Genomic DNA, 72,089 nt, shown 5'->3' on the forward strand with positions numbered 1-72,089 from the left:
AAATATCCAAGTCTTATCCAATAGTTTTTGAACCAAATTTAAATTTGCCATGTTTTTCTTCGGGAGGTACTTATATTTAGGGGTGGGGGGTTTATAGCGCTAGGGCATTCCTAGGCAAGGAAAACTTCTCCATTTGAGATGTATGTTACAATAACAAATCCTTTTACGAACTTTCATTTTTCTTGTTTTGACATGGAGGGTTTGAGAGGAAAGGGGAGATGGGAGGCAAAAGAGGATTTGTGTGGCCTTTTTAGGTTTAATGTGGAAAACAACGCTAGGAACATGTTCAGAAGAAGAGTAGCGTTCAAATGTTGTGCTGTTTGATAAGCTTTGACAAAAAACCTCATTTGGTCTACCTCAAGACTACCTCCATAACGATAAAAAATAAAATATAATTGAATATAGTCATGCGACACCTCATTTGAAAGCTCCTGACATAAAGATTTTAAATATATATGTCTTATGCAATAGTTTTTGAACCAAATTTGAATTTGCCATGTTTTTCTTCGGGAGGTACTTATATTTAGGGGTGGAGGGTTTATGGAGCTAGGACATTCCTAGGCAAGGAAATCTTCTCCATTTACGATGTATGTTACTAAAACAAATCCTTTTACGAACTTTCATTTTTCTTGTTTTGGCATGGAGGGTTTGAGAGGAAAGGGGAGATGGGAGGCAAAAGAGGATTTGTGTGGCCCTTTTAGATTTAATGTAGAAAACAACGCTAGAAACATGTTCAGAAGAAAGATAGCTTTCAAATGATGTGCTGTTTCATAAGCTTTGACAAAAAATGAGAGACCTCATTTGGCCTACCTCTAGACTACCTCTGTAACAGTAAAGATAAAATATAATTGAAGATAGTCATGCGACACCTCATTTGAAAGCTCCTGATATAAAGATTTTAAATATCCAAGTATTATCAAATAGTTTTTGAACCAAATTTAAATTTGCCATGTTTTTCTTTGGGAGGTACTTATTTTTAGGGGTGGGGGGTTTACGGAGCTAGGGCATTCCTGGGCAATGAAAACTTCTCTATTTAAGATATATTTTACTATAACGAGTCTCTTTACGAATTTTCATTTTTCTTGTTTTGTTATGGAGGGTTTGAGAGGAAAGGGGAGATGGGAGGCAAAAGAGGATTTGTATGGCCCTTTTAGGTTTGTTTCAGAAAACAACACTAGAAACATGTTCAGAAGAAGAGTAGCGTTCAAATGTTGTGCTGTTTGATAAGCTTTGACAAAAAGCAAAAAACCTGATTTGGTTTACCTCTAGACTACCTCCATAACGATAAAAAATAAAATATAATTTAATATAGTCATGCGACACCTCATTTGAAAGCTCCTGACATAAATATTTTAAATGTCTATGTCTTATGCAATAGTTTTTGAACCAAATTTGAATTTGCCATGTTTTTCTTTGGGAGGTACTTATATTCAGGGGTAGGATGGTTTATGGAGCTAGGACATTCCTAGGCAAGGAAAACTTCTCCATTTAAGATGTATGTTACAATAACAAATCCTTTTACGAACTTTAATTTTTCTTGTTTTGACATGGAGGGTTTGAGAGGGAAGGGGAGATGGGAGGCAAAAGAGTATTTGTGTGGCCCTTTTAGGTTTAATGTAGGTTTAATGTAAAAAACAACGCTAGGAACATGTTCAGAAGAAGGATAGCTTTCAAATGATGTGCTGTTTGATAAGCTTTGACAAAAAATGAAAGACCTCATTTGTCCTACCTCTAGACTACCTCTGTAACAGTGAAGATAAAATATAATTGAATATAGTCATGCGACACCTCATTTGAAAGCTCCTGATATAAAGATTTTAAATATCCAAGTCTTATCCAATAGTTTTTGATCCAAATTTAAATTTGCCATGTTTTTCTTTGGGAGGTACTTATATTTAGGGGTGGGGTGTTTACAGAGCTAGGACATTCCTGGGCAATGAAAACTTCTCTATTTAAGAGATATCTTAATATAAAGAATCTCTTTACGAATTTTCATTTTTCTTGTTTTGACATGGAGGGTTTGAGAGGAAAGGGGAGATGGGAGGCAAAAGAGGATTTGTGTGGCCCTTTTAGATTTGTTTCAGAAAAAAACACTAGAAACATGTTCAGAAGAAAGGTAGCGTTCAAATGTTGTGCTGTTTGATAAGCTTTGACAAAAAACCAAAAACCCTCATTTGGTCTACCTCTAGACTACCTCCATAACGACAAAAAATAAAATATAATTGAACATATAGGGGTGTAACAGTAACTACTTTACTACCTCTGTAACAGTAAAGATAAAATATAATTGAATATAGTCATGGGACACCTCATTTGAAAGCTCCTGATATAAACATTTTAAATATCCAAGTCTTATCCAATAGTTTTTGAACCAAATTTAAATTTGCCATGTTTTTCTTTGGGAGGTACTTATATTTAGGAGTGGGGGGCTTATGGAGCTAGGGCAATCCTGGGCAATGACAACTTCTCTATTTAAGATATATCTTACTATAACGAATCTCTTTACGAATTTTCATTTTTCTTGTTTTGACATGGAGTGTTTGAGAGGAAAGGGGAGATGGGAGGCACAAGAGGATTTGTGTGGCCCTTTTAGGTTTAATGTACAAAACAACGCTAGGAACATGTTCCTAGCGTTAAACCAAATTTAAATTTGCCATGTTTTTCTTCGGGAGGTACTTATATTCAGGGGTGGGGGGTTTATGGAGCTAGGTCATTCCTAGGCAAGGAAAACTTCTCCATTTGAGATGTATGTTACTATAACAAATCCTTTTACAAACTTTCATTTTTCTTGTTTTGACATGGAGGGTTTGAAAGGAAAGGGGAGATGGGAGGTAAAAGAGGATTTGTGGGACCCTTTTAGGTTTAATGTAGAAAACAACGTTAGTAACATGTTCAGAAGAAGGGTAGCTTTCAAATGATGTGCTGTTAGATAAGCTTTGACAAAAAAAGTAAGACCGCATTTGGTCTACCTCTAGACTACCTCTGTAACAGTAGAGATTAAATATAATTGAATATAGTAATGTGACACCTCATTTTAAAACCCCTGATATAAAGATTATAAATATAAAAGTTTATCCAATAGTTTTTTAACAAAATTTAAATATGCCAAGTTTATCTTTGGGAGGTACTTATATTTAGGGGTGGGGGGCTTATGGAACTAGGGCATTCCTGGGTAATGACAACTTCTCTATTTAAGATATATCTTACTATAACGAATCTCTTTACGAATTTTCATTTTTAGTTTTTTGACATGGAGGGTTTGAGAGGAATGGGGAGATGGGAGGAAAAAAAGGATTTGTGCGGCCCTTTTAGATTTTTTTCATAAAACGACACTAGAAAAATGTTCAGAAGAAGGGTAGCTTTCAAATGATATGCTCTTTGATAAGCTTTTACAAAAAGCAAAAAACCTCATTTGGTCTACCTCTAGACTACCTCCATAACGATAAAAAATAAAATTTAATTGAATATAGTCATGCAACATCTCATTTGCAAGCTCCTGACATAAAGATTTTAAATATCTATGTATTATGCAATAGTTTTTGAACCAAATTTGAATTTGCCATGTTTTTCTTTGGGTGGTACTTATATTCAGGGGTAGGATGGTTTATGGAGCTAGGACATTCCTAGGCAAGATGTATGTTACTACAACAAATCTTTTTACGAACTTTCAGTTTTCTTGTTTTGACATGGAGGGTTTGAGAGGAAAGGGGAGATGGGAGGCAAAAGAGGATTTGTGTGGCCCTTTTAGGTTTAATGTAGAAAACAACGCTAGAAACATGTTCAGAAGAAGGATAGCCTTCAAATGATGTGCTGTTTGATAAGTTTTGACGAACAATGAAAGACCTCATTTGGCCTACCTCTAGACTACCTCTGTAATAGTAAAGATAAAATATAATTGAATATAGTCATGCGACACCTCATTTGAAAGCTCCTGATATAAAGATTTTAAATATCCAAGTATTATACAATAGTTTTTGAACCAAATTTAAATGTGCCATGTTTTTCTGTGGGAGGTACTTATATTTTGGGGTGGGGGGTTTACGGAGCTAGGGCAGTCCTGGGCAATGAAAACTTCTCAATTTAAGATATATCTTACTATAACGAATCTCTTTACGAATTTTCATTTTTCTTGTTTTGACATGGAGGGTTTGAGAGGAAAGGGGAGATGGGATGCAAAAGAGGATTTGTGCGGCCCTTTTAGATTTGTTTCAGAAAACAAAACTAGAAACATGTTCAGAAAAAGGGTAGCTTTCAAATGATGTGCTGTTTGATAAGCTTTGACAAAAAGCAAAAACCCTCATTGGGTCTACCTCTAAACTACCTCCATAACAATAAAAAATAAAATATAATTGAATATAGTCATGCGACACCTAATTTGAAAGCTCCTGACATAAAGATTTTAAATATCTATGTCTTATGCAACAGTTTTTGAACCAAAATTGAATTTGCCATGTTTTTTTTTGGGAGGTACTGATATTCAGGGGTAGGATGGTTTATGGAGCTAGGACATTCCTAGGCAAGGAAAACTTCTCCATTTAAGATGGATGTTACTATAACAAATCCTTTTACGAACTTTCATTTTTCTTGTTTTGACATGGAGGGTTTGAGAGGAAAGGGGAGATGGGAGGCAAAAGAGGATTTGTGTGGCCCTTTTTGGTTTAAGGTAGAAAACAAAGCTAGGAACATGTTCAGAAGAAGGATAGCTTTCAAATGATGTGCTGTTTCATAAGCTTTGACAAAAAATGAATGACCTCATTTGGCCTACCTCTGTAATAGTAAAGGTAAAATATAATTGAAAATAGTCATGCGACACCTCATTTGAAAGCTCCTGATATAAAGGTTTTAAATATCCAAGTCTTATCCAATAGTTTTTGATCCAAATTTAAATTTGCCATGTTTTTCTTTGGGAGGTACTTATATTTAGGGGTAGGATGGTTTATGGAGCTAGGACATTCCTAGGCAAGGAAAACTTCTCCATTTAAGATGGAAGTTACTATAAAAAATTTTTTTACAAACTTTCATTTTTCTTGTTTTGACATGGAGGGTTTGAGAGGAAAGGGGAGATGGGAGGCAAAAGAGGATTTGTGTGGCCCTTTTAGGTTTAATGTAGAAAACAACACTAGGAAAATGTTCAGAAGAAGAGTAGCTTTCAAATGATGTGCTGTTTCATAAGCTTTGACAAAAAATGAAAGACCTCATTTGGCCTACCTCTAGACTACCTCTGTAATAGTAAAGGTAAAATATAATTGAATATAGTCATGCGACACCTCATTTGAAAACTCCTGATATAAAGATTTTAAATATCCAAGTCTTATGCAATAGTTTTTGAACCAAATTTGAATTTGCGATGTTTTTCCTTGGGAGGAACTTATATTCAGGGGTAGGGTGGTTTATGGAGCTAGGACATTCCTAGGCAAGGAAAAATTCTCCATTTAAGATATTTTTTACTACAACAAATCTTTTTACGAACTTTCAGTTTTCTTGTTTTGACATGGAGGGTTTGAGAGGAAAGGGGAGATGGGAGGCAAGAGGATATGTGTGGCCCTTTTAGGTTAAATGTAGAAAACTACGCTAGGAACATGTTCAGAAGAAGGATAGCTTTCAAATGATGTGCTGTTTCATAAGCTTTGACAAAAAATGAAAGACCTCATTTGACCTACCTCTAGATTACCTCTGTAACAGTAAAGATAAAATATAATTGAATAGAGTAATGCGACATATCATTTGACAGCTCCTGACATAAAGATTTAAAATAGCTATGTCTTGTGCAATAGTTTTTAGCCAAATTTAAATTTGTCATGTTTTTCTTTGGGAGGTACTGATATTCAGGGGTAGGGGGTTTATGGAGCTATGACATTCCTAGGCAATGAAAACTTCTCCATTTAAGATATATCTTACTATAACAAATCTTTTTGCGAACTTTCATTTTTCTTGTTTTGACAAGGAGGGTTTGAGAGGAAAGGGGAGATGGGAGGCAAAAGAGGATTTATGGGGCCGTTTTAGGCTTGATGTAGAAAACAACGCTAGAAGCATGTTTAGAAGGAAGATAGCTTTCAAATGATGTGCTGATTGATAGCATTTGAATAAAAAATGAAGCAACAAAATTTTTTTGTCTCCACCTCAATAGGCCTAACAGTTAAAATAATATTTTTTTTAATATAGCCATGTAACACCTCATTTGAAAGCTCCTAACAAAGGAATTCCTAATAACAATGAAAAATTCTGTCAAAAAAATATTTCAGTCATTAATTTTAAGTTCACGCTTATATTTGTACTTTTAAGTAAAATATCAAAAACAGCAAAAAAATTCAAAAATTTTGTATCAGTTGAGAGCTGTAAGTTTCAGCAGTTTTTTTCAAGGATAATTTTTATTTTCAGAGCTATAGGGTAAGCAATTTTAGGTCAGGGAGATAAACCCGGAGATGGGAGCCAGGAGATAACTTCATCCTGGTTGGGTCTACAGGCTGAAGTATGTCCTGGGAAGGTATTTTGAAGTACCTAACTCCACTCCTTCTCCCTCTGGAAGGTCCTGAAATTTGCCTACATGTCAGTTCTATACCTATTGAAATTTTGAAAAAACAACATTTTACCTTAATTTTCAGATAGGCCTAGGCTTTCAGTTTCTTTTTATTTGGCTGTAATTCTGAAAATGCAATTCAGTAAATATTTACCAAATAATATTATTGAGTAACAACTAAAGTGAAAATACAATTCAATGCCTTTTTTTATGTTGATTAAAAATATAATAATCATTTCTATCTGAAATGAGTTTTAGCCCCCCCCCCCCCTATATATGCCAATTCAGGGTATACATTTCTACATTAGGGGGGTGGGAGTAAAGTTTAAACTTACCTCCCATTTACATCAGAAATAAAATTTGCCCCCCCCCCTAATGTAGAAATATAGGTAAAGTTATATGAAATCATATTATTGAGTTAGGAAGAAAGTGAATACACCATTAGATGCCTTTTTTATGCTGATTACAAATATAATAATCATATCAATTGGAAATAAATTTCAGCCCCCCCCCCAATAGGGTAAGACACCCAGTAGTTGGCCACCTGCCTATTCTTGGACAGAATGTAACTAACAGGGAACCTACCTCTAGGCTAATGTGCTTAGAAAGTTTTTAGAAGGCAGGTGTCTAGTGTAATAGGCAGGTGTCTAGAGGTAGGTTCCCTGTTAGTTACATTCTGTCTGAGAATAGGCAGGTGACTGACTACTGGGTGTCTTACCCTATATATACCTAATCTAACCCTGAATTGGCATATATAGGATGTGGGGGGGGGGGGCTCAAATTCATTTCCAATAGAAATGATTATTATATTTGTAATCAGCATAAAAAAAGGCATCAAATGGTGTATTCACTTTTGTCCTAACTCAATAATATGATTTCATAGAACTTTACCAAAATATATACCCTAAATTGGCATATATAGGGGGGGTAAAAATTCAGTTCCAATAGAAATGATTATCATATTTGTAATCAGCATGAAAAAAGACATTGAATGGTATACTCACTTTAGTTGCTACTCAGAAATATGATTTGGTAAATATTTACCTTTAATTCTTTAGCCATATCAAATTTTTTTTCTTCAAAATTTAGGAAATGTATTTGCATATCTATAAAACCTTATAGCCTAAATTGAGATTGAGCAAAGTTGTGAAGCTGAAACAATTTTGTTGCACTTCATTTAAGCAGAAGATACACAGAATTTAAAGGTCATCAAAAGTCAAGACCCTCTAGCAGGAGAAGCAGTAGAGGTTGGTACTTTAAAATACTGGTAATTTTTTTTCCTTCATATTATTGACTTACAAATAGGCCTAAATTAAACATACCACTCAATGCCTTTTTTTCAGCTCTTTCCAAATATAATAAGCATTTTTGTTGGAAATAAATTTTACCCCCACCCTATATATACCAATTCAGGGTATATATTTGGGCATTCGGGGGGTGGGGGTAATTTTATGTCTGATGGAAATGCGCGGTAAGTTTAAACTCCCCCACCCCCTAATATGCAAATATATACCCTGAATTGGTATATATATATGGGTGGGGGCTAAAATTCATTTCTGACAAAAATGATTATTATATTTGGAAAGAGCATAAAAAAAGGCAATGAGTGGTATGCTTACTTTATTAGTAAGTCAATAATATGAATAACAAAAAATTTACCAAAATACCTTCCCAGGACACACTTTAGCCTGTATACCCATCCCTGACAGTTTCATTTTCCTACCTTACCCCTTTTCAAGGTAGCCAAAAGTAGCTAAGTAGAATTTTACCAAAATTATAAATTTTTCATCTATTCTTCCAATGTGTCTTTCTTTTTTCAACTTGTGTACCTGTAAATTGAAACAGCTAGGCTGAAACAGGAACCAGAAAAACAGGTGATGGATGGCAGAATACACTGGAAATATATAATTCAGGCCATATATTTGCATATTAGAAGGTTTTAGGTATAAATTATAGTGAGGCTGTATTCAAAATGTGTTAGCTACAATTATTCTGATGTTATCAAGTATGAATTGTTTTCTTTAACATGTGAATTGTTTTCTCTAAGCTTATACCAAATTCTAGATGAGGGGCTGTTTTACTTCTTCTTCTAATTCACAGCAGGCGGCTATTCAGTTGGTACTATTTAGCCCTCTTCTTTTTGCTTCACTCTGTGGGCTACAGAGCTACTGTCTTGGTTGCCTCTTATTTGTTAGATATCCTCAGATATCTTTCAGTAGATCTTTTGACTCAAGGAGTTCAAATATAAGATGATAGATATTGATTTCTGTGCTCTGTGTGCAGGTATAGTTGGATAGGCTCTTGGCTGGTAGTGAGATTTTGTGGTGTTTGAGGTATTTTAACAGTTTACAAAGCAAGGTATGTTGTGCAGATGTCAGCATATTACATTCAAATAGGCAATGGTCAATTGTTTCATTATTCATATTACAATGCCTGCAAAGAGGGCGACAGGGGAAATGAGCCACTTGAATTAAAAAAATTAAATGAGAATTCAAGGAAATTTAGTCCATTTTTTCCTGAACGACTTCTATGATAAATTTTAGAAATATACTTATTGGGAAAGGGTGAAAGGATAGAATTAGTCTTGTTACAATGAATATCTGATAGCCTCCATCGGTAAATATCTCATTCGGATTGGTCTCCCACTTGGCTGGTCAATATTTATAGCATTTTACTATCCTGAAAAGTAGTTGAGTCTTCTTCTTCTAATTCACAGCAGGCGGGTTATTCAGTTGGTACTATTTAGCCCTCTTCTTTTTGCTTCACTCTGTGGGCTACAGAGCTACTGTCTTGGTTGTCTCTGATTTATTAGATATTCTCAGATATCTTTCAGTAGATCTTTTGACTCAAGGAGTTCAAATATACGATGATAGATATCGATTTCTGTGCTCTGTGTGCAGGCATAGTTGGCTAGGCTCTTGGCTGATAGTGAGATTTTGTGGTGTTTGAAGTATTTTAACAGTTTACAAAGCAAGGTATGGTGTGCAGACATCAGCATATTACATTCAAATAGGCAATGGTCAATTGTTTCATTATTCATATTACAATGCCTGCAAAGAGGGGACAGGGGAATTGAACCACTTGAATTAGAAAGCTTATATGAGAATGCAAGGGAATTTAGTCCATTTGTTCCAGAACAAATTGTATGATAAATTTTAGAAAGATACTTATTGAGAAAGAAGGAAAGGATAGGATTAATCTTATTAAAATTAATATCTGATAGCGTCCATTGGTAAATATCTCTAATTGGTATTGGTCTCCCACTTGGCTGGTCAATATTTATAGCATTCTTTGCTATTTCATCAACCTGATGATTACCACTTATGCCAGAGTGGCTAGGAATGTACTGAAAATAAGTTTTTATGCCAGTTGAAGCAAGATTATCAATAATACTGAGACAATGATAAGTGTCAATGTCCAACTTATATTGAGGAGCTGAGGCCAGCAAATCAAGGCTTGATAAAGAGTTGGAATAGATGATATTATTATTCAAATTTGCAATCAAAGGTTGGTTTTGCTTAAGGTGTTCTAATGCCATGATTATGGCATTTAACTCAGCAGACATTATAGATAAATTATTAAATAATCTCTTGCCCATTGCAATTTTCAGGTGAGGAAGGAAAACACCACTTGCAACCTTCTCATTCATTTTTGACCAATCAACAAATATTTGGAAGTGATTTTTATAGGTAATTGTATTAAGTTCTGCAAATTTTTTCTGGACAAAAGCAATAGGGTTAAATCTTTATTCCATTTTGAAAATTCAGTATTTATTATGGGAAATGACCAATTCCATGGAGGGGATAGGGGGAAAGTAGGTGCAATAGACTTTGCTGGTACAGGGAATTTCTTTTGAATATTTGCATACTCATCTGCAATACCTCTATACATGGCTGGATTTCTTAACCAATTATGTAATGTGTGTGAGCTATTTGATTCAATTTTTGTAAGATGTTTTGTCAAGAGAAAGCTACGTCTTGTTCTTCTTCTTCTTCTTCTTCAATTATAGGCTTCGGATGAATCCATTTAACCTTTTTCGTATTGTATGATTATGTCAGGGGTGTCCTGGGAAATCAAATATAGAGATTAGACTATTATTATTCAATAATAGACTTTATACATCATTGATGAAACCACCTATATTTATGCAGTTAAAGACAGCTTTGAACAATTCAGCATCATCAGTTGAAGAGTGTCTCCTTTGTGTTAGTTGGTCAATATTAAGGGTTAGCTTGAGGCGCTTGAAAATAGAATATTAAGTGAACCATTCTTTTTCATGGTTGAGAGTTGCCACAGGGCAACAAAAAAGAACATGGTTGATGGTCTCATCACAGGTTTGACATATGAGGCAAAGAGGGCTAATTACTGTTGGACTGGTTATGGTTCGAGAGTGGGAAGTGTGGCTGTTAAGGCCAGTAGCATTTGGTCGTAGTCTGTTGTACATCTTTGAGTATGTCCGGGTTATAAATGGAGAACGGTTTGGTGGACATTGGTTTGCAAGATAAATTTGTCTGCACCAATAGTTTACATCTTTTACTGGGATAGGTCTTCCAGAAATTATTTCAAGCTGAAGGGCAGATTTAGCTATTTCATCTGCCTTGTGGTTCCCTTTTATACCCATGTGACTTGGGATGTACTGGAATTTTGTGGATATACCTTGTTTAAGTAGTTGGTTCAATAGTACAAGAGTGGTGGAGGTATCATTGTCTGGGTAGTCTGAATGTTCTGGTGATATTGAGGCAAGGGCTGATTTTGAGTCTGAATAAATTATAAGCGGGGTGTTTCTTGGGGGGTTTGGCATCTTTATAATGGTTTCCAATGCAATGTTGATGGCAGCTATTTCAGCTGTCATGATACTCACATCATTTTGGAGCCTTTCAGCAGCTGCTATACCTAAAGATGGGAAGTGAACTCCACAGGCAGTCCTGGAATCTGTTTTTGAGCCATCCACAAAAATTGGGAGGTGGTGGATATATCTCTGAGACTCAAATTCATGAAATAATGATTTTACATAGGCAAGGGAAAGGTCTGTTTTAATAGCTGGCGCAAACAAAAGGTTCACTTCTGGGTAGTGGTTAGCCCAGGAAGGTATCCGGGGGTACATTTGAAATAAAGAAGATGAAGGTATAGGGAAGGTCATTTGGGTGGTTGCAAATTCCCGTGCAAGGCCCCTAAAAGCACCAGGGTTTCTTAGCCAGTCATTTAATCTATGGGAACTGCTACCTTCAATTTTTGTAAAGTAGCGGGCAAGTAGAATGTCTCTACGCATGGCAATAGAGGTGAGACCACTTTCACTGAGGAGGAAGTTGGTTTTGGTGTGATTCCTGAGGCCAAGTATAGTACGGATCATAGTATTCTGGACGGTCTCCAGACTGCATAGTAGCGTATTTGAGCATGAGCCATAAAAAATTAGTCCATAATCAATCTGAGATCTAATATAAATCTTATAGACATTTATGAGATTCTTTTCATGGCAACCCCAAGGCGTGTTGAGTAGCCTTTGTAAGATACGCATTTTTATGAGGAATTTTATTCTCACATTTTCAATATGGAGCCTGACGGTTAGTTTTTGATCTAGAGTGAGGCCAAGATATTTGATGTGTTGTTGCTCTTGGATGACAACACCATTTAGGGTTAGTAGGGCAGATTGGGGATTTCTCCTATTATGAAATTGTACTATAGCTGATTTTGATGGGGCGGTGGGTAGGCATGAATTGTTGGAGAAACATTCAAAGGCATAAAGCGACTTTTGTAACTTGGATTGGGCTAGTTCAAAATCATTTGAGGTAGACCATAGGACTATATCATCTGCAAACTGAATATTTGTTTGGGGTAGGTTCAGATCCCATAAATATAGTGGAAACAGGAGACAGCTGAGGACAGCACCTTTGGGAAGGCCTTTGGAGACAGACTTTTTGGAAGTGATGTAGGAATTTACTTGGAGAACAAAAGAGCATTCAGATAGGTAACTTTTAAAGAAATTCACTACAGGTATTGGAAAACCCATTTTTGATAATTTTTGCAGTAGGAGTGGATGTTGGATATTATCATATGCGTTTTGGAAGTCTAAAAAGGCTGCAACTAGGATTTGGTTGCCTTTCAGACACTCAGATATGGCGTTGGTTAGGCGAACAAATGCATCAATGGAAGAATAATATTTCCTAAATGCTGTTTGGGTATGTGGGATGAGGTGGTTAGACTCAGCAAACCAATACAATCGGGAGTGGATTATCTTCTCATATAACTTTCCCAGAACTGGGGTAATCATAATGGGTCTGAAGGAGTTGGGGTCCTCTTTGGGTTTATTTTGTTTTAATATGGGGATGATGAGTGATGTTTTCCAAGCAGATGGGAAGAAGGAGTTGCTCCAGGCATTGTTGAAGAGAGATAAGAGTACTTTTTTAAACTCTATTGGAAGGTGTTGGAGTAAAGATGGATGGATCTGGTCATGGCTGCAAGTTGTTTTGGGTTTGATTGAATTGATTGCCTTATTCAGCTCAATCATTGTAAAATCTTGGAGTAGATACTGGGACCCAGGCAAGTCAAAATGGGGTGTTAGGCTGATCTGATGTGGATTATGAGAGGTGTTTTTGAATTTCTTCTCATAAAAATCTGCTAAAAATTTAGCCTTTTCTTCGTTGGTTTCCAGCTGCTGACCATTTAGAGTTAGCTGGTAATGGAAGGGGTTCTGTGTGGAGAATTTGCCACACATCTTGTCTATGAATTTGTGAATCTTTGACTCTTGCGTTTTGTGGGACACAGATAAGAGAAAGTTTTTGCAAGCCTCTTCTTTTGCAAGTTTAATTGTTCTCTTAAGTTTTGCCTCTGCTTGTAGCTTTGCACTATATTTTCTAGTGGATGGATTTCTCTTGAAGGATCTGATGGCATTCCTTTTATTGTGCCAAGCCTCTTGCCAAGAGGATGTCCACCATGGCTTAGGGGGTTTGTTATTTTTCAGTGTTTTAGGGCATTGGGACTGGGGTATTGTAAGTTTTGCAGCATCAAGAAGTAGTGATGTGAGATTTTTGGAGAGTTGGTTTGGGTCAGTGGAGAGTGAAGAGTAGTCATGGTTTGAGAGGATGTGGGAGAAGTTTGGCCAGTCTGCTTTTTGCCACACATAGTGGGAAATGAAATTATCAATGATGGCTGGGTCACCAATTTTTGTGCATATGGCAAAATGGTCACTTAGGAGGTTGTCTATTCTGTTGACAGTAGTTTTATTTATTAAACTTGATGAAACTAATTGAAGATCAATAGTTGAATAACTCCCACTTCTTTTGCTGAAGTAGGTATTTAGGTGTCTAGGAGTCGCTAGTACTATATTGGTAAAATTGGTGAGGAATTCCTCTATATATTTTCCAGCATTATTTTGAGGTGAATAACCCCAGATAGAACTATGGGCATTGAAGTCCCCAACAACCACTAGATTTGAATTTGATAAATTATTAGAAATAAAATTGAAAAAATCATGTCCATTGTTATTGCCATTTGGGTTATATAAATTAATAACAGTGACCTCCATGATTGCCAGCCACAACTTTACACCAATTGCATCAATGTCATGACTGAAATCAGGGAGGCTTATACCACAGAATTTGAGGTGTGATTGTACAAGGATGGCAACTCCACCACCAGTTCTATTGGAAGATCTGTCTTTTCTTAGGACGTCATAACCAGGAATTTTTTGATTAACTGATGAGTTTAAATGTGTTTCTTGGAGGCATAGTATGTCTAGGTTGTGTGAAGAAGTATACTTAAGAATGTCAGTGATTTTATAGTCATTTAATGATCTCACATTCCATTGCAAAATTGAGGAGGATAGAGGTAACTGAGGGTTAGACATTGATAGATAGATTTAGTTTATTGAGTATAGTTCTGAAATTGGTGTTGGCTGTGTCCTTAAGATTTTTTGGGAAGTAGGTATTAGCCATCTCTTCTAGAATTGAGGATTTTTGATCTTCTGTGAGGGATGTTCTGGAGAGTGAGTTGAAGTTGAATATGTAAAGGCATAAGTTTGTAAGTAGATTTGGATTTTCTTCTGATATTTCCTTTGGCGATTTTGATGAGGTTGGTTTTGTAGGTTTACTTATAGAAGATTCAGGGTCTTGGTCTCTGGCTGGAAGGGGGAAAGTCTAAGGTCTTGATTCCAGGGAATGTTTTTTGTGGTTTGGTCCTTGTAGCTTTTTGCTGTAGAGTTTTTTGATTAGGTTGTGTGTTTGGTTCAGAGAATTCAGGTGTATCTGCATTGTGTACAATGAGTTTAATTTTTGCAAACTGAAATGGGATATTTTCTTTTTCAGACAACCTGAGAGCCATTGATCTTGCCTTGTATTTTGGGCATACAGATCTGTTGTCAGAAGAATGGGGACCTTTGCAATTAATGCATGATAATTTCTTGTTTGCACAGTTTGCTGTGTTTGGAGGATGGATTTGTTGGCATAGGTTGCACCTCTTCAGGTTTGTTTTGCAGTGTTGTTTTGTGTGACCCATTGTCAGACATATTTCACACTGTATTGGCTTAGCCTTGTACTCTTTGTAGGGCTTTATCTGGCCAAATAGGGATATAGGTTCACTGAAGTTCTCTAGGGTGGAGTCCAGGGTGAAAAGTTAGGATTTAGATGTGTATATGCCATCATTGTTGGGTTTTCCAAGTCTGGTGACTTTTGATACTGATATTTTTGGCCTTTGCAGTTCATAAGGCCATCCTTTAAGTCAGTTTCAGGAATACCATTAGGTATATTGTATATGACAATTTTTGTTTGAGCAGGGGGAGGGCGAATCCATTGCTTTGAATCGACTTTAATGCCTCCAAGGGAGTTAAGTGACAAAAGAGTTGTTTTTGCATTTTCAAAGCCTACTTGAATAGATATTAAGATTGAACCATCTCTGTTGATATTGAGGTTGAAATTAATTTTCAGGATTTTGAAGAGCTCAAGTCTAATTGTTTGGATGTTTTTTATTTGGAACATGGTTTCAGGAGAGGTAGGAAGAATGTGGATGAAGTGCTCTTCTTCCAAAAAAGATGCGGGTGTAGTAGAAACTGTCTTTAATGGGGAGAAACTGGTGTACCGTTTTCTCTTGGATCTTTTAGGAGTGACTGTTTTGAAGCCATCATCATGGAGATTTGAGTCCTCAGAGGGGACAGTGACCATGGTTTCATTGGAGTCTGAGTCTTCAGAAAGGTCACTTGGTAATGGGGAGATGGTGCCTAGCATTTGGTAATTAGTATCTCCCTTCTCAGGGGGTAATTTCATTGGGATCATGGTTGAGATAAATTCCCCACTTTATATAAATAAAAATAATCAAGAAAACTTCACTTGATAGTCCTGTTTTCACAAAATTTTCGAATTCTCTAACACAAGTATTTTCAATATGCTTCTTCTTTTCTTCTGATTTCCTTGTTGAGTTAGGTGAATAAAGCTTTCTTCTTCTTCTTTTATTTGACAGCAGGCGGGCTTTTCAGTGATACTATTTAGCCCTTTTTCTTTTGCTTCACTCTGTGGGCTACAGAGCTACTGCTTTCATTGCCTCATATTTATTAGATATTTTCAGATATCTTTCAGTAGATCTTTTGACTCTAGGAGTTCAATTATGAGATGATAGATGTCGATTTCTATGCTCTCTGTGCAGGTATATTTGACTAGGCTTGTGGCTGATAGTGAGATTTTGTGGTGTTTGAAGCCTTTCAACAGTTTACAAAGCAAGGTAAGTTGTGCAGACGTCAGCATATTACATTCAAATAGGCAATGGTCAATTGTTTCATTATTCATATTACAATGCCTGCAAAGAGGGGACAGGGGAATTGAACCACTTGAATTAGAAAACTTATACAAGAATGCAAGAAAATTTAGTCCATTTGTTCCAGAACGAATTCTATGATAAATTTTAGAAAAATACTTATTGGGAAAGGGGGAAAGGATAGGATTATTTTTATTAAAATTAATATCTGATAGTCTCTATCGGTAAATATCTCTAATTGGGATTGGTCTCCCACTTGACTGGTCAATATTTATAGCATTTTTTGCTATTTCATCAACCTGATGATTACCACTTATGCCAGAGTGGCTAGGAATATACTGAAAATAAGTTCTTATGCCACTTGAAGCAAGATTATCTATAATATTGAGACAATGATAAGTATCAATGTCCAACTTATACTGAGGAGCTGAGGCCAGCAACTCAAGGCTTGATAAAGAGTCGGAATATACTATAATATTATTTGAATTTGCAATCAAAGGTTGGTTTTCCTTAAGGTGTTCTAATGCCATGATTATGGCATTTAACTCAGCAGACATTATAGAAACATTAGTATATAATCTCTCGCCCAGCGCAATTTTCAGGTGGGGAAGGAAAGCACCACTTGCTACCTTCTTATTCATTTTTTATCCATCAACGTATATTTGGAAATGGTTTTTATAAGTAATTGTATTAAGTTCAGCAATTTTTTTCTGGACAAAAGCAATGGAGGTTAGATATTTATTCCACTTTTTGAAATCAGTATTTATTATGGGAATTGACCAATTCCATGGAGGGTAATGGGGGAAAGTAGGTGCAATAGACTTTGCCAGTACAGGGAACTTCTTCTGAACATTGGCATACTCATCTACAATGCCTCTATACATGGCTGGATCTCTTAACCAATTATGTAGGGTGTGTGAGCTATTTGATTCAATTTTTGTAAGATGTTTTGTCAAGGGAAAGCTACGTCTCTCCCTTATTGTTGTTAATCCACTCTCCATAAGAGGAAACTTGGTGCTTTTGGGTTTCCTAAGACCAAATATGAGACATATTATATCATTTTGTGTTGTTTAAATTTTTTGCTTCTGGGTCTTTGCACATGCACCATAGATGATGAGCCCATAGTCAATATGGGGTCTTATATGTGATTGATAAAACTGCAGTAAGGTTTTCTCCTTACGTCCCCAGGGTGTGGAAAGAAGTCTTTTTAGTATATTTGTTTTTCTATAGCATTTTTTTATTGTATTTGAAATGTGGAGGTGGAAATTAAGTTTTTGGTCAAGCATGAGACCTTGGTACTTAATATGATTATCTTCTGTTCCATTTAGAGTTAGTTTTGCATTAACATGGTTCTGCTTTTGGTGAAATTGGATTATTTTTGACTTGGTAGGTGCAATGGGTAAATCTGAATGTTGAGAGAATTTTTCAAATTGGAAAAGTGACTTTTGCAGATTTGACTCTGCTATCACAAAGGTGTTGCCAGATTACCATAGCACCAGATTGTCAGCATATTGTAGATTTGTGTGGGGGAGGTTCATGTCCCAGAGATATAGGGCAAGAGGAGGCAACTGAGGACTGCTCCCTGAGGTAGGCCTTTGGTTATTGTCTTTTGGGGTGAAGAGGCTGAACCAACACAAACAATGAAACTTTGCACTTCTATGAAAGATTTTATAAAAGATACTTGCTTGGGGGGTAGTCCAAGGTTTGCAAGTTTGTTTAAAAGGATTTGGTGGTTCACATTGTCATATGCCCCTTCAAAATCTAGGAAAGCTGCAACTAGGACATTATTTTTGAGAATGATTCATTTATTGCATGTGTTAGCAAAATGAAGGCATCTGTTGAGGAGTAGGGTTTCCTGAATCCAGTTTGAGTATGAGTGATCATATCATTTTTTTTCAAGAAACCAGAGGAGTCTTTAATAGATCATTTTCTCCATTATTTTCCCCATCACAGGAGTAATCATTTTGGGCCTATAGGACTCAGGGTTATCTTTGGGTTTATTTTTCTTTAGGATTGGTAGGAGGGACAAACATTTCCATATATTGGGGAACATAGAAGATGCCCAAGCGTGATTATAACAGTTTAGCAGTTTCTGTTTGTATGAAGGGGTGAGATTCTTTATCCATGTAGGGTGTATATTGTCATAGCTGCCACTATTTTTGGTCCTAATATGATGTATTGCATTATTCATTTCCTGGATTGAAAATGGCCTAGTTATATACTCGGACCCTGGGCGTGGTTGGTAACTTGGGTTCATAGGAATTGGGGACATTTTGCTTTGATTATTTGATGTTAGCTTATTAACAAAAAGAGTTGCAAATAGCTTAGCTTTTTCATTATCATTGTCATAATGGGTATTATTATGTTTAAGCTCATGCAGGAGTGGGTTGGGGGAAGTTTTTTTCCCACAGATGTGGCTTATGACTGTATGTATAATTGGCTCAAGTGTTTCTTTGGAGAGATTATTTGCAAAATTATTCCAGTATTTATATTTAGCATCTATTAGTCCTTTTTTGATGAGATTCTGCTTGTACTTTATTTAAATATGTAGTAGGTGATGTTTTTTTTTATGAATGCTCTCCTACCTCACTTTTTTGTTCTCCATTTATTTTGGCACTCATTTGTCCACCATGCTTTGGGAATATGTTCAGGGAAGGTTCTTTTGGGTGTTGTCCTGGGGATAGCATGATTAGCTGTATTTATTATTAAAGATGCCAAGACTTCCGCATGTGTGTTGACTGTTGTGTTTGAAATGCATGAATTTTGGGTGAAACTTGTAATTTCATCATTTAGCTTATTTTTGAACATAGACCAATTTGCTTTAGTGTTGATATATTTGGAGGTATGTGATAGGGTTTCAGCAGGTTCATTTAGGGAGCAAACTATAGCAAAGTGGTCAGTACATAGACTATCAATTTTATTTATATAAATTTTATTCAAAATATTTAATGACACAATTTGTATGTGAATTGTAGAGAATCTGCCACTTTTGGGGTTGAAATATGTATTCAGGTTTGGAGGGGTAGCAACAGCTAATTCAATATTATTTGAAGTCATATGCTCAATCAATTTATCAGCTTTATTTGCTGGTTTGTTCCCCCACAAAAGGCTGTGGGCATTGAAGTCTCCACAGATAATGATATTTTTTAACATATTAGAATTATTTATATAATTAAAGAAATCCATGGCATCTGTAGTTTGGCCATTAGGGTTATAAAAGCTTATTATGTAGGTTTTTATATTATTCAGCCAAACACTGATACCAATTGCATCAACATCATTTGCAAAATCTGGAAAGTTGATGCCACAGAATTTTATACTATTTTTAACTATTAAAGCTACTCCACCTCCTTTTCTCTCTGATTATATATCCTTTCTCAGGATAGTATATCCCAGAGACTTAATTTGTTGATTTTGGGTTAAATGAGTTTCCTGGAGGCAAGCAATATTAATGGAATTATTACTCATAAAAGATATTAGTTCATTTCAAGATTGTTTCCAGACCCTAGCCTATGCCCAGGGAATAAAGTCCATCTGTATAGCTTTATTTATGTTTGCTCTATAATAGAATGAGGTATAAAAATTCATTTGTATGACTTTTTATCATTTTAATTAAGGAGAGAAAGCATGATAGTGTTCTTTGTTTGACTTTATTCTGCTTTCTATGGTACTTATGTATTAGCTGGTACACACACAAAAAAAGTCAAGTTTGGTTAATGCTAACAAAATAAAACAAAATATTATGAAAATACAATAGTGTAGAAACAAATTTGGGCTATATATTTTCACATCAGGGGGGGGAGGGGGATAAAGGGTAAAGCATAGCATATATTAAATATGTAACCTAACCTAGGTACCTCTTTTCCCCCTAAACCCCAAAAAACAACAGTTTATATATTGTAAATGCAATTACAAACTACACTTTGTAATCCATTTCTCTATTGACAGATACCCATTTGACTAGTTTCCTTTAGCACAATCTATTGTGTGGGTACCAGCTAATACATAAGTACTCTTTCTATATAGTAGTAAGTGTAATTTATAGTAATTTCTATATAGTAGTCATTAACTGTGGACAATTATTTTTTATTTGTTGGAGTATAGTGACTGGTCCTTCATTAGGGGGGCTTTTAAGTTTGGGTTGTAGACCACAATGAGCTGGGGAATTCAAGCAATTGAGTCCAAACCAATATGTCAACTCATGTCTACAACTATCAAGTGAATTCAATTTGGCACTTAAGTACCTCCTCTTCCTTTACTGTCTTGGATTGGGAACATTCTTCAAGGGAGAGTTGTCTACTACACAGTAGACATCTTCTGCCTCTGGGGCAATTAGAAGCCACATGGCCCAAACTTTGGCAATTGAAGCACTGTATTGCCCAAGGGGATAAATTGTTTTACTGCATACCTTGCACCCCAAACAGAGATTTTCAGTGAGAGTTGATCATCCCAATTGAAGGTGCAAACCAAAGGGATAGCCATAGGACTTTTATTTTTGAAGGCCATTGTTGCTTGTTGGATTTTATCATCACCTTGGATCTTCCTAATAAAATCCTTAATATTGGGGACCTCCTCAGATGGGATGAACACATTACCTTTTCTGTTTCTGATTAAATTGGGGTTAGGACCAAGCACATACTTTACCTTACAACCATTTACTGCTATATCTGAGATACAAGGTATAGCAGTAGCTCCCAGTTGGTTTACAGCTATTATGATAATAGAGACATCTGGTCCAAGTCTTTCTAGCATTGAGCCATAGGGGAGACTGGGGCATCATGGACACTTTTTCACAGGATTGCAAATAACTTATCAATAAGACTATATTTTGCACATCTGATTCTACCAACATTAACTTTAGTATGTTAGCTTTATTTGTCCTATTCATAACAAACTTGTACCTCTTACCAGATTCTCATGGGAAGTGACCAAACGAAAAGTAGCAAAAGTGTCCATGTACCTGGAATACTGGGGTATAATGGACACTTGGTATGGGTAATTTGGACACAGATGTCCATTATACCCTGGGTTGTTAAAATCAGAAATAGAAGAGTAGATAACTGAATATTTCTTTTGTGTACATTAAAAATGTTTTGAATACATATAAAAACTACATATAAAAATTATAACTACTTGATGTCAAATTGAGACATGTTCACTTGAAAGACAAGCTGTTCTGCTTGTCGCATAGTGCCGCCAGTAAAGGATGGAGGCCCTATGTTCATTTTTATGCTGGCTCTATCAAATGTAAAAATCTGATCCGTCCGCTTGAACTTCATGAATGGCAAATGTCTCTTCAAATAGAGTATCTCATCCTCATCTTCCTCCTGAGAAATGATCTCGCCAATTGAGTAGGTGGGATTTTTCCCCCAAAGACAAGGACGTAGTCGCCATTTTTCACATCTTCATAGTCGACGTCTTCCACAATCTCTGCATGCATGCTTTCATCATCAGAGCCACTTAGGTGGAATTCTCCTTCCATTTCATCCTGACTACTATTTATGTTGTCAAAACTCAAGGCTTTTTTCCCCTTTTTCTTGGCAACTTTTGCCTTGTTACTTCTCACTTTTTTATTTTCTTTGGCCTTTTCTGATCGTTCAGCAAAGTCTTTCATCTGTTGTTTTTTTACAGGTGTATTGGTGGCTTCAATGCTTTTGATCCTTTTGCAGTTGGTAGTATTTTTTCTGGCACTGGCTTTAGGGTGAGGGGAAATCTGTTCGAGAGAGACATTTAGGGGTACAGGCTCTTCTTCTAGTACTTCGAAACATGCATTAGAAGATGTGCTTGGTTGAGACAGATCATTGTCTTCAGGAATATCAAAACTTGGAGAAGCTGGTTCTGCACAATCAGAGACATAGGAGCTCAAGAATTCAGAATCGTAAAAATGTCATGGTTGAAGGGATAAACTCCAGAAACTCTAAAGCCAGACTGAATTTTTGTGGTGTGAAAGCCTGTTGAAAAGCACTGCCAAGTAGTTCTGCAATATTATCAATCTTGATAAGCTGACCAGGGTGGTTAAGCTTCCATGCATCAGCAGTTCTATTGTAGTGAGCTTTCAGTGGTCCAAAAACAGATCTATCAAGGGGCTGAAGCTTGTGACTTGTATGGGGTGGGAACATAAGAATCACAATTCCGTTTGATTTAGCATATTTCAGTGATTCTGGACTAATGTGGCTCACATGGTTGTCTATGATGAATAGGACCTTTCAGACAAGACTGCATCGTGTGTGCTTTTGAAAGTGTTTTAGAAATTCAACAAAGTTTTCAATGGTCATCCACCCGCTTACATAAGCAGCACCTTTCGTGCCAGTAGGGGCACCAGAAACCATGCGTTCTTTGAAGTGAACACGCGGAAAGACCATAAAAGGGGGAATTGCTACACCTGTACTGTTACAAATTCACCCCTCTCGGCTGACGTCAGTTGACCAACTTGCTTAGCGCCTTTTGGAGCAATCACTTTCTTAGGTTTCTGCGCAGTTGTAAGGCCGGTTTCATCAACATTCCATATAGTATGAGCTTCAAATTTCTCCTTTTCTAACACAGCTGAGTAGTTGTCAAAAAACTCACTGACTATTGCTTGATTGAATGCTGATGCCCTAACAATACTCATAGCCTGAGAAGCATGGATAGACACACCTGGGTTTCTCTTCAGGAATGAAGTAAACCAATCCGCACCTGCAATTTTTTTATTTTCCCAGCTGTCGGGAATCTTTTTCTTGTTCAGTTTTGCAAACTGATAGGCCAGAGCACAACATTGTTTGGGGCTGAGTCTGTAGTGCAGCTTGCTAGCTTTTGCAAGATAATCAGTTAGATTATTTTCTTTGATTGCACTTAATATCTTTTTAGTGCCTCTATCAGCTTTAAATGCCTCTGGTTCTTTACTCTCAAGTTCATTTAACAGCACTTCCTTCCACAGTTCTACCCATCTTATTAGGCTTGCTCTAGGAATGTTGAGTTGCATTGATGTTTTCTTTTTGGAAACACCGTTGCGAATCATTATCAAAGCTTCTTTAATTGTCTGCTCGTCTGTTAAACCCCTGGTTAACTTTCTTAGATAAGTTCTTGCCAGCTATTATAATCTAGATGTGGAACAGATTTTTCTGCAATTGGGGCATCATGGACACCCCCTGTCCTTATTACCCTGGTCATTGGTGTCCATATTGCTCCTAAATCAGTTACAATAAAAAACTTAAAACATGTCCACTCCATGAAGTGCCTTTTCAAATTGTAGTTATCCAATTCGTAGCTTAAGTAGCACTCTCTTAAACTTAGCTGAAACACTATCTGTAACTAAATACTACTTGCTGACAATCTTAATACAGTAAAAACCAAGAAATTTACTTTGCCTTTGAAAATTGCAAATTTATACTCTCAGGAATGAATGTGTAATCCAAGCAACAGAATCCATTAACCACGTGTTTCTACCACTAATGCCACCTATTTTGGCTATAATGCATTTTAACCAGGCCAGGAGTGCATAAGAATGGGGTGTTCATATTACCCGAGTGTCCATAATGCCCTGGTCTCCCCTAATGGCCTCTACACTCTTGTTTTTGGAGATGTCCAAACATTTTTTTTGCAATAACTGTTCTACTCCCAAATATCAGTGGTTTACTGGTCTCATTTGGACCTTCTACTCCTAGAGCCAGAATCCTCACACTACAATTATATAGGTCTGGGGTAACAGGACTACTGACTGTCCTGTCAGTCATGGCAAATAGCCCTAAAACAAAATACCAATAGGTTAAAAATAAAAAGCAAAGTTAAGCAAATAATACAAATGCATGGAGAGAGGTGGGTCAATCAATAGTAAGCTAGCCTAAATAAACCAAGCAAAATGAATCAGAAGTAGGCATTGCACTAAGTGTCCAAGCAGGGTAGAAAAGGTCTGATAAGTACTCTCAAGCAAGCACATTCAAAACAAGCCAAAATTGTACAGCACACCAAGTGTACTTGCGTCAGAAACCCCAAGGGGAGAGCCCCTTGTGATTTAATCTACAAATTGTGTTGCAGAGATATCCCAACTGGGGAAACAGCAACATTAAATACATTTTGTATAGTTGAAATTCCTTTTCATCTTTGCTTCATCACTACAGTTACTGTAACTAATGACACTAAGGGTATTAAGGCGAAACTTTAAGGAAACGTTTATTAGGAGCTTAAATTAAAAAAAAAAAAATTATGTGCATACAGGTTTTCAAAAGGGCATATTAGCAATATCATACCCATTTGGCTAGTTTCCTTTAGCACAATATATTGTGTGGGTACCAGCTAATACATAAGTTCTCTTTCTATATAGTAGTAAGGGACAAAATTTTATCTCCAGTATATAAAGGATTAATGACTATTATAATCAAACATTGCAAAACCCCCAGAGAAGGCCTTCTGAAGTATCTACCTCTGCCCCTTCCCCCTTTTAGAGGCACTTACCTTTTGTGAACTTGGACAGTCTTTGTGTTGTAAAAATCAAACATATAAAAATAGATCTACATCACACAAAAAGCCCAAAGAAAGTATTTTAGCATTATAAATCTGCTAAATGAGAATTTGAAAAAATGTGTCTCAAATATGCAAGAAAAAAAAAACATTATAAGTCTAGAATTTGGGCTAGTGAGAAGGAAACATGTCAAGAAAATGATTCTTACCTTAGGCTATAATATGCAGAATAAACATAGGTAACACGTTTTGACTGTAGCTCCACCATAATTTACCCCAACCCCCTTAATGTGCAAATATATAGCCCAGATGATGTATTTTTCTGTTTCATAGTTTGGTCACAGTTTATTCAATTTATCAGTACATGAGTTGAATAGAAATATATAATTTAGGCTATATGTCTTTGGGATATGTAGGCAGGCAATTTTAAAGAAAACACTTGAATAATGAAAGTCTTACTTTACAATATAGAACATATCTATTTTTATTAGCCTAATCAAATTATCATGTTTCCTTCCATTGTTAATCACAGTTTTAAGTCTTTGAAAATAATATTTTCCCCCTAATATTCAACACAGTCACTCTGAATAAATTGGATACCTTGAGTCTATACAGCATAACGTTTTTACAACAGATCAACAATGGAAAGAACAACAAAAATATATAGGTAATAATGTATATGTGTCTGTCAAGAGGAGGGTGAATTGTCAGGCTAACAATTATTACATTGAAAGAAAGCATAAAATAAGGAGTCTAATGGTGCCTGTTTTATTTTGTGCTAGTTTTGCATATATCCTAGGGCTATATGTAGGACCATTAAGGGTTAAGGGGCTATGAAGTGTAACAAATCCAACTTTAACCATAAAAAATAACATAAAATTAGCAATCTAAAAATGCCTCTTTTTTGCTTTGACATGTCTCCCTCTGGAGCTGCTGATATGCACATTTACCCTTTAAATCTCATTCAAATCATAATTATACTCTAACCAAAATGAAGAAATAAATACTTTTTATAAAGTTAAGAGAGTTATTGACTGATCTTCCATGTGATATTTTAAGCCTTGAAACAAAGATAGTAGAGATAGGAGCTTGAAAACACCAAGACTCCAAATTTTGTGTTAAAAAGTGTCATTTTCATAGGCTAACACAACTTTCTTCCAAGATTGCAAAAAGCCTCCCATCTAGAATTTTATATAAAACACTACTACTAGTAACTCACTGCAGCACCAAATTCCCTGAGGCTGACACAGCTTCATGCATTCCTCCTAGATCCCAATCTATTTTTACACCCTCCCAAGAAGTTCCCATTTCCCTCAAATCTTTCTTTACAACCTCCCCCTTCCCAATTTGGGGATGATCTACTTTTTGTTTGGCTCTAAGTGGTTGGCCAAAAATGAAAATATTTGACAATCTGTCATCCCTGGCAAATGGGGCAGAATGTGTCCCAGCCCTCTCATTTAAGACCTGGATGCTTTTTAATTATGGACTTGTTGTAGAAATTTTGGATTGGGCTCATTTGATTAGAAACTGAAAGGGGTAGTGCCCTTTTTAATAGTTGAAAGTGATTGGAGGGCAACCAGCCCCCCCCCCCTTATGCCAATCATTTCCCCAAATACATCCAATCAAAATTTTGAGATTGCTATTTTGTTAAGTATAGTTGAAAAGTCTGGAAATCATGTCTTTGAGGATGACAACTTCCCCCAGCCCACAGGGTAAGGGTTGTAAGTTATGGCCTGGGGAGTATATAAGGCTTTTTTTTGAATGGATGGTCACATCAACTTTGGAGGGGGCTCATTTGACTGGTAGCCTAATCATAAGCTCTAGTGCCCTTTTTAAGAGTTTAAGATATTGGAGAGCAGCTATCCCCCCACATGTTGTATTTTCTCAGAAATGCACCTGATAGAAATTTTGAGATGGCCATTTCTTCAAAAATAGTCCAAAGATCATAGGCAGCGCAATAGCGCTGCCTAATCACAGAGCAATGTGGGCACCTTACCTTAATCACCTTAATCCATTTGAGAGCTTTAAGGTCCTCCAGACCTGTAGTGCTCTTGAGTTGATGACTCCCAGGTGGACCTCCACTGCTTCTTCTCCCACTCTGTGTCAAGTTGGTGTTTGAAATACTCAATGGAAGGACTGCTGACAGTAGAGTCCTTCAATTCATTCCAGTGGTTTGTTACTCTTCTTGAAAAATACATTTAATGGATTCTTGATCTGGAGCTTAATTGTGGTAGCTTCTTTGAGTATCCTCTTGTGAGATAATGGCTGGTTCTGTGGCTGCCCGTGAAGATGGTGGAGTTTTCCTTTAGGAGTTTATAGGTCAGCATCATATCACTATGCATGCCTCTGTAGACAAGGGTAGTTAGCTTGAGCTGCATGAGATGGTCCTTATATGAAGTTGAGCTTAAGCTTTAATTCAATTTCAAATTCAATTCAATTCAAATAAAAACATAACACAAACATCAATAACAATCCTAGAAGATAACTTGTTAAGGACAAAAAAAAGAAAAAAAAATTAAAGTAACACTGAAAAAAAATAGAAGAATAAAACATGGGTAATTAGAGAAAATTTTTTAAAAATGGAAAGATTAAATTATATTATCAAGTTTTGTTACATTTTTATACAACTTACAGAAACTTGTGGCAAGTTCATCACTGGAGGGAATTTTATTCCATTGTATAATAGATTTGTAAATGGGAGATTGCTGGGCAGCACTTGAAACGCATTTAGGAATTTTAAAGGCTCTATTGGATGATTGGAGACAGTGGGCTTCCGAATTATTAATATTATAATAGGTTAATAGTTGAGGTGGAAGATTATTGTGGAAAGCAGAGTAAGCAAGCGATAAGTTTAGTTTTTGTATGATTTGATCAAGTGGAGCTATGCCAAAATCTGAATACAAATCACGAGTTGGATATAGACGGGGAAGCCGAAAAACTGCTTTAATGGCACGGTTTTTAGCAAATTTGAGTTTTTAGTGTAGGACCGTTTTGTATTTCCGCAAACTGATCCGCAATAAGAAAGGTAAGGAAAAATAAAGGAATAATAGAGGGTAACTAGGATGTCAGGAGGAAGAAAATAATTCACACGGTTAATCATAGCTACTTGTCTCAAAATTATTGCTGTTTTGTAAGAAATATGATTAGAGAAGGACAAGCATGAGTCAATAAATACACCAAGAAACTTGGCAACCTCAACTTGTGGGAGGATGTCGGAGGAGTACCTGAGACCAAGAGCAGGTTGAATAACATCTTTGTTGTAGGGGGTTCTGAATAATACTATTTGACTTTTTTTGCTATTAATGGTCATGTTATTCGTAAGGCACCACGCCTGGACTCTGTTCAGAAGGACTTGGGCAGAGGTTATTGCCAATGGTAGATTGGTGCCAGTGATGAAGAAGTTGCTGTCATCAGCAAATAATACAAGATACACAGAAGGGCCCAGGTCTATAACAAGATCATTTATATATAGGAGAAATAAAATAGGGCCTAGAACGGAGCCTCGCGGGACACCCCTCCGAACAGGTAAGGGCTGATAGGATACTCCACCTAAACTCAAACTCTGTACCCTTCCAGATAGATAAGAATCAAACCAAGAGAGGGGGACACCACGAATACCGTAACTATTTAATTTACTTATTAAAATACTATGATCGACCGTGTCAAAGGCCTTAGAGAAATCCAAAAATAAGCCCAGCACAGTTTTATTAAGGTCAAGTTGTGAGCGTATGAACTGTGTGGCGTCAATTAGAGCATGAGAAGTTGAGAATTTCGGCCTAAAGCCATATTGGTGAGGAGATATCAAGGAAACGGAGTGCTGACTGTCAAACAGAAAGGGAGACAGCCGTCTGAAGATGATTCTCTCGAGCACTTTGGAACAGGAAGATTTGAAATTGGACGATAATTACCTATCTCAGTTGGATCACCCTTTTTAAGAACTGGAATAACAATGGCTGACTTTAGTAAATCAGGGAAAACTCTGTGGGTTAAAGATAGGTTGGCAATGTGCTTGATGGGCTCGCAAACAAAAGGAGATATGGTCTTCAGGAGCTTTTTACTTAATCCAAGACAGTCAGGAGTAAAACTATTAGGGAGAGAACCGATGATTTTAAGTACCTCATTTCTATCAGTTGGGTAAAAAAATTTGGACATAAAATTGAAGCAAGGGAATACAGTCTGTGAGGAGAAGTTGGAGTCAGTTTGAGGAAAAGTAGAAAAATAATTATTAGATGCGTCAGGTGCATTTAAGGGGTCAATTAATCTGCCATTTTTGTCTTTAAGGCAAATAGGTATAGACTTTGATTTTCTATTTTTTGAAAGTATATCATTAATGGTGGACCAAATCTTTTTCAGGTTTCCCTTATAATTGAGAATTTTTGTATAATAATAATAATTTTTCTTTGCATAATTTTTCTTTACATGCACTTTGTTGCTCGCCTCTGAACATTTTCAATGAGCCTAACATCTTGCTGGTAAGAAGGACCAGCCAGGCACATGCCAAAATCAAGATGGGGTCTAACAAGAGCCTTAAAAAGTCTTATGAATATTGTTGCCTCTCGGATACTGATGGTCCTTTTTAATAGGCCAAGGATGGAGTTTGCTTGGGAGACAACATGCTGAATGTGGCTGTGGAACCTCAACCTTTCATCAATGATCACACCAAGGTCCCTTTCTTCTCTATTCACTAGATGGTCCCTTCTATTAGTGATTTGATTTAAAATTGAGAAGGTAGCCATTGAGTTGTTAGGTCCAAAGTGCAAAATACAGCATTTGCTTGTGTTGAATTGGAGAAGCCAGCCTTGAGTCCAATTCTGTAGTCTATCTAGATTCCGTTGAATTTTCTGTTGGTTAGCACTGCCAAAAAGTTTGGCATCATCAGCAAGTTTTCATAGTTCAAATGGTGAACGTCTATAGTATAAACTTTATACAGAATATATATCCGAATATCAAATATATAAATGGTTGGTACATTCAAAAACACTCACAGGCAAATACCTGAAATAAACTGCATCAAACATTAAATATTTGTTAAGGTAACACTATTAAAATACCAAGTAAAATAGGGACACATGATTTGCAATATATCTTGGTACTAGAGGCTGGGTAAGTCATTAACTGGGGACAATTATTTTTTATTTGTTGGAGTCTAGTGACTGGTCGTTCATTAGGGGGGCTTTTAAGTTTGGGTAGTAGAACACAATTTGCTGGGGAATTCAAACAATTTAGTCTAAACCAATATGTCAACTCATGTCTACAACTATCAAGTGAATTCAATTTGGCGCTTAAGTACCTGTTCTTCCTTTACTGTCTTGGATTGGGAACATTCTTCAAGGAAGAGTTGTCCACTACATAGTAGACATCTTCTGCCCCTGCAGTAAATCAGAAGCCACGTGGCCAAAACCTTGGCAATTGAAGCACTGTATTGCCCAAGTGAATAAATTGTTTTACTGTATACCTTGCACCCCAAACAGAGATTTTCAGTGGGAGTTGAACATCCCGATTGAAGGTGCAAACCAAAGGGATAACCATAGGACTTCCATTTTTGAAGGCCATTGTTGCTTGTTGGATTCTATCATCATCTTGGACCTTCATAATAAAATCATCCATATTGGTGACCTCCTCAGATGGGATGAATACAATACCTTTTCTGTTTCTGATTGAATTGGGGTTAGCACCAAGCACATACTTTACCTTATAACCATTTAGTGCTATATCTGAAATAGAAGGTATAGCAGTAGCTCCTGATTGGTTCACAGCTATTATGTTAATAGAGACATCTGGTCCAAGTCTTTCTAGCGTTGAGCCATAATGGTCTCTACGCTCATGTTTTTTGAGATGTTCAAACATTTTTTTTTGCAATAACTGTTCTACTCCCAAATAACAGTGGTTTACTGGTCTCATTTGGACCTTCTACTCCTAGAGCCAGAATCCTTACACTACAATTATATAGGTCAGGAGTAACAGGACTACTGACTGTCCTGTCAGTCAGGGCAAATAGCCCTAAAATAAAATACCAAAAGGTTAAAAATAAAAAGCAAAGTCAAGCAAATAATACAAGTGCTTGCAGAGAGGTGGGAACCCTCAGTCAATAGTAGGCTAGCCTAAATAAACCAAGCAAAATGAATCAGAAGTAGGCACTGCACTAAGTGTCCAAGCAGGGTAGAAAAGGGCGGATAAGTACTATCAAGCAAGCACATTCAAAACAAGCCAAAATTGTACAGTACACTAAGTTTACAGGCGTCAGAAACCCCAAGGGGAGAGCCCCTTGTGATTTAATCTACAAACCGTGTCACAGAGCTATCCCAACTGGGGAAATAGCAACATTAAATACATTTGGTATAGTTGAAATTCCATTCGTCTTTTCTTCATCACTACAGTTACTGTAACTAATGACACTAAGGATATTAAGGTGAAGCTTTAAGGGAGCGTTTAGAAGGAGCTTCAATTAAATAAAAAAAAAAACTATGTGCATGCAGGTTTTCAAAAGGGCATATTATCAATATCATAAGCAGTGCTGCTCTATAATAGATAGAAATATCATTGAAACTTATAAATGAGCTAATTCAATTCAAGATTAAAAGTTTTAGTACTCTTTTTAGGAGTAAAAAGAGATTGGAGGGCAAACAGCCCTCCTTCCATGCCCATTTATTTTAAAAAACACATCCAGTCAAAATTCTGAGACAACCATTTTGTTCAGCATAGTAGAACAGTCCAGCAACTATATCTTTAGGGATATTGGGCATATCAACCCCCCACAATTAAGCAATTGGCCCATTATGCTTTAAGACTAAATATTGCCTTAAGACTAAATCAAAAGGCATTGTGTGTATGGTTGTCAATAAGAAACCTCAGTGTTATAGCAAGAACGACTGGGGGTATTAATTTGAAACTTTTGGGGCTACTACTATTACTACTTCTGCTCTTAAAATTTAAATAAATCAAAAAAGTCTAATTGTACCCAGCTTGTCAAAGAGCATAGATAGAATTTTTTGGAATGATACTAAATTTTATTTTTCAGGTCAACTTGAGGCAATATAAACTTAATTAACCAATACTATTTGTGTCAGGATTAACAACTGTTGGAAAAGTTTCTCCAATAGTCAACATACAAATAGTAACCCATGCTATAGATTCTTATAGATAAAAAATGAAAAGATATAATTTTTTATCATGAAAAAGACTACGTCAATAAAAAACTAAGAGAAATTAATTTAAAAAAAAATTTTTCACGAAATAAATTTTTTCAAGAAAAGTATAGAGCTTCACTAAGTAAAAAATGAGCAGAAACAAAGTCAAGTAACCTCCCAAGCATAAAACTTCCACAAATCACCGTCATCAATAAATAAATGAAACCCAAAAGGAGCAGAAATTACAATAAATAATCAAGTCAAACTCAAAACGAGCAAAAATTAACATGAGTAGGGCTGACACCCCCATGCCTTCTGAAGACCAAAACATAATTTGCACTTTACTGAAAACAAAATACATTTAAAATTACACTTTTTTTACTTTAATAATTAAAAAAAGTCTGAAAACTTTAAGGAATAAATATCAGTTTATGTATATTAAAAGGACAATCCATTGTCATTTTTTTTTTTTTTTTTTCAGTAAAGTGCAAATTATGTTCTGGTCTTGAGAATGCATAGCCTTTGCTTTGATGGACAATGTCCATCAAAATGATCCATAGAACTGGGGATAGAACGCAACCCTACTTATTACCTGATTCAATACAAAACCAGTTATTAACCTCATTTCCTATCTATCTTAAAACCATAAGTCCCTTGGCGAAGTAAACCCTAATTAACAAGAAAAATTTCTCTCCTGAAAGGGGGTGAAAAAACGAATCATTTGGCTTCTGTTTGGCTATAAATTTTCAAGGGTTTTTGCCTTGGCTATGGAGATTTCCCATTTCAGTGGGAAGGAGAGGGTACTAGGGACCCGGAGATTGGCCAGAAAATTGTTGTTATTGATGAATTAGGTTGTGTTGATGCATGATGTCAGAAAAGAGGGGTAGTATTTTTCTGGATCTCTACTGTAGTCTACCTCCTGACATAGTGTATTCACTCGTGTGGTCAAATTTCACCTATTTTTGAAAAGCGCTTTAAATTAGTTTTCCTTAAATGAAAGCTATAGACTTGTCGATCTTTGCAAAAACAACATATAGTTAAGCTGTGATAGACTGAATTGACTAAATTTACAAAACTGAAATTTTACCTGACTTCTCAAAGTCTTAACTGCAAAATTGAACAAATAACAAGTACATGAGACATAATTTCACATAAACCTGATTAGTAAAGACAAAATTTGAAACAAATTTTGGCTTGATTTTTGATGCCCAAAAAGTCAAACCAAAGTTTACAGTAAGCAAAGCTGCTGAAATTTGATATATGAAATGAACAAGAAGAAGCTTACAGGTGTGGCAGATGGAGGAATCTATGGGGAGGCCAAAATGAATATGGTGGTCAACTAGATAGACAGAGCTATTTCCAGGAGTTACAAATGGAATTGCGTTATGCATATTCTAATTAAAACAGTGGGTGTTGGATTTTACAGAGTTGAATTGTGATCCAACTCTCTGGTATTCAGCCTGGAGAATTTCGAAAATATTTGTGATCTGTTGAAGGGAATGGCTAGAGTTCAAAATGTTGTCAGCCTTGCATACCAAAGGTAGATTGATTGAGGATAAAATTAATGAGGATGGGTAAAGATCTTGAACATAAGAAAACACAGTTATTGAAAAGACTGGACAACATGGCTGCTCCTTGGCAGGCCCCCTTCTAATATCTCAAATTGAATTCTATTGATGAATTTTTAAATTATTTAACAAGTGAAAAAGGAAAAAATATTATTCTTAATGAAATTAATACCCTCCTCCCCCCCCCCCAAAAAAAAAAAGTAAAGAAAAATGTGAGTATATTTATGTAAACAACCTAGGTTTTGGGCCAGTTTTACACACACAGTATCACAAAAATTGCAAAAACATATTTGCTCATTAATAATGATTCTCAAATCCCCGAAGCCGCGCCACGCCGACATGACGGCGGCAAATGTGTGATTTAGTATTGGCGGCGGCCGAAATTATTTTGGCGGCGTTTCGCCGGTCAGAAATTTCCGACCGGCGGCACTCTACGGCGCGCCGATTTTTCTGATTAAAAATAATAATAAAAATTCCACTTCACCAAGCACTTTCAACCTCAATTTGATTTTAGTAATGATATTTAAATGGTTGGCTAAAAACATACAATAACAATATGACAAAACAGGAATTTGTTGGGCCGTGCGGAAAGTGTTTATGTTCACTGTTGATGAGACCAAGTAGGATTCTCATTTTTAGCCGCTAGACCCAGGGAAGCCTATGTTGTGCTTATGTTTAACATCGCATGGTTCCTATAAAATCCCGTGTTTAGTCGTTTTCTTCTTGTTAATGATTTCGGCTAATGTGTGTATAACTTTCAAACTTTGAAGTTGGAACATCTCCTCTTCATCAAATACATACGAAAAGGAAGTGAAAAAAAACAAATAAAAACATCGAAAAAACACTGTATACCAGTCAGATACCATGGCTTAACAACACCGATTATTTTAAATCAGCGGTTACATCCCTTCAGTTACAATTGATGTAACAAAAGTGAGTTTGTTCACTCTGCCTGGAGCCATGAGCATCGATAAATAAATGAAACCCAAAACAAACAAAAATTACTATAAATAACCTGGTCAAACTCAAAACGAGCAGAAATTAACATAAGTTGGACTCAAAACCCCTATACCTTCCCAAGGCCAGAACATAATTTGCACTTTATTGAAAAAAATATAAATGTTTTTACTGTTATAACTATAATAAATCAAATAATATTAACATTTTGATTACTAAATATCAGTATGTTTAAATTAAACTGACAATCCACATTCATTTGTATTTTTTCAGTAAAGTACAAATTTTGTTTTGGCCTGGGGAAGGCATAGGGGTTTTGAGCCCAACTTTTGTTAATTTCTGTTCGTTTTGAGTTTGACTCGGTTATTTATTGTAATTTCTGTTCGTTTTGGGTTTCATTTATTTATTGATGCTGATTGGTGGTAGTTTCACGCTTGGTAAATTTTTTGATTTTATTTTTACTAATTTTTTTTAATGAAGCTCTTTACTTTTCTTTGAAAAACTTATTTTGTTGAAACAGTTTTTTTAATTAATTTCTGTTCGTTTTATATTGACATAGTCTTTTCAGGGAAAAAGAAAATAATACTTGAAATCTTTTCATTTTTTAAGAATTTATAGTTTGGCCTGCTATTTGTAAGCTGGAAAAAAATTGTCAGCAATTTTTAACACCATAAACCCTTTTAAAAACCTGAACGCAAATTGTAGTGTTTAATTTAGTTTCATACCTCATCTAGTTAACCTGAAATGGATAACTTGATACCATTCGCAAAAAAAATCTGTTTAGTTTCTTTGATAGCTTGGATACGCTTACGCTATTTTAATTTGGTTAAATTTTAAGAGCAGAAGTAGCCCCAAAAGTTAGAACATAATACCCTCCGTCATTCTTGGGATACCGTACTGCTGAGATGCCTTATTGGGAGTTGGCATTAACACAGTGCATTTTGATTTAATGTTAAGGCAATATTTACTTTTTCAACATAAAGGCAAATGGGAGGGGGGGCGTGGGAGGGGGATTAGTTTCCCTCCAATCACTTTCGACTATTAAAAAGGGCATTAGCCCTTTCTATTTTCAATCGAATGAGCCCTTTTCGAAGTTCCTAAGACAACTCCTTCGATACGAAGTGCCCTCGTCTAAACGACAAAAAAAAAATGATACATTATACCCACATCTATCTTTACTATAAAAATGTCAAGCCTTCCAGTTACTTTTGATTACTAAAAAGGGCACTAGGCCTTTCGATTTCCAATCGAATGATCCCTTTTTGGGTTTCTACGACAACGCTTTCTATAAGCACCTTATATGCCGCCAGAGCATAAATGACAACCCTGGGCCTGAGGGCTGTGGGGGTTTTTCATCCTCTAAAACCTAATTTCCAGAACTTTCAACTACGTTAAACAAAACGGATATCTCAAAATTTGGATTGGATGTGTTTCGGGAAATGGTGGGCGTGAAAGGGGTGTTAGTTGCCTTCCAATCACTTTCGATTATTAAAAAAGGCACAGGCCACTCCAATTTCTAACTGTATGAGCCCTTTTCGAGGTTTCTACGACAATTTCTTCAGTACGAAGTGCCCTGGTCTAAAGGAAAAAAATAATAAATAATACATCGTGCCAACTTCTTTCTTATATACCCCCAGGGCATAACTTAAAACCCTTGCCGTTAGGGTTGTGGGAGAGTAACCTCCTCAAAAACATATTTTCTGTCTGGAAATCAATTACTCTGAACAAAAGGGCTATCATAGAATTTTGATGGGAAGTGTTTGGGGAAATGGTGGGCATAGAAGGGGTGTTAGCTGCCTTCCAATCACTTTCGACTATTAAAAACGGCACTAGCTATTCCAATTTCCAATCGAATGAGCCCTTTTAAAAATTTCTACGACAACTTCTGCGATAAGAATTGACCTGGTATGAAAAAAAAAACAAAAAAAATAAATAATACATTGTGCCAACATTGTTCTTTATTTAGGCAGCGAGATGGCGCTGCCTATGATAACATCCTGAATTGCCTAATGTTCTTTTACCTACCTCTTTTCATCCGAAAAATCAGAAAGAAAAATGAACAGAATTTTCAAGTGGAAGGTAGAATTTTTGTTTCAAGAAAAATTTCTTCTTTTCCTTCCTACGAACCGATATACATGGCGAGCCCAAGATGACAGTATTTATCTTTAAGAAACAGATTAGCCGGGATGACGGTTGAAGCCCGGAGGTCGATATCGATAAGCAAAAAGAGAGAGAAAAAAAAAAAACGGCGGCGTCAGCGCGCTGATGCAAGCTCGGTGGTGCGCCACTGATTTTTCTCGGCGGTGCGCCGTCGACTTTTCGGCGCGGCTTCGGGTTCTAGTTCTATTGTTCATGAATAGCTAGATCAGTGGGAAAAAAATGCTCTAAAATTTTTTAACTTTACTATGTATAAAAGATAAAAATAAAAACCAAACAAAAAGGCAGTAGAATGGTGCGTGTATTCTTTTTTTTTCAAAATATGGTTTGTATAGTCCTAAATGTCTTTTATAGTCTGCAACAGTGAAAATACCAGTTTGTAACAAGAATAAAGTGCATCCTTTTCCATTAAAAATAATAGTATGTCTTATGAAATGTAATTTCTATTGTTAAATATTGACTTTAGCTAATTTCTATGCCGTTTTTTAGATTTAAAATGAGTTTTAATTTTGGAAGTACTACAGCCAGTCCAGCCCCCACATTTGGGTTTGGCTCAAATACCACTCCAACTTTTGGCTCATCGAGTACACCCTCCTTTGGTGCCACCACCTCTACTCCTTCTTTTGGAGCAACAGGAGTGTTTGGATCAACGCCTAATTTTGGTTCAACACCCAGTTTTGGCTCAGCTACCTCATCCCCGTTTTCGTTCAGTGGATCAAATTTTGGAGCTAGAACAACTGCTAGTAGTGGCTTTGGAACAACTAGTATTTTTGGCGGCGGTGGAGGACCCTCTTTTTTTGGTGTAACGCAACCTACTCAAGCAACAAGTGCACCAGTTTTTTCAGGTAACATATCTAAAATCACTTTTTTCAGCATCATGCTTGTGAATCAAAAATGAGTTGTAAAAAATGTCTGGGCAAAATGAAGGATAAGCCTTGAAGTAAAGCTATGTATGTCATGTTTGCCTGTATCAAGAGCTTGTGCTTTTATTCGTATTTGAAAATACATTCTAGTTGTCAGGAATAGCTGCTGTGCTTCTGAAAGCTTGATCACCTTTAATAAAAAAAAACGCTTTAATTTGACTGGTTCTTTCCAAATATGCTTCAGGATTAGTTCCTGTCAAACATGACATTAATGTAACAACAAATTTGGCACCAGCTTACCAAATAAAACACAAATAAAAATACAACCCGACTTTTACATAGGATGTGAAAATTTCGTTCTCAATGCATGTGGTTATTTCAACCACGTCTAAAATGTCTTAAAATTTGTGTGTAAATTATTTTGAGATCGGAATAGGCTTTGATGTGACTCGAAAAGTTTTGTAGAAAGGTCAGAAATACTATTGTACTATTTGGTCATAATTTTCTCCAGGTTCTGTGAAAACCAATTTTTAAATGTGAGTACCAGAAGATAATATTCCTTTATGTCTTATACTTTTCAATCGCGTAAAAGCTTTAATGGTTTTGTAAATGTAGATAATGCCTCATATACTAAGACTATTATTTAAAAGAATGTTGTTAATGCCTCTGTCCTTTAAATCTCGCAGACTTAAAATATATACCTGTATATATGTATATGAGCTTTATCTTCTAAATATTTTTTATCAGTTATATTTTCTATATACTAAAGACATGCTTTCTGCTTTAATCAAAGAATAATTTCAATACATTCTTTGATATATGAAATACAGAATATCAAATGCAACAAGGATAACCCATGGCATAGGGAAAAGAGACCCTGATTACGCATTGATTTACCTTTGAAACAAACCCATCAGTATTGGCTAGTTTAGGTTATATTTATTTTTAAGTGTATTTTTGGGCTAACTCGGGTTGAATTCGTTTGAATTTCTGTTTTTAGAGTACGTGTCACTAATAGATTCTTTGTAAGAACATATTGCTCCATAGTCGGTGTTTATTCCTCAATTAAATGTCTAGTCGTTGAAGTTAAAGATGGTATTGTTGAAAAGTTGGTACAGTGTTGTCAGCCCATCAAATTGTAGCCCCAAAACAGAATATAAAAGAACTGGTCGTTTTTCATCTTAAACTTCCTTAAACTGCAAGTAATTACACCAGTAAGTTTAATTGAGGTAACTCCATGACTTCATCATATAGGTGGTGTTTATTGATCTTTACTATCCTGATTGTCTCTGTCTGCTTAGAACCAAATTGTCAGATCTGATAAAAATATATAATTTGAAATACTCTCTAGTTTATGATCATTCCAGATACTGAATCTTTATTCCAGCCACCAGTAAAAAAAAAGAAATCGTTAAAGGGGAATTCCCTCATATTAGATATAAAAAAAAATTATAGATTGTTTCTTGAGGCCTGGGCGCTTGCCACGTCTAAAGGCTCGATCTGCCAACCTTAGCAAACAAAGCAAGGGGAGGGGTGAACAACCCTACGAGGGCCAAAGACCCGAATAAAGTGAGGTCTAGTTCACAACGTTCCGCTCGACTGAATCGAGGGGACAAACATAGCAACAGCCCATGTATGAGGATTGAAAGCATGAACTCTAGGATTTAGTGATTAGAGCTGCGATTATGTATTTTTGCTAGATTCTATGTGCGTAATAAAGGCCTTTGTAAATTGTAGGCATATAGGCAAAGATCCAAATAAGTGTGATTCGTATAGGCCTATAACTGTCGCATGTAATATTTGCAAGTTATTTGAGTGTATTTTATTACTTCATGTTATTGATTTAGTTAACTATGATGCAAATCAGTTTGAGTTTAAAAAACGAATTGTTTGCCAGCATGCGCATCGAGCCCTTTCAGTTCTTCTAAGAGATGTTAGCGTTGAGGGACAAGTTCTGCATATATGTGCAATTGATGTGTCCGAAGCGTTCGACAGTGTTGTTTATTCACAGGCCCTTTACTCTTTATATGAGCTAGGGGCAAACGCCTTGGCGTTTACCTTGGATACGCCGACGATCTGCTACTTATTAGTCAGTCGAAAATTGGGTTAGCACAGTGTTTATATGGTCCGTTCTTCTCTTGAAAAATTGGTTTATTCCTAAATATCGCCAAATGTGAATATTTGTCGTATAATGATATGTTTGGTACGGATGATTTAAATTGCCGTCTTTTTGTTACTCCCGGTTTTCTAATCTCAGGTGGCTTGGGATTTCGGTATGTGATTCAGTTTCAGCTCTGCGGCGAAAAACTGTATCTGATAATAAATATAAATTAAAAATGGGTTATGCTAAGATAGTTGCTAATCGTGTTTATAATAGGCGCTTTCTCGCGAAATTTTACTCGACTTTTTGTGATCATGCAATACTTTTTGTGTCTGGACTTGACCCTCTATTTTGAGAAAGCGATCTGAATCTAATCCGCATTTATTATATCCGGTACTGCAAGTTTCTGCTTTATTTGCCACGTTCCTACCTTAATAGAAAAATAATTTCTCGGTTTGGTGGTACTGATATTATGCGTATTCTGCACCATCATCAACATGTAATTGCTTCTGATGCGTGCTTAAGGCTGGGCCCTCAACATCGCCTCTTTCGGTTGCTTAGTGCTGTTTTATATTTTTGTTTATTTTTTTTGTTTGTTATTTATTTGTCATTTTGTAGTGAATTTTTCTTTCTTTCTTTTCTTTATTACTCCACTATTTTTCCATTGTAAGTGGGTTATAAATAAACCATCAATATCATCATCATACATGATTATCTTAGATTCTTCATTCATGGTTATAAATTCTGCTCAGTCGATTCGTGGTGTTTGATGTCTTCTTCTGATTTTTCTTAGTACCATTACCGTTAAACTATCTTAATATATATTTGTTTTGGGCATCCATAATAGCAGTGAATTAAAAGTGATTAAATTTCAGCACTATTATAAGCCTTTTTTCATCCTATTTGCTCATACGTATTTTTTCTAGGATTGGGAACGCAATCTTCTTTTGGTCAGCCAGCACAAGCTCAAGCTGCTCAGCCAACATCTACTGTGGATGCACAATATAATGCTGTCCTATTCTGTAACATTTATGGAGACGAAAGAGACGCAATTCTGTCGAAATGGAACGCCCTACAAGCATGCTGGGGGACTGGTAAGGGCTATTATACAAACACAGCCGTCCCTGTTGAGTTTAAACCCGATGGTCATTTTTGTCGTTTCAAGTCAGTACTATACATTCCTATACCTGAAACTAAAGATGAAGAAGGATTAGTAGCCCTCATTATTCAAAAGAAAGCGGGTGACGTCTCTCAAAATCAGGCTTCACTTGTTTCAATCATACAACAGGCCCTTGGAAATCGTCCTGGTCTACTCGTCTCTGTGATTAGTGTCAGCCCCGTCGGAGAAACAAAATGTGAGGTGTTAATCACAGTAGAAGAAAAGACAGCTGTAGGTGGATCACAAAAGGCTGGTGCTACCACCCTTGCAAATTATCTTTGGGGACAACAGAATATCAAAGCCAATTTAGAAAGTCAAGGCGTTGCAAATTGTTATCCCAGAAATAAGCCCTCTGCTTCTCAAATAAAGGAATATTTGGATGTACCTCCAGCTGGAATTGATGTTCGTCTTTGGCGTCAAGCAGTAAATAGCAATCCAGATAAAGATCGATATTTACCTGTTCCGGTGATTAGCTTTGAAGCTCTAGCTGGTCATTCGAAATCTATACAAGCTGAGACTGAGAGGCAAGGGAAAAAACTGGATGAATTTGCGAGTGAGCTAGCTAAGATGCAGCGAGGTATAGCTGAGGCTTCTGCTACCATCAATCAGATGAAAATGACAGAGTTGAGTTTACAACATAGACTACTCAAGGTGATTATCAAACAGGAATATGCACGACGGGCTGGTATTGGTCTTACTTCAGAAGAAGAAAAATTGGGAGCGAGACTGGAATCTTTAGTACGTGAGCTGTCTCTTCCTGCTCAATTTCGAGGCAAATTAAATGAACTACTCTCTCAATTGAGGTTAAGAACAAGGGTTGAGCAACCGATGTCTGATCAGAAAGCATCTTTAGACCCTAATACGGTTGCGGAGCTTAAAACAATCCTCATCGAAGAACAGAAAGGCTTAAAAGAATTATTAGATATCATAAATGAAGATTTTGCTATTCTGAAGTCAATTGAAAGCGCAGCAGGAACCAGAGTATAAATTGCTAACTTGCACATTTGACGACCCATTTGAATGATTCCAGAAAATGATCTTTGGAATTTTATTTCTTGGAAATTGTATGTGAATAATAAACACACTTTATAATACTTTTGCTTGGGAGATTTAAGCTTACAGGATTACGAATTTAGTCCTTTCCTATTTCTTCAACGGGGAAAATGCTACTGGTAAAATAATATTGAAAAAAGATGGATTTTCTTTATTTTGGAGTTGTAGACTTACCGAACCTTTTATTTTGATACCTGAGTCATATATATATATATATATATATATATATATATATATATATATATATATATATATATATATATATATATATATATATATATATATATATATATATATATATAATATAATATATATTGAAAACCCGTCGTATACAAAATATACAATGACAGAGTACACAAAAATACGAAAAGAGGAGACAAAACGATAATAATAACAACAAAAGAACAAACTCTTAAATAATATACAAAATAGTACGAAAAGTGGAAACTGAAAGCTAGCATACTCAAAGATTACAACAGAAACAACAACTTCTTCGAAAATAGCAACAAAGACAACAACTTTTGAAAGGAGAAAAAAAAGAAAAAAGAAATAAATAAAAAGGGAAACAAAAGGGAGAATTAAACAAGTAAACTTGCCCACTCGTGCTTTAGAATTGCTGGTTTTGTTTTTTGCCGGCTAATAAGTGTCTCAACAGCTAGATTTGGGTCCGCTAGGTTATAGCGCCGAATCAGAAAACTATTTTTTGTCCAAGGTTGAAGTTTTAGTAGGTACTTTGCAAAACGGAAAAATAAAGAACGGATTTTAGACTTTTCACGGTTTGCCAATAAATTCCAGAAAGGGGTCACATATAGTATATGTGGCAGAGCGGTAGCGTTGTAAATACTTGCCAGTAGTGGACGGTTAAATCTCAGAGTGGGTTCAACGATCAAAGCATAGGAGCTGGATATTCGCTGTTCAAGATGTGATATCAGGAGGGACCAGGTATGCTCTAATGAGGAGCCTATTGGAAGCCCTAGATCTACTATTTTATCAACTGGTTTTACTGAACAATCACCTAGTGTAATATTAGTAGGAGGGTCATTCTTCCAATTATAAAGCAAAGCTTCCGACTTTTGGGAGTTAAATCTTAGACCGACTTTCTCGTAATTGGACTGCAGACATGAGAATTTTTCTGAAAGGCGGTTAAGCGTCCGGCTGAGATTCAGCGTGTCATCGGTATAGCATACTAGGGAGATGTCAATGGAACTGAAAATGCATGATGAAGGACAGCTGTCTTGAGGCTCAATAATGTAGTTGTTGAAGAAATTGGGGGATAAAACTGCTCCCTGACAGGCACCTTTACGGACCGGTATCAAAGCTGGCCGTGAGGCTGGCGGAAGGCCTTTATCGGGAGGGAACTTGAGTTACACGCGAAGGGGAGAATAAAGATCACAGAAAGCCCGGAAGATCTTTGAGTTCACACCTCTTTTAGCTGAGTTTAGCAACATACGTGCATGAATCAATGAATCAAACGCTCTCTGCAGGTCTAAGCCCCCGATCGCTAAACTTTCTCCTGATTTTTGCGCATCCAGGAGTGCATATGCAACGACATGGAGTGCTTCCGCACAACCAATGCCGCGTTGGAAACCGAATTGTCTTGGTGGACTACAACACAGTTTTTCAAACTCATCTACGAATAAAAGTTCAAATAACTTGCAGAGAGCGGTAGCAACCGTGATTGGACGGAAAGAGGAGCATTGCATGGTATCTTTTCCTTTTTTAGGAACTGGCGTAAGATCTCCAATTGTGAAAGTGGTTGGGACAGTACCCTGAATGAGGATAATCTGCATTAGGAGGGTTACATGACTAATGAGAGCGGGCCCACCACTTTTTAAATGAAGTGCACTGATCCCGTCAATCCCAAAAGATTGTTTAGGTTTTAGGTGAGAGATGGTCCTACATACAGCTCCCTCCATTACAAGATAATCACTCCGAGGACAACTATCTAAGAAGTCGTTCAACTCAGCTTCGTATCTTTCGTTGAGGGCTGGGTCAGGAGGCGAAAATTCTGACCCATAATATGCGTACCATTCGGAATCAGGGATAGCAGCTGTGGATAAAGACTCATCGCTTTTAGAGGAAAGAAAACGCCAAAGGAGAGAAGGATTAATTTTGGCCCGTGTAGATTCAATATCAATCATCTTTTTTCTGTGAGCTTTTAGCTCCTTTGAGAATTTTCTTTTTGTGAGCAGGCTGATTGAATTGACTACCCCCGAACGGGGTCATCCACAAGAAACCCAAAGTTGAAGCCAAAATTTAGACTTAGAAGGGGTATCCACTAACTCTGGAGTTTCAAACCAGCCTGGAAGGGTATGACGACGGGGTCTACTTAAAGGGATGGCAGCTTTTTCAGCACAGCGAAGGGCATGGCCAATTTCTGCGCAATAAAAGTCAACTGATAGTTGTTTTTCCTCCCTTGAAAGAGCAGTTAATCCAGAGAGAAGATGGAAAGGGACACGGATCTTACTAAGAACTCTGGCGGCTTCTTCTTGAAATAAAACAGGGTTAATTTTACGCCAATCACGGCGAGACCTAGGAGGTGTTTCTGAAGTTGTTTGCGTTTGTGTATCTGAGCTGTGGCAAAGAATCTCGGCTGAGAACTGTATTGGTAAGTAATCAGACAGCTGAAAATCAAGCACAGACTTGACAGGCGAAATCCTGACATTTGCGGACGCAACGACGTGATCGAGATCTGATGTAGACATTTAGGTGTGTACATGTGTAAAATTTAAATATTTGCACTTGAGGTCAAACTCGTCTCCAAAAATACTAAGCATCAACATAGAACATAAAGACCTGGATAAGAGCGGTTCATTCAAGTTGCAACTGAAGACGCCAACTAATATACATTGAAGGCTTAATAATCTAATACGGTTAATACACTGGCCGAGTTTATCACTAGAATAAGTAAAAGCACGCTCCGAACGCTCATCATGGTAATTTGTAGGCAAATATACATTAATAAAAACACAGCCCTCAACACGAATCGCCAGAAAATTATCATTGACTTCAAATACACTAGATCTTAGAGTCGAACCGAACGAACAAAAGTGGCAATACCACCGGAGGGTCGCCCTTTTCCACTTAGCTGCTTCGCTGAAACTGAATAGACCGATACTGAACTATTAAAGCTAAGAATACTTTTACTGCGGCTTGTGACGAAATGTTCTTGTAAACAGACAACTTCATTTTGCTCAAAAAAAACATCTAAGATCGTAATTTTATTTGTGAACGAGCCATTAATGGTCCACGATAAACATTTAACTGCAGAAGCTTCAGATGTCATTTCTTTTGTGGATTACTATTTGAGGGACATTTTACACTGTAACACGTGTGACTGCCGATTTTGCATTCAGCGCAGAATGTCGGCTGTCTGCATGGCTCATCTCGCGTAGAACGATGTTCACTCGAGGCACATCTAGAGCATAAAGGTTCAGCCGTACACTGGGAAGCGAGATGACCGATTTTATGACAGTTATAGCATCGTCTTGGCAAGAACTTAAACGGATCAGCAGGCAGACGCTCGTAGCCGATAATCACCGAAACACTCAGAAATTGTTGGAGCTCACTGAGAGTGTTAAAATACACTTTGAAAGAACGGGATTTTCCGCACTGTTCAGTCTTCGTACTATTCGGGATTAGATTTTTTAGTCCTTCACAGTTTATATCCTCAGGGACATTTCGAAGCACAGCTATGTGCAGGGGTTCTCGAACAGTAATTTTGAGATCTGGCTTGGAAGATTTCGCTTTCTCAACGATTTTCGCTGCTGCAGCTTTCGACCTGACCACAAGCTAAAGGTTGTGGTCCTGCTGCAGCTTTCGACCTGATCTAGAGCATAAAGGTTCAGCCGTACACTGGGAAGCGAGATGACCGATTTTATGACAGTTATAGCATCGTCTTGGCAAGAACTTAAACGGATCAGCAGGCAGACGCTCGTAGCCGATAATCATCGAAACACTCAGAAATTGTTGGAGCTCACTGAGAGTGTTAAAATACACTTTGAAAGAACGGGATTTTCCGCACTGTTCAGTCTTCGTACTATTAGGGATTAGATTTTTTAGTCCTTCACAGTTTATATCCTCAGGCAAATTTCGAAGCACAGCTATGTGCAGGGGTTCTCGAACAGCAATTTTGAGATCAGGCTTGGAAGATTTCGCTTTCTCAACGATTTTCGCTGCTGCAGCTTTCCACCTGACCACAAGCTTCCATTCGTTTTCAGATTTACGAAGTTCACTAATGTCATTTGTATTTTCACAGAAACTGTCTATTAAAGCTTTCCGGTCATTTGGGCCACTGAGCTCCTTGGGGGGATTTTTCAAAACAACAGAATAGGTAGAGTTTCTGGGCTTGGACGTTTCAGGTGCACTACGACTGCTTGTGAAAATACTGGTGGCTGGAGCGGACTGGGTGGCCAAAAAATTATCAAGCTTCCGAGAGAGTTCATTTACTTTGGCAGTAACTGTTGCATTCACCGCATCACCGATGACCGGAATCGAGCAGGGGTTAAAGATGACGAATTTTGGCATGCTCACATTCTTTTTCGCGGCTGAAACTAGAAGTTTGTATATTTCAATGATATTGCCTTCATCTTTAGAATAGGTCACAAGACGATTCGTAATATTCAACTCAGTATGAAGGATTCGCTTTGCCTTTATACATTATTTTTCGCAGCTGAAACTAGAATTTTGCATATTTCAATGATATTGCCTTCATCTTTAGAGTAGGTCACAAGACGATTCGTAATATTCAACTCAGTATGAAGGATTCGCTTTGCCTTTATAAAATCTTCATGTGTATAGAAAGCAACACACGCTTTTACGATACACTCCAATTTTATTCCATCTGTTAGTGCTCTCGTTACACAATTCAGTAACAGATTCAAAATATTTTTTTCACTTTCAGCCATCGTAGTTCTAAGCGTAATTAAATCTTAAAGTAAAGTCCTATATATATTCCAAAGTTAATCCGGCTTAAAATTGAACTATTGTATACAGGTCAGATGTCAATGACGAAATATATATATATATATATATATATATATATATATATATATATATATATATATATATATATATATATATATATATATATATATATATATATATATATATATATATATATATATATATATATATATATATATATATATATATATATATATATATATATATATATATATATATATATATATATATATATATATATATATATATATATATATATATATATATATATATATATATATATATATATATATATATATATATATATATATATATATATATATTCGACAAAGGAAGCCCCGCGGGGCCATGGACACTAAAAAAGGAAAATAATTAAGAGAATCAGCTAAACAATTAAACAAAAACATTTAAAAAAAAATGTAAAAACAACACACAAAATTGATTTAACTCTTAATACTTGTAAACATCCATCTCCCACCAGTTTTATCATCCTTGGATCTTCCTATTCATCCGCTCCAAAAATTATATTTCCCAAATACTTTAAGCCTTCTGAGTTCTCCCCGAAACATACCAAATTTTCCTCTCACTCTCTCCACACATCGGACAACTATAAGGACCACTCTTCATTCTAATACTTCCGAAATATCTTCTTCTTTCCGAAGTGGTATTAAAGTATCCTTAAAAGAAACTAACGATTAAACATCTTCCCTTCACCACCCAAATCTTAAATATACCTCCTCTTCCCATGTCTCTTTTACTCTGGAATACAAACCTAGAGGGCCAGACGACCGGATCTGATGCATTCATTTCTGAATTTCCTGATAAACTAAAATTCTTCCTATCCCTATCCCTGCCATAACACTCAATCTTTTTACCTGAAATTTCATATGAATCCAAAATTACTTTTATCTGCCCCATCCACGAGTATCTTCCATCTAGCAGAGACTGCAAAAATGCTTCCCCTACCAACTTGCTCTTCTCCACACTTACCCCTCTCTCCTACCACTTCACCATTTTTACTAGGCTCTCACTTTTTAAGGACACAATGGCCAAATTAGTTTTAATAAAAACAAACTATTAAACATCTCGCCTAAACTTATCATCCTTCTGTAATACTTTTATTGTAATCTTTCGAATCTAGCTCACCTATCAAAACCCCCCAAAACTTCTGCTTTCTACTTCATTACTAACCTAATCTTAAACTCAAACACCCTCTTCTTTACTTAACATCTCCTAGTAACTACAACAAACAACTCACTGGAGCACCAAGCCGCATGAGGTCAAAACAGCTGCGCACACTCCTTCTCCATCCCAATCTATTAAGCCCAAGAAGTTCTAAGTTCCTTTAAGTCCTTTCTTACGACTTCTTCCCACCCGATTCGGGGTGGCCGTGTTTTTCATTTGGTCCTAGATGGATGGCCGAAAAGGACGATCTTTGGCACAGTTACAAACATTCTTAGTATCCCATTTACTTTTGTACTTGTACTTGTACTTGTGGCGGGAATCAGGCGTTTCCACCTCGCCCGGCATCGATGATCTTGGAGACCTTCTTGGACCATGTTGAGCGATCTTCTGCCAGCTGCTCTATAAAAGTAAGCCACTGAGTTGACCATCTGTGTCCGAACTTTCTGAATCCCCCCATGGGTTCAAGGTCTGATTTGGCCAGGTTCCACCATTTGTTCCTCTGTCCTCCTTGGCGTTTCTTCCAGGAGCTAATAGGCTCAACTAGAAGTATTTGGCGAGGTAAGTATTCTGATGGCTTCCGTAAAACATGGCCCAGCCATTTCAAACGGCGTTCTTTAATAATGAGCGCAACATCTCTCTGAATATTGCACATTCGACGTAGATCCGTGCTGGAGATACGGTCACGCAGCTGTATTCAGAGAATTCTTCGCAGACAGGTATGCTCAAACACCTTCAGCGTATTCTCATGCTGTAGTTTTACCGACCATGTTTCGCATCCGTAAAGGAGAACGGTGCGGACTAGTGCCATGTAGATTCGAACTTTCGTTCGGAAACTGACTTCGCGGCGATTCCATAAGGGTTTCCAAAGGGAGGCAAAGACTGTCTGTGCTTTCTGTATTCTCTGTTGGATATCAGCGTCGGAGGATCCGTCAATACATATTTGGGAGCCTAAGTATGTGAAACAGTTGACTTTTTCCAGCTGAACTTGATTGACAGTTAGTGTGAATGGTCCTGTGTCGTGGTTAATAGCCATGAATTTCGTTTTCTCTATGCTGACTTTCAAGCCGATCAGGTCTGCCCAGGCCACCACGTTGTCAAGCATGTTTTGAGCTTCTACGGGTTCTGACAGGAGGCCAACATCATCCGCATAATCGAGGTCAGTCAGTGAGAGATTCTGTCCGATCTGAACTCCTGGATAGGACGACAGTGCATTTTCAAGCACCCAATCGACGCAATAATTGAACAGAGTCGGAGAAAGGATACACCCTTGTTTTACTCCGAACTCAACCAGGAATTCTTCAGTTTCTTCACCATTGGCTCGAACTCGGCTCACTGACGCTTCATAGTATGCCTTCATCAGTTCAACAAACTTCAGTGGCATTCCGTCATTCTCTAGGATCTTCCAAAGTTTCTGGCGAGTGACAGAGTCGAAGGCGGCAATAAAGTCCACGAACATCAAGATCAGGGGTAGATTGTACTTTTCAAACTGCTGGATAATGAGGCGAAAAATGAAGATATTATCAGTACAGCCTCTACCTGGCCGAAAGCCGGCTTGATTTTCTCGGGTTCTTTCCTCCCTTGCCCCTTTGAAGAGGTTCAAGAGTATAATCCCAAATATTTTGACCGCAGTGTCTATAAGACTTATTCCGTGGTAATTTTTGCATTCGGTTTTATCTCCTTTCTTATAGAAGGGGAGAATAACTGATGTCTTCCAATCTTTTGGGAAAGAATTGGTCCTCCACACTTCTTCGAGAATGCCATGGAGCTGTTCAGTAGTGACCTCAGGGCATTGTTTGTACACTTCCAGGGGGAGGCCGTCTTCGCCTGGGGCTTTGTGGTTCTTCAGGGTCTTGATCGCTTTTAGTATTTCGGCTCTGGTCGGTGTATCCAGCTCGACGTCGTAGGGTTCTTTAGAAACGGCAGGTGGGAAAGAATCAGGGGCGGATGACGGGGATGGGTTTAGGAGGATCTGAAAGTGATCCTTCCATCTTGCTAAGCGCTCCTTCTGACAACTGATGATTTTTCCTGATCTGTCTTTGACTATTTCTGAGACAGCAGCTTTCTTACCAACGGACTCTTTCAGGATCTGGTAAAGCTTGCGGGTATCATGTGAGCGTGCTGCTTTCTCTAACGACACGGTAGCATCTTCCCATATTTGGCGGCGGTCCAGACGAACAGAGAGTTTTACCTGTCTGCGCAGCTCTTTTGTTTCTTCTTTAGGGCCGCTCATCTTTTGTCTTAGCTCACCGACTATTGACAGGGTCCTAGCGGTAATCCAGTGCTGTCGTGTGATTTTTGCTTGGCCAAGGATCTCATCAGCAGTCTCTGTCATCACTTTTTTAAAGGTCTCCCATCTCTTCTCGGGGGTTGGGTTTTCATCAGAACTGAGGGCGTCAAATCGGTTAGTCAGTTCCGAATTGAGGGCCTGTCGAACTTCTTTGTCTTAAAGCTTACCAATGTCGAAACTGGCCTTGGGTTTGTTTTTCCTCCGAGTTGCAAGACGTAGCAAAATTTTTGCAGCAACAAGCCTGTGGTCAGACCCAGACTGCGAGCCTGTGTCCGTGCCGTTGTAAGAGCGAGAGTCCTGTACGGAGCTTCTCCAGCGCTGGCGTACGAGAATGAAGTCTATTTGAGCCTTAGTGACACCTTCATTTGAATGCCAAGTTAAAAGGTGGCTAGGTTTGTGCTGAAATATGGTATTGGTGACAACAAGGTTGTTCATCAAGGCGTAGTTTAACAACCTTTGACCATTCTTGCATCTGTGACCTTGTCCAAATTTTCCCAGGACTTGTCTTGTGGTTTGGTCAGACGGACCAACTCTTGCGTTGAAGTCTCCAGCAACAATCAAGTAATCACGTGCGGCAACAGAAGAAGACAGCTGCTGTAGCTCGCCGTAGAAACCATCCTTGGTCGTATCAGCAGCGTCACGGGTGGGGGCATAGATAGAAATTATCGACACATTTGCGGGGTTTCCTTTTAGTCTGATTCTGGCAAGTCTACAGGAGACTGGTTCCCATTCTAGGAGAGCATTTCTGGTTCTTTGGTTCATGATGAAACCAACTCCGTGGAGTCCCGAATTATCCTCTACTCTGGAGTAGAAAAAATGGAATTGATGTTGCGTTTCAGGAGCTGTAATAACTATGGAGCCAGAACCTGAAATTCTGGTCTCGGATATGCAAAGTATGTCTATGTTGTACTTCTCCATCTCATGGACAAGAAAAACTTGCGTGGCTTCTTGTTTGACGGAACTTACATTCCAGCATCCCACATTTATGCTAGATTTTGCCTGCTTAATGACTGTAGTGGGTTTTCCTAGATTTATGGCATGAAAAGGATTTTCCCATTTGCCTTGTTTTCAACTATTTATATATGCTCACCCCATTTACTATCGAGTAAGCAGCAACTACTCCCTTCAATACCCCAAGTCCTAAGTAAGTAAACTCATCCATAAACGGTAAATTTTCACCCCCCCCCCCCGAACCTTAACTCCTCTTTCTCTCCCTTTTCACTTTTGCCTAAAGCACCACTAGCTACTATAAACACTACTAGCTTTTTTGTGTTAAGTACTAGCTTTTACTACATTAGCTACTAGCTTAAGTACTAGTACTAGAGCAAAGAACCGTGTCAAATTTAGTCGTAACACTGGACCCTGGATGTCTTAAAATTTTTCGCTATATCATTCTGTTACAATGTAAACAACCATAAACATTACTAGTTTTTTTATGTTAAGTATTAGCTTTTTTTACATGAAGTACTAGCTTTCTCTCCTGTAGATAAACCTTTTAAATATTCAAAAGCCTCTGAAGGTTTTTTACTGATACAGTCAATAGAACAATGGCATAAACAAATAATAGAGCAAAGAACTGTGTCAAATTTAGTCGTAACACTGAATCCTACAAAAGCAATTATTCAGACTGTTCCCCAAGTGAATACTTCTGTAGTTCATATGCGAAGATGCATCATCTTTTTTAACAAGCGGTTCTATAATTGGTGTTGGTCGTCAATTATATTGGCTCATTTCCAAAAGGAACAGAACAAAGTTAACAAGATGAATATAATGACGTGGCAGCCCCTGAAACCTCGACCAGCCAAAACCTCGTTCTCAGTCGGTAAATGCAACGATTTTACCTGGTCAACTTCTACATTTGGCTAGAAAACTAATAAAATAAGTAATATGATAGAATATGAAGACAAATGAAAATTCTGACTGAATGCCTACTACCAGCTTGAACTCGTTCAATAACAAAATGGTTTTGCCAGCCGGTAGCAATAAGTTATCTCCATAAAACCTTTAACAATCAGTAGAAACTCATTCGGTAGAAAGGGGCTGGAATACATCCAACTATTGTAATATTGGAGGTCAGTTTGATGATGGATTTTAAGTCAAAAGAACAAATTAAATAAAATAAATGGGCCACGTCAAATTGAAAGACCAATTAAGTCAAAATAAAGGGATTGGCATTATCAATATATGTTCAATGGGGACTACTGTTAGTGTCACAACGCCATTTTCCATTAAAACAAACCCAAGTTGAAATGGATGATAGCGACCAAGTAGGTTGTGTTAACCTGTTTGCTGCACCAATCCCTAGTATTACTTAGTATGATAATATGTTTTAGACTTCAGATGTCATAGATAAAGTTTTAAGAGAAGAACAATCTGGTTTTAGGAAGGGGAGAGGATGTGTTGACCAAATCTTCATTTTTAGTTGAATAATTGAGAAGTGCCTGAGTCATCAGACCCCTTCAGTGTTATAGATTGTGAGCGAACGTTTAATTCAACCGAGAGAGAAGCTTTAGCAGTCCTATCCTTTTATGGTATTAAATAAAATATCAAGTTTTTTTTTAACTGAAAGTCAGGAGCGACGTTCAAACTTAAAACGAACAGAAGTTATTCCGTATATGAAAGGGGCTGTCCCCTCCTCACTGCCTCGCTCTTTACGCTAAAGTGTTTTATTGTTTTTAAAAAAAAGTAGAGTTGTGAGAAAGTCAAACTTAGTGTAAAGAGTGAAGCGTTGAGGAGGGGATAGTCCCTTTTATATACGGAATAATTTATGTTCGTTTTAAGTTTTAACGTCGCTCCTTACTTTCAGTTAAAAAAATTTGTTTTTTTTATTTAATTTTTGAACGTTTTTGAATTAATGCAGGTTTTGATTTTGGCTCACCGTACATGAATAATTAAAACAAAAATTTGCATATTAATTTTACTTTTATTTGGTTAAATGGCTTTCTCGAAACTTGTTTAATTTTATTTACGAACGTTTTTATTAGTAATAAATATACGTAACTTACTTAACGAACTTCTGTATGCATACATTTTATTTATACGTATATCAGGGGGTTCGCCCCCTAGTCAATACCTTGCTCTTTACGCTAAAGTTCGAATTTTGTTTTAATTCTTTAAAAATGACCCCTTAATCACAAAGTCCGTTAATTCGAATAAATAGCTCCTTTGAAAGCGCTAGAAAATCTTTGGCTTAAAGAGCGAGGTATTGACTAGGGGGTGAACCCAATCATATACGTAATATTTTCTGTTCGTAAGTTGCTGCTTACTTTCAGTTGAAAAACTTGTTTTTTAAAAATTTAATTTCTGATCTTTTTTTAAAATAATGCTGGGAAATCTGGCGTCCCCTTCATAGCAATATCCCTTCCCCCATGAAAACTTCCTCCATAGAAAGATCCTCCCACATAACCCCCCGCCCCCAGTACCAGAAAAAATTCCCCCTGAAAAAATTCCACCGGAAACGTCCCCCTGAAAACGGGGGTTAAGTCATCCTAAAAGACATAGTTATCATATTTTCGACCGTGCTGAACAAAATGGCTATCTCAAAATTTTGATCGGGTGACTTTGGGAAAAATGAGCATGGGAGGGGACCTAGTTGCCCTCCATTTTTTGGTCACTTAAAAAGGGCACTCGAACTTTTAATTTCAGTTCCAATGAGCCCTCCCACGATATTCTAGGACCACTGGGTCGATACGATCACCCCTGGAAAAATAAAAATAAGCACGCATCCGTTATCTTTCTTCTGGCAAAAAATGCGAAATTCCACATTTTTGTAGATAGGAGCTTGAAACCTCTACAGTAGGGCTCTCTGATACGCTGAATATGATGGTGTGATTTTCATTAAGGTTCTATAACTTTTAGGGGATTTTTCCCTCTTTTTTCGAAAATCAGCCACATTTTCTCAGGCGCTTAACTTGATGAAACTTATGTATTCGAAATCAGCATGAAAATCTGATTCTTTTGATGTATCTATTGGTATCAAAATCCTGTTTTATAGAGTTCGGTTTCTATTGAGACGGGACGCTCCTTACTTTCAGTTCGTTACCACGATCTGTTTGATACATGTCGGCTTACGACAATTTGAAACTCAAGGGACCAGAGGATAAGTTCGAATTACCAAGATGTTCAAAACAACACGAGTTCAAGCGATCAAGAAGGAACAAGGAAGAATTTCAAATAAGCAAGTGCTGTATTGAAAAGACATAACACATATATGTACATTGTACATAATACATATAAAAATTTATATTTAACTTCTATATCACATATTTAATTTCTTAATCAACTATATTTAGTTATTTAACTTTTTATATTTAACTTCTTATTCGAGACATTGAAATTATCGAGTGTCCAATTATCGAGAGTTGACTGCTATATGCAGCTATATTGGCCTCAGGCAGCTTGGTACTGTAGTGATTTCTAGTAGTCGTAATAGTAGTGTTAATCCGTATTCGCTTTAAATAATAACATTTTCAGTTCAAATATTTTGAAAAGTAATTGGTAAATAAATTACCAAATTGTTATATTTGTCACTCTCTAAATGCTTTTAAGAAAGGGCTGGTCAAGCGTAAAGAGAAGAGATTAGTTGAGTTGCAGTCATCCTCATAAATAAGATAAATTATGTCCTCTTTCAGTTTAAATGTCGATTTTACTTTCATTTAAAGAAGGTTTTTAATTTGATTTAAGTACAATTCTTGTTAAATCAATGACGGCTTATCAATCTTTTTCGAGTTGAACGTTAGAGATTTCGAAATTCTATAGAAAAGACATTATTTGATTAAGATGAGTCAACTTGAACAATCAAATGTAACATTTGCATAAGACATTTTTCTAGATAAGATCGAACTAAACAGTCTTATCTCTTTTTAAAATAGTATATAAGGATGTAAAATTAAGAATTTGGAAGTTCAAATATGAAAGTCTTGCTCTTTTTTCTGTTTGCTCTGCCGGCAATTGAATTGGCAAAAGTACCAGCAGTACCTGAAGCTCCACCGACACTAGAATCTTTGAAATCAAGCCGAGCTAACATTGTTGAGATCATAAGCGTGTCAAATGCAGGCCCATGGGGAGATTGGGGTCTTTGGGACAACTGCCCAGAGGGTAGTTATGCAAACGGCTTCCGTATGAAGGTCAGTTTTTTTTCTTCGCCTCTCTCCTCATCCTTCTCTATCTCACTTAAGTTTTTCTCTATGTCCATTGCTTTTTCTCCTTCTCCCTCTCAACCCCCCCCCCCCTCTCTCTCTCTCTCCCTATTTGTATTACAACATTCTTCTACAGTTAATTGCTCTGATATTTTTTCCGTACCTTGATTTTACCAAATTCTTATCTTTCTTTCTTTCTTCAATAATTCCACCATTTAATAATAATTTGCTATAGAAAAAAACTAAGATGTATACTGTATCAGTCGTCAGGACCAATATATATATAAAGCTTAAAAGATCATAGTCATGAATGGTCACATCAACTTTGATAACTTTAATACTAATATATTGTCATAGTATTACTAGGGACGCTCAAATCATCCAACTGGAGGAGGGAATGAAGGCATGTAGGTGTGATTTAGCCCTTTAGCATAGGGTAAAGGAGCAGTAGGAAATGACAACCCTCTATCATTTGCATACCGAATAACCTGATAATTCAGTTGATTCAGTTTATCCAAACTGCCATTTCTCTTTCGTCTTTCTGTATTTTCTGCGATTTGAAACGAGTTTTCTAAGCTAGCGGTCGCCAATCTGTGGTCCATGAACCACTGGTGGTCCAAGAAAATGCTTAGGTGGCTCACGAAGAAAAGGGACCATTATTAAGCAATGTCTATTTTTTTGCATTTCATGAACATAAGAAAAGAAAACAAATTAAGGAAACTTATCATAGATCAAAAGAAAAATAAAAGTTACGTTTAATATTATAAAGCTTTATTGCGACTGAAAAAGGCTAAACAAAATTGACATGAGGTTTTGTTGGCACATTAACTATTTCTGCTGCTGTAAATTATTGAACCAGGATACGTCTTTGACGGGATATATTTCCTTTTGCCTTTCTATTTCTGCGAAAAGTTTCATTCTGTTTCAATTTTCAATCCAGTCTCCTATGACAGTGCTCTCAGAGTTGAATCATGTGAAGAGCACAGCTATCAATTGGAAAATTATTTAATCAATAGACTTTCCTGAAACTATTGAGTGAGGCAAGGGAGTATTTTGCACTTCTTTGGAAAAAGTAAAGATAAAGGGAAGAAAATAGCAATAATAGTCATATATATATATATATATATATATATATATATATATATATATATATATATATATATATATATATATATATATATATATATATATATATATATATATATATATATATATACATATATATATATACATATATATATATATATATATATATATATATATATATATATATATATATATATATATATATATATATATATATATATATATATATATATATATATATATATATATATATATATATATATATATATATATGCAAATGTGCCATTTTTTTTAATCCAACTTGATGAATCTATAGACGTCAGTAAGAAAGCACTTGTCCTTTGTGTTGTAAGGAAGGAGTTTCAAGGAGAATTATAAGAAGACTTTTTTTCCCGTTGAACCTGCAGGGTAGAATAACTAGTTTCAAGATTTTTAAAGTTTGATAGTCATTTCCTGAAGCACGGAATTGAGTGAAAAAATGTGTTGGCATTTGCACAGACGGTGCTACAAACATAACTAGACATTGCTCAGGGTTGTTGCAAGACTAAAAAGTTTTAGTCACCCATACATTTTGTCTAACCATTGCATTATACATCGTGAGCAGCTTGTGGTAGAAATCCCCAGAAATAAACATGGTATTCACCACGAAATACATCGTGAGCAGTGCTATAAAACTTATGAATGAAAGTAGACATAAAGCTCTGAATTCTCGGATGTTTAAAATGCTCTGCGAAGAAATGGGTTCCCGGAACACTCACCTTCTTCTTTACGCTGAGGTAAGATTGCTATCCAGGGGCAAAATACTGAGCCGACTGTTCGTCAGGCGTTATAGTACAGACAAACTAGAGTTGGACCCCAAACAAATTGCAACAGAAATGATTTTTAGACCATGTTGTAGAGAAAAAAAGCTGAACAACATATCCAAAGTTGCACATTCTAGGTCGACGCAAAACTAGTTTTTGTTTGCGTATCGCGTCAGTTTTCCTACTTTCCTAGCAAAAAATTTAAGTTCCGGTAATTATTCGTTCTTTTTGAACTAAATTATTATTCCGATACAAAAAGACGCGATTAGTGCGAAAATGGAGTCAAATTTGGTGTACGGTATACATAAAAAAGTTTTGTAATCATCAATATTTTTAAGCTTCTCGTCGTCGTGACCCCTTTTTTTTGCCAGACCATCTTTCGCTGGCTAAGTTGTCGGTTTTGTGATTTAATATATAGTTAGCCTGGATCTGATCGTCGCTGGCTCCATCACCTGATGGGTCGGCCAAAAAAATTGATTGATAGATGTTTGTTAAAACATGAAAAATATTAGAAAAGGGAAATCATCTGTGAAACTAGTTTTCACCGGCCGACATTTAAAATCCCTCTTAAACTATCATCAACACATTGACTAGTCTTCACAACTGATAAAATTACCAATTCAACTTCATGAACATTTGAAAGATAGAATAAAACTCCGACTAGTATTCACAACTTATTATTTTGATTCAGATATCTAAACTTCGGTGTCCTCCTCATCATTATAACTTTCGATTCTTGGAGAGTTAGAATATGCTCTGCATTTGCATATTTTACATGATGCAGTGCAAGCTAAGCTGTTTTTAAAGCAGCTGCATCTCGTTGAGCTACATTCCAATTGCCAGGAGCACTTCACGATTCTCAGAAGCAGACGAAGGGCTGGTGGGACGTCAGTAGCCAATGGATACAAGAAGTCATCTCTGTTTTTCCAAGCCCATTCCTCGGCTTTAAGTTCAGAATCAGGATCTACACTCCATATCTGAACTTGGTAGAAAACCCTATAACTGTGGAATTTAGCCGCATACGAAGTTAGTGGTAACTGTTCTGGGTGGACAAACGTGCTAGCAGTAGTTACCTTTTTTTTAAAAAAAACTTCCCTGCAGAGTTAATTCAGACTTCCCCCTTTTGATGAGCCATATATCATGAGCAGAGCGTCTTTTCCAGCAATTCTTACTTCCTCCTTTGAAGCTGACTTCAGTATGAAAACTGCAGCTGATGTACAAAAATTGGCATCTGTTATTAGATTCTTCAGAGGAATGCCTTTCCTACGCTGTGAATCCGTGAAGCAGAGTCACAGCCTAAGATGGCATGAACAAAATGAATGCTTTATAGATCACGATGATAACACAATAGAACCAAAAGATCAGTAACATCTCCAATGACGGCAGTGTCGTAATACCCGGAAGAATCAACAGCAGTTTGCACAATTGGAACATCTGCATCACCTGGTGTCTGGACTACGTCGAAGCCCTTTGATCGGACATAAACAGCCAACGCACAGATAAAGCTGGCATTGTTTTTCTTGCAGGACAAGAACTCATCCTTTTTTTTACCTTCAGCTGTATATCTGCTGTGAAGAAGATCTCACGGCCGATTATGCGACTTCTCTTCGACTGAGCCATATGCCATATCCTTTATAGCAGCCCCGCCATCGTAGCCGTCGAGCACAATAGTTGCAGATGGATGCTTTTGGGTCGCGTAAGTAGCATAATGGTCAAGTATTTTGGGTTATCGTTCGTTTTTGGGCCACGCAATTCTGTGCAGAAGAGCTCCACCGTCGATGGCATATCGAATGCTTTAGGGAAGGGGAGTAGAGCGCTTCTCAAGATTGCAAGCTTGTGTAATAGCCTTGGCAAACTCTGGCTTGTTTGGAGACTGGAGCAAGCAAGAACTGTCAAAAAGTGATGCCGGGTAGGAACACAGTTCGTGTTGAAAGTACTCAGATTCCGTAAGATTGATACTCTTTGCTAGCGTAATGAACCTCGGAAAAAGGAGAGTGGGGTCCAATCTTTTGCAATCTCCACCTGGATTTGGCTTTGTAATAATTTGAACTGCCTGTTGTTTACGTCAAAACACAAAATCAGCGACCAGCTTTCCAAACATGGAGCCAATGATTTTTAGGCCTAAATCTCTAGCAGAATAAGTGTTGCCAGACTCGTAGGCTGTCAAACCGTTGGTGATGTTTCTTTGTTGAAGATCCCCATTAAATGGTAATCCTTTTTCTTGGAAATCGATAACGATTTGAGTGTCTTTACAGCCTCTTAGCTGCCTCGGCTTGGATATTTCCTTATGTTGTTCACTAGTTCCATATAAAACCTGTGACATACCCTCCATCAAAAGATTTAGTGCAATGCTGACTGGTCGCGACATAACCCATAAAGACCTTTGGACCTCTGCCATACCACCTCCATCGGTAAGGCCACCAGCCGTTTTGAGACAACGCATGAGCTCCTCCTCAATGACAAGATCCGTGGAGATCCCCGCCCAGAATATGTCAGAATGTCTGATCACATGCATCCCATTTTGGAAGGCTTGATAAATGGGATGAATCCCACTATTTTACCTAGGGAAGGGTTTCCTTCTATATCCACAACGGCCGTTTGTTTGTTCATAAGCTTTATGTACAGGTTTCGGAGTTCTAATATTTCTTCAGGCTGCAGAATTGATTCATCAACACTGGAACTTTCTTCGAGAAAGACTTCGAAAAGCAGAATAACATGTAGCGCAGCGTTAACCAGAAAAAGGCCACGTATTACCCTGGTGATTGCTTTCCCACTGAGAAGATGGGGGACAGTGTTATTTGCGTAGACAAGTTCAAGAACCTTTCTAAGTCCTGAACCTTCCATGATGTAGTCAACTGATCCAAGGAAGTTCATCATGGTTGTGGAATCCTCCAAGTTTTGGAACAATATTTGAGAGCTTACTTCCTGGAGCAGTGACTTCGACAGTTTTCATGGCTTTCTACCACAGCGGTTGACCAAATGTTACAACCGGAGTAAATCCTTGTCGCCTGGCCTGCTCTGCTACGGAAAGCAAAGTCGAATAAATGCAAGTGTTGTCACTAGTTGAAGGTCAATCATAGGGAGGAAAACAATGGGGGCTTTTCCTGGGTAAGTCCCGACCATGAGTGTTTGCTTTGTGCCATTCCGACCCGTTCTTGGAGTTGTCAGATGCCAGGACGAAAGCTGCAGGATGTCAAGACAGAAGCTGACTACTGTAGATTTTAAATCTCTTTGAATGCGGTTAGAAATTGTATCGAATGCGGGAGAGTACCGTATCATCTAGTTTGTGATGGACAAGGCGTATTTTGTGTGCATCCTTTATGTCATCGCTTGTGGGGTTTATTCTGGGAATGCATATTCTCGTTTTAGTTGACGTTGGTGTCACAGAGGCAATGACACCCATTCCATGGAAAGTATTCTTGCCGTCAAGAGTGCAGATATCATGATCCACATTGTCGGTAATGTTGTGTATGTGGTGTTGTTAGGTGGTGGATATATTGAATGACTTTTTTGTACCTATAGATGGCAAGATATCAAACACGGGCATTAACGTGACTTAATAAATGATTACTCAGGGTAATTTCAATTGTGACTTTTTAGTTTACGGATTTATTCGAGAATTCACCTGGACAAAGCGTGGGACAGAACATTGGTATAATTTATTGCATACGAAGGTAATGAAGTGATGTAGTTGCTTTCTGTGTGTTGAATGGTCTTGTGAACGAGCCAACCATAATATATTAGCTGAGTTAATTCTTTATCTTTTTTTGCCGACAATCGACAAATTGTTGGACAATAAGTGCTAAAAGAAACATGTCAAATGAAAACAAAAAAGTGCATATTGATGAATATGAAACGGGTTTTCTAGTAGACACTATATCTAGTTAATTTGATTTTTGGGCTCAGCTCGTCATTTTACGTAAGAATAGTTGCCTTCTGATAGTATGGTGAAAAAGAGGTCACAACGATGAGAAGGGTAAAATCAGATATTGATGAATAATGAAACTTTTTTCTGTTGCATTGTATATGGAATTTGCTTTCATTTTCGGGCTCAGCTCTTCATTTTACATCGGGAAGTTACATCACATACAGAAAAACGAAAATTTACCAACAGTTCTTTTTTTTTACTGAAAAAATTGACACAAAAAGCGAAAAAAACTAGTTTTGCGTTGACCTAGAATGTGCACCTTTGTATATGTTGTTGAGCCTTCTTTTTCTTTACAATATGATATAAAAATCATTGCTGTTGCAATTTGTTTGGGGTTGACCCATATTTTTGGCTAGTTTGCCTGTACTATTAACAAATTAGATTCTTTGCAGCAGCAAAATAATGAGAAATTTCAAGGACTCTTGTCCGATGATGAATGGGTGGCCAAGCTGGTTTACCTGGCAGATATTTTATATCTGCTAAATGAGCTAAATATATCTTTTCAAGGATGACTGTGTTTACATTACGAGGAAAGGACGTGTTTACATTACGAGGAAAGGTAGACGGTGTTCGAAAGAAAATTACTGTGGCAAACGTGGTTGGCACGTAAACATCAACAATTGTTGATGGATATACGGAATAGAAGGATCTCATCTGTCAAGGGGTATCTATTACTATTAAGCAGCACTTACAGTCACTGGCATAATATTTTGATTTTTATTACTCAAGGGAAGTAGATCCCAGACCTAGTAATATTTGGATAATATGTCCAATTGTATCTAAAATTGAATAGGATAAATTAAGCATGAACGGAACAGAAAGCCTTATTGATCTTTCTTGTGATGATAGTCTCAAATTAAAATTCAAGTCCTCTTTATTAAGAGCTCATTTTTGCTCTCTCTAAAAAATGAATACTCCGTACATTCTTTGATTTCCATTCTCCGTACATCCATCCGAATTTCTTGAATTCTGGAATTTGCAGGCTGCATCCCTAGTTTAGATCCTTGATGATCTGGCCTTTATACTAAGTACTCAATATAGTTGTAGCTTGTCCCAGTTATATTGTCACTAATAATATTCCTCAATTTTTCTTTTTTATTCTGTCTCTACACAAATGTCTATTAGGAGACTATTAGTTTTTATCAAGAGCCATTTTAAAGCATCAAATAGATAATGTAGCTTAAAGGTTCCCTTTAAAGAAAACGAAAAATATTTCTGTGCTAAGTTGGACTAAATGTTTACCGAAATAATTTAAAGTGCAGCAAATGTAGTAAGGTGACAAATGCAAGTGTTTTTATCTACTGGTTGTTTCTCATAACATTTCAAATGAAAAATTTTCTGCTTGAAGCAAATAAGAGTAAAAATGACCTTAGACTCCTTAGTGTTGAGATATTTTTTATTTTTGCCATTATTATTCTTGGACTAGAGCATTCATTCTTGAAGCATTGAGGAAAAAGGGCCAAGCTTCAGCGTAACGAGGGGGATTGAGGGATTGGCAGCCTCCCTCATATATAAATTATTATTTTTGTTCATTTTAAGTTTTAATACCACCATTTACTTCAATTTAAAAAAAAAACTCATTTTCTTATTTAATTTCTCCTTGTTTTGTTTATCAGGGTCAACTTAATCAGTTTTGCTGCCGTCTTCTCAATTCCCCAGTTTTTGTCCTAAAGTTTAACTTTCGTATAAATATACTTCAACATTAAGGACTAATTCACCGCATTTATTTTACCACGAAAATCAAATTTTTCCTAAAGACGAGCGAGACTGTCACCCCCATCAAATACCCCCATCTTTACGCTTAAGTTTGGATTTTTACCATAATGCCTTTGATATTTAAAACCTAAAATTTCGCTTTAACAGAGCTTCTATCCCCTCCGTACTGATGTCGCACGCTTGGCCTAGCCTTATTTCTCCCAATGAACGGCAGTCATAATTTAAATCTCTCTCTCCATATATGTCTAAAAACCTTTCATTCAAAGTTTGTTCATTAATTATTGATCGATATAAATAGTAGTTGATTATTTAATGAATAATATCTTTCTTCGGAAAAAAACCTTAGTAATTCTTTGATCGACCGTAACCCTTTGTCTATAGGATTGCAGCAGCCTGAGGGTCAAGTCCCCCAGGCTGAGAAACCAAGGTAAATAATAATGGAGGGATTGTGAAAAATATTATAACAATATGGATCATTGTGGGTGTGTGAAGTTTTGTGGTGATGCTTCCGTTTGGATTACACTGAACAGGGCACAGATGGTTATTCATTGTAAAATATGGAACCCTGTTTCCTCCTTTCAGTTTTGACACTAACAGAAACTCTAAAATTTAGTTTTCACACTATTTCTGTGGTTGTCAACCATCATGTTGATAAAAACGTAGTAAAACATGGTTTTCCATGTGTATTGGCTAAAGGTGGCTGATATCGGACACTACAATTATTTTTGTGCAGAGAATTATCAATTTCCATTACCTCTTCATTTTGAGTTAACTGGCTATATTTTTTTTCTCTTTCCTAAAATTTTAAATATTTTGACAGGCAAGATTAAACATTTTTCAGACAAATACAAAAGACTTCCTTCATCCATAGTAGCTCAGTAAAACCAATCAACAGAAAAGCAAACCAGCCATGTAATACCAATTAAAAAATCGAGTTTTCAATTTATTTTTGTTTCAGGCTTTTATTTTCAATTTTTCCCGCTCTTTTATTTTCTCGAAGCAGGGCTTTGTGGAATGAAACCATTTTAGAATGAATTGGTTCAACTGAAACATAAGTGCTTGCCTCCAAAAGCATATTCAAAGTCTCCCAAAAAGATACATATGAGAAAATAGACTTAAGAAAGAGAAAATGCAAGAATCTTACAGGGACTGGCTACTCTGATTAATTCGGCTATTAGAAAAGTTTAAATTGTTAAGTTTTATTATAAAGAATAATATTATTTGCTTTTGATTTAGTTTCTTCTAATAATATCAACAATTGTCTGGCCAAACATTTTATTCGTCATTTAAATGTAAATAAACCAATTGTATAATTAAAAACTTTAACAACAAGGTTTAAAAACAATTAGCTGCGCACCTAAATATAAGAAGAAAAATAGAAAAAAAAATATGAATTAACAGATCCATGTGATGCATTCCTTCCGCTGAGACTGACTCTCTTGTTTTTTAACATTCTTCGCTCCACCCAGCCCAATTGCTATTATCCTTCTGCCAATAAAATCCACTTTTCCTCCCGTACTAACACATCTTTTACTATTCTTGTAGCTACGAAAGAGTATTTAGAATGTTCTTCTTCTTCTTTTAGTGCATATCCAATTCATACTTCATTATTGCAGGTTGAACCGGAAAATGTCGCAGACGAAACGTCAGTAAATTCAATTTGCTTAGAATGTGTTTATGCCGACACTGGTCTGCAGGCAAACCGCCCCTGCTCCTCTGAAGGCCCATGGGGTGACTTCCGAGGACCTTACACTTGTCCCATGGCAGGAAACAATCGTACTTACATTGTTGGTTTTGCGCTTAAAAATCAAGAACCAAGTGTGCTAGGAGATGAAACAGCTGTTAATAATATGAAGGGAGTTTGTAGAACCTTTAATGGAGCCAACGGCATCACTACAATTGAAGGTAGCGGAAACAGACATGGTACATATACAGCTTTTAGTGGTACCTGTCCAATTGGCTCTGCAGTTTGCGCTATCTTGACAAGAGTTGAGCCCGATAGGGGAATTTTCGTAGATGATACAGCCTTGAATGATGTTCAACTAGCATGCTGTGCACTTTAAAGACCATAATGTATTGTGAGTTCCAGCTAGTCTTCATGTTAACCAATCATTTAAACCAAAATTTCTATTAGCTTTGTTTAATTTGTATTTGTTTAATTTGTATTTGGAAAAATATAAATTATTATCGTTTATAATTTTCCCAGTTGAAAAGCTTGTATATTTGTTTCTCCGTTTTCATTTATGTACATGTGAAATGGATTTATTTTTTTAGATGTGTTTAAGAAATGTACATGTAAAACTCGAGGGTAAATTTAAATCTAAATAATTTGAATAAAAAATCAGCCAATATCTCTAGAAAAACGTATTTGATCCTAAACCTGTCTAATGAAAATTTTGTCATTTGTATATGCATGCACAGCTAACAGATTACTTACTCGTTTTAATTACTCGATTACTTACTCGTCAGTCTTGAGCTTGGGATCTTCGGAAATACTTCTCTAATCACTCTAAATATTATGATTTTTTTATATTATTTATCATATAAATGAAAATTTTACAAATTCTTATTGCTACATAGGTGAATCATAAGGATATTTTTTTTTTTGCTCTGAGCGAGGTGTCACTTGTTCTGATATGCCCACACAGGATGAATTTACGTCTCGCGCATAGATCATACAGTGCTAAGGTCTTACATCTTTTGACAAAAAATAATTTTAACAAAAATCTAAGGACTCTGATCTTATCTCTTAGGCCGTTGATTTGCAAACATCTTTCTTCATTCTACTCAGATGAGTGGTCTAAGGACTTTGATAAGATTGTCATCAAAGTTCTCTCTTCACTTTTCTATTTAGTAATGAGCTGTATGATCTTAGCACTTTGATGAAAAGAAAAACAATAATCTGAGCAGAAAGAAGTAATATCCAATTTCTTCCATTAATACCATTCGTTGTACAATCAGCACTCTTTCATAATATAATTGTCGCTAAATTACTATTAATCAGAAATTGCTATTACGCAGAAATCATAGGCAGCACAACAACGCTGCCTTAGTAAAGAACTATGTTGGCACAATTTATTATTTTTTTTTTTTTTGACCGGGGAACTTCGTATTGAACGAGTTGTCGTAGACACTTTAAAAAGGGCTCATTCAATGGCAAATTAAGAGAGCAAGTGCCCTTTTTAATAGTCGAAAGTGCTTGGAGGGCATAGCCTCCCCACGCACATCATTAACCCAAACACATCCAGTCAAAATTTTGATATTTTGTTCAGCGTAGTTTAAAATTCAGGAAACTATGTCATTGAGGATGACAACACCCCCCCCCCCACAACCCTCAGGGCAAGGGTTTTAAGTTATGCCCTGGGGACATATAAGGTTTTTATAGAAAGGATAGTTGTATAAACTTCGGAGGGGGCTCATTGGATCGGTAGGCAGAAGTTATAGTCCCTTTTTAAAAGTCAAAGTGATCGGAGGGCAGCTACCCCCCCCCCCCGCCCTCTCCCACACACACACACACACAAATACGTCTTTTTTTCTCGAAAGGCATCCAATAGAAATTTTAAGATAGCTGTTTTATTCAAAATAGTCGAAACATCATATAATAAGGCCTTAGGGGTTGAAATAAATCCCCAGAGCATGTGGCAGGGGCTGTAAATTATGCCCCGGGGGTATTTAAGGTTCTCATGGAAGGAATGGTTGTATAAACTTTAGAGGAGACTCATTTGGTTTAAAATTGGAAGTTCTAGTTCCCTTTTAAGTGTCAAAAGTGACGGAGGGCAACTAGCCCTCCCCCCTGACGACCCCTCTTTTCAACAAAGGAATGTGATTGAAATTGCGAGATAGCCATTTTATTCAAAATAGTCTAAAGAATATATAACAATGCCTCCAGGGTTGAAACAACCGTCAAGAGCCCTGAGGCTAGAGTTGTGAGTTCTGCTCTTGGATATTATAAGGTTTTATGGAATCGGTTGTCGTATAAACTTCAGATGGGGCTCATTTGATTTAGAATTAAAAATTATAGTGCCCTTGTTCAGAGTTCTAGTTCCTTTTTAAGAGTCAAAAATGATGGAGTACAGCTAGCCCTCCCCACTCCGATTACCCCTCTTTTCACCAAACGCATCTGATTGAAATTACGAGATAGCCATATTGTTCAAAATAGGTTAAAGAACATATAACAATGCCTCCAGGGTTGACACAGCCCCCCAGATCCCCGTGGCAAGGATTGTAAGTTATCCCATAAGGTTTTTATGGAACAGGTGGTCGTATAAAATTCAGATGGAGCTCAATTGACTTGAAATTGGAAGTTATAGTACCCCTATTAAGAGTCAAAATAATTTGAGAGCGACCGCCACCCTTCTCCACGCTCATCATTTTCCCAGCCATATTCAATCAAAATTTTTAGATAGCAATTTTGTTCAGCGTAGTTGAAAGGTCCGAGAACTATGTCTTTGAGGATGACATCCCCCACAGCCCTCAGGGCAAAGATTGTAAGCTATGCCCTGGGGGCATATAAGATTTTTATATAAATGATTGTCATATATACTTCGGAGGGGGCTCATCGGATTGGTAATCAGAAATACTTGTGCCATATTTAAGAGTCAAAGTGATCAAAGGACAGCTACCTCCTCCCCACGCGTAGTGTTTTCCCGAAATGAACCAAATAGAAATTTTGAGATAGCCATTTTATTCAAAGCAGCCGAAAGGTCATATAACAAGGCTTTTGAGGTTGATAAAAACACCAGAGCCTGGGGGCAAGGGTTTTAAATTAAGCCCCGGGGGCATTTATGGTTTGTATGGAAGGGATGGTTGCATAAACTTTAAAGGTGGCTCATTTGGTTGAAAATTGGAAGTTCTAGTTCCCCTTTAAGGGTTAAACGTGATGAAGATCAACTTGGCACCCTTCCAGCAGCCCCTCTTTTTACCCAACATATCTCATTGAAATTGGTGGATAGTCATTTTGTTCAACATAGTCCAAAGAACATATAACAATGCATCCAGGGATGACACAACCTCCTAGAGCCCTGTAGCAAGGGCTTAAGTTATACCCTAGGGTAATATAAGGTTTTTATGGAATGGATGGTCGTATAAACTTTAGATGGGGCTCATTTGATTTGAAATTTGACGTTATAGTACCCTTTTTAAGATTCAAAGTGATTTGAGAGCAACCACTCTTCCCCCCACCCACGTAACCCCCCCCCCCTGCACGCCCATTATTTCTCAAAACAAACATCCAAACAAAGTTTTGAGACAACTTTTTTTTCAGTCCTGTTGAAAGTTTTAGTAATTATACGTTTTAGGATGTCAAATCTCCACCCGAGACATCAGGATAAGGGCAGTAAGTTGGGCAATTTGTTCATTGTTTACATATAATATGTGTTATTGAGAAATGGTATGCATGTTTGACTTCTACTTTCCCAAAATACAAAAGCCATTAAGGTGAGTCTTTCAGGGAATGTTGAGGGGAGTGTTGAACTAAATTAAAACATGTTATGTGTATATTGGTTATCAAAAGAACCTAACTCAGGAATGACTGTGTTTATTAATTTGGAACTTTCAGGAAATGATAAGGGAGATAATTATACTGACCAAAAAGGTAATATTTGCACGCTACTACTATTACAACTGCCACTGCTTCTGCTACTATCACAACCACTGCCACTACTATCATTGAAACTACAACTTCTGTAGCGAGTACTACTAAGGCTGATGATATTGAAATAAGCATCTGAGGAAATGGTAAGAGGAAAGTTGAACTGAATCAAAATATACAATGTGCATTAAGATTGCTGATTCGGGCGTATCAACAATATTTTTGGCCTGGCTTATCGTACCAAGAGGAAAGTTCAGGGGATCATGAGTGGGATGTTCAGTTGGGCAAAAAGAAAAATATACTTGGTACTACTGCTATTAATACTGCTGCTACTACTGTTACTACTGCGCATAAGGCTTTTATAGAACGCGCTGTCGTAGAAACTTCAAAAAGGGCTCATTTGATTGGAAATTGAAGTGGTTAGTTCCCTTTTTAATAGTCGATAGTGATTGGAAGGCAACTAACACCCCTTCCACTTCCACCATGTGCCCAAAAACATCCAATCAAAATTTTTAGATAGCCATTTTGTTCCACGCAGTTTAAACCACGCAGTAATATCTTTGATTAGGACACTCCCCCAAAATCTTCAGGGCAAGGGTATTCCCTGGGGGAATATTAGTTTTTATTAAAATCGTGGTCGTAGAAACTTGAAAAAGGGCTCTTTCGATTGGAAATTCAAAGGGCTAGTGCTCTGTTTAATATTCCCGAAAGTGATTTGAGGTCAACTAACCCCCCTCTCACGCCCACCTTTTCCCCAAACACATCCAATCAAAATTTTTAGATAGTCATTATATTCTACGTAGTTGAAAGTTTCGGAAATTAGGTCTTTAAGGATGACAACCCCTCCACCCGTGCCGCCCTCGATGCAAGGGCTGCATATTATGCCCTAAGTGTACATAGGGTTTTTAGAGAAATTGTGATTGTGTAAACTTTAAAATGTGCTCATTCGAATGGAAATAGAGAGACCTAGTAGCCTTTTAATAGCTGAAAAGAATTGAAGAGCAACTAACCACCCTCTCACGCCCACCATTTCCCCAAACACTTCCAATCAAAATTTTAAGACATCGATTTTGTTCAACGTAGTCTAAAGCTCTGGAAATTAGGTCTTTTAGGATGATAACCCCATCAGAGCCTCAGTGCAAGGGTTGTAAGTTATGGCCCGGGGGTATATAAGTTTTACATAGAAAGTTGGTGTAGAAATTTCAAAAAGGGCTCATTTGATTGGAAATTGAAATTGTCCTTTTTAATAGTTGAAAGTGAAAGGAGAGTAATTAACCTCCCTCTCACACCCACCATTTCTCCAAAACACATTCAATCAAAGTTTAGAGATAGCCATTTTGTTCAACGTAGTTGAAAGTTCTGGAAATTATGTATTTAAGGATGACAAACCCGCCAGAGCCCTCAGGTTAAAGGTTGTAAGTTATGCCCGGGGCATATAAGGTTTTTATAGACAGAGTAGTCGTAAAAACTTCAAAAGTGGCTCATTCAATTTGAAATTGAGAGGGCTAGTGCCCTTTTTAATAGTTGAAAGTAATTAGAGGGTTTCCCCCAAATACATCCAATCAAAATTTTCAGATAGCCATTTTGTTCAACGTTGCAGAAAATTCTGGAAATCAGGTCTTTGAGGATGACCCCCCCCCCCGCCCCCCGGGCGAGTGTTGTAAGTTATGCCCAGGGGGCATATAAAGTTTTAATTGAAACCGTTGTCGTAGAAACTTCAAAAGGGCTTGTTTGATTGGAAATTGAAAGGGCTAGTGCCATTTTTAATAGTTGAAACTAATTGGAAAGTGACTAACGCCCCTCTCGAGCCCACCATTTTCCCAGACACGTCCAATCAAAATTTTGAGATAGCCATTTTGTTTAACGTAATTGGAAGTTCTGGAATTTAGGTCTTAGAGGATGACACCCACCCTCACAGCCCTTAGGGTAAGGGTTGTAATTTATGCCCTGGGGGCATATAAAGTATTTATAGAAAGTGTTGTCGTAGAAACTCAAAAAGGGCTCATTCGATTGGAAATCGAAAGGCCTAGTACCCTTTTAAATAGTACAAAGTGATTGGAAGGCTTGACATTTTAAAGTAAAAATTGATGTGGGTACAATGTATTATTTTTCCGTTGTTGTTGTTGTTTAGACCACGGCACTTCGTATCCAAGTAGCTGTCGTAGGAACTTTGAAAAGGGCCCATTCGATTGAAAATAGAAAGTGATGATGCTCTTTTTAATAGTCGAAAGCGATTGGAGGGAAACTAATCCCCCTCCCACACCCGCCCTCCCCTTTGCCTTTATGTTTAAAAACTAAATATTGCCTTAAGATCAAATGTCAATATAAAATGAACAGACTTTAATTAAAAAAAGTGTTTCCAAAAAATAAGTTTTTCAAAGAAAAGTAAAGAACTCCATTAAACAAAAAATGAGCAAAAATAAAATCAAATAATCTACCAAGTGTGAAACTACCACAAATCAGCATCGATAAATAAATGAAACCCAAAACGAACAGAAATTACAATAAATAACCAAGTCAAACTCAAAACGAGCAGAAATTAACATAATTTGGGCTCAAAACCCCTACGCCTTCTCAAGGCCAGACCATAATTTGCACTTTACTGAAAAAAAAAAAAACCGATGAATGTGCATTGTCAGTTTAATATTTATATACTGATATTTAGTAATCAAAATGTTAATATTATTTGATTTATTAAAGTAAAGTTAAAAGTAAAAACATTTATATTTTTTGTTACTAAAGTGCAAATTATGCACTTTATTTGAATTTTACTTAAAGTGCTCGTATAAACGTCATAGAGGGCTCATTTGATTGGAAATTGAAAGTTCTAATTCTCTTTTTCAGAATCAAGAGACTTAAGGGCAACTAGTCCCCCATGCCCTTTTTTCCCAAACCCAACAGCTACAAATTTTGAGATAGCTAGTTTTTTTAAAACTGTTCGAAAATTAGATAACGAAAATTCCGGTGTCAAAACATCCCCCAGGGCCCCGGGGGGGGGGGGGGGAGGTAGGAGTTGTAAGTATTGTCCTGGGGGCGTATATGGTTCTTATGAAAAGGATACTCGTATAAACTTCAGAGAGGAGTAGAGAGGACCCTAGTACTCGTGAGGGGAGTCCATTTATGGGCATAGAGTCCCCAGGGAGAACACCTGTGCTGTTAGTCCGAACTGGGTCCATATATGGGCATAGAGTCCCTAGGGAGATGGTTTTTCTCACTGAGAATGAAAAAATAGGATTTTTCTCACTTGAAAAAACAGGATTTTTCCCACTTTGATGGATGTTTCTTGGACGGTTATGAGTGTTAGTCAATTTATTTGTTGTTTTTCATGGATGTCAACAGCAATTTATGGATGTTTTATGGTTTTTCTCAGTGCGAATGAAAAAACAGGAATTTTCTCAGTTCGATGGATGTTTCAAGGTCAATTTATTTGTTCTTGTTGTTATTGTTCGTCCAGGTGCACGCTAGTGGAGAATGTTATGATCCAGGAATAGGAAAAAGTATCACGTGTCTCCTTCTAAACCAATCAGAGAGTCGGTTATATCTCCTTCTAGACCAATCAAAGAGTCGCTTACACATGATTTTCCCATTGCAAAAAAATTCGCCCTTGGGATTTTGTATATAACCGACATGCGTTGTGATTAATTTATCATATAGTTCTGTGACGCAATGGATAGAACACCTGAAATTATGGATAAGGAAACTTCGTCTACAATGA

The 72,089-nt window shown here is 36.9% G+C and overlaps 2 protein-coding genes across 4 annotated transcripts; both read left to right on the forward strand.

The window, feature by feature from the left end:
* Positions 1 to 6,249: 6,249 nt before the first annotated feature.
* LOC148955499 (nuclear pore complex protein Nup54-like) lies at positions 6,250 to 41,735 on the forward strand. Of its 3 annotated transcripts, none has more exons than XM_089108220.1 (3): positions 6,250 to 6,335; positions 36,990 to 37,345; positions 40,391 to 41,735. In XM_089108220.1, exons 2-3 carry the CDS (start codon positions 36,997 to 36,999, stop codon positions 41,608 to 41,610), a joined length of 1,569 nt encoding a protein of 522 aa, XP_088964346.1. In that variant the 5' UTR covers positions 6,250 to 6,335; positions 36,990 to 36,996; the 3' UTR covers positions 41,611 to 41,735. The 3 variants fall into 3 exon arrangements, with proteins under 3 accessions (XP_088964346.1, XP_088964345.1, XP_088964344.1); XM_089108219.1 differs by having other exon boundaries at positions 6,321 to 6,387; XM_089108218.1 differs by lacking the exon at positions 6,250 to 6,335 and adding an exon at positions 14,695 to 14,974.
* A 13,273-nt stretch (positions 41,736 to 55,008) lies between these two features.
* On the forward strand, positions 55,009 to 64,921 carry LOC148955500 (vitelline membrane outer layer protein 1 homolog). The gene is made up of 2 exons (XM_089102496.1): positions 55,009 to 55,239; positions 64,401 to 64,921. The coding sequence occupies exons 1-2, from the start codon at positions 55,024 to 55,026 to the stop codon at positions 64,845 to 64,847; spliced, it is 663 nt and encodes a 220-aa protein (XP_088958622.1). The 5' UTR covers positions 55,009 to 55,023; the 3' UTR covers positions 64,848 to 64,921.
* Positions 64,922 to 72,089: the final 7,168 nt, after the last annotated feature.

Source organism: Artemia sp. Qi Xiang Cuo, chromosome 2 (assembly GCF_049724085.1).
Source record: "Artemia sp. Qi Xiang Cuo chromosome 2, ASM4972408v1, whole genome shotgun sequence".
NCBI classification, from domain to species: domain Eukaryota; kingdom Metazoa; phylum Arthropoda; class Branchiopoda; order Anostraca; family Artemiidae; genus Artemia; species Artemia sp. Qi Xiang Cuo.

Excerpts from the sequence above, each read along its gene's own strand:
- LOC148955499 (XM_089108218.1), top strand. The coding sequence starts at position 14,898 with ATGCATGATAATTTCTTGTTTGCACAGTTTGCTGTGTTTGGAGGATGG. Across the intron at positions 14,975-36,989 it reads CATAGGTTGCACCTCTTCAG|ATTTAAAATGAGTTTTAATT; the intron begins GTTTGTTTTGCA and ends GCCGTTTTTTAG. Across the intron at positions 37,346-40,390 it reads AAGTGCACCAGTTTTTTCAG|GATTGGGAACGCAATCTTCT; the intron begins GTAACATATCTA and ends TATTTTTTCTAG.
- LOC148955500 (XM_089102496.1), top strand. The coding sequence starts at position 55,024 with ATGAAAGTCTTGCTCTTTTTTCTGTTTGCTCTGCCGGCAATTGAATTG. Across the intron at positions 55,240-64,400 it reads CAAACGGCTTCCGTATGAAG|GTTGAACCGGAAAATGTCGC; the intron begins GTCAGTTTTTTT and ends TCATTATTGCAG.